This window comes from Psittacula echo (genome assembly GCF_963264785.1).
Source record: "Psittacula echo genome assembly, chromosome: 6".
NCBI lineage: Eukaryota > Metazoa > Chordata > Aves > Psittaciformes > Psittacidae > Psittacula > Psittacula echo.
This window is the reverse complement of record NC_137743.1, coordinates 18,883,139-18,955,227: the sequence shown is the minus strand read 5'-3', so window position 1 is coordinate 18,955,227 and position 72,089 is coordinate 18,883,139. Positions and strand designations below refer to the sequence as shown.

Below are 72,089 nucleotides of genomic sequence, written 5' to 3'. Positions count from 1 at the left end.
ATAATGTGGGTTCACCCTGGCAGGTATCTAAGCCCACAAGCTGCTTGCTTACTTACCCTTGACCACCAATAGGATGGGAGAGAATAAAGGAAGAGTTAAAAGCAAGAAAACTTGCGGGCTGAGTTACAAAAAAAAAAAAAAAAAGAGTAACTTGTTTAATAAGTGGAAGATGAGATGACCAGCTAGTTCCCAACCAAAAGACAGCTAACCTCCCTAAATTCCCCTCTTTTCCCTTTTTATGGCTGAACATTAATGAGTAACGAGTGGTGTCCCTCAGGGATCGGTGTTGGGACCAGTCTTGTTCAACATCTTTGTCAGTGACATGGACAGTGGGATTGAGTGCGCCCTCAGCAAGTTTGCCGATGACACCAAGCTGTGTGGTTCAGTTGATACGCCGGAGAGAAGGGATGCCATCCAGAGGGACATCGACATGCTTGTGAGGTGGGCTGATGCCAACCTTATGAAGTTTAACCATGCCAATTGCAATGCACCTGGGTTGGAGCAATCCCAGGCACAGCTACAGGTTGGGCAAAGAAGAGATTCAGAGCAGCTCTGTGGAGAAGGACTTGGGGGTGTTGGTTGATGAGAAAATGAACATGAGCCGGCTTCAGTATGTGCTCACAGCCCAGAAAGCCAACTGTATCCTGGGCTGCATCAAGAGGAGCGTGACCAGCAGGTCGAAGGAGGTGATCCTGCCCCTCTACTCTGCTCTCGTGAGACCTCACTTGGAGTATTGTGTGCAGTTCTGGTGTCCTCAACATAAAAAGGACATGGAACTGTTGGAACAAGTGCAGAGGAGGGCCACGAGGATGATCAGGGGACTGGAGCACCTCCCGTATGAAGAGAGGCTGAGAAAGTTGGGGCTGTTCAGCCTGGAGAAGAGAAGGCTGCGTGGAGACCTCATAGCAGCCTTCCAGTATCTGAAGGGGGCCTATAAGGATGCTGGAGAGGGACTCTTTATTAGGGACTGTAGTGACAGGACAAGGGGTAACGGATTCAAACTTAAACAGGGGAAGTTTAGATTGGAAGTAAAGAAGAAGTTCTTCACTGCAAGGGTGGTGAGGCACTGAAATGGGTTGCTCAAGGAAGTTGTGAGTGCTCCATCCCAGGCAGTGTTCAAGGCCAGGTTGGACAGAGCCTTGGTTGACATGGTTTAGTGTGAGGTGTCCCTGCCCATGGCAGGGGAGTTGGAACTTGATGGCCTTAAGATCCTTCCCGACCCTAACTATTCTATGATTCTATGATTCTAACATAGTGTTATATGGCATGGAATATCTCGTTGGTTAGTTTAGGTCATCTGCCTGTTTGTGTAGTGTCTTAGCCTATTGCACACCCCCCAGTCTTCATTGTGGTGACTAGTGAGAAAGGGAGTAGGCCTTGATGCTGTGCAAACACTGTTCAGCAATAGCTAGAACATTACTGTGTTATCAGCATTGTTTTGGTCACAAATCTAAAGCACAGCACCCTATGAGCCACTATGAAGAAATTTAACTCTATCCTAGGCGGGCCCAGTTATTTAGAAGGATGACCTAGGAAATATTTAAGACTTAAACTGTAAAAACCTATAAATAGCACCAGAATAACAAAATATTTGCCAGGAAGGAAGAAGAGAGTCTTTTCTATATATCCTTAGTGCTTTTGAACACATTTTAGAGTTCTTATGGTGGAGGAGATAATGAATGTTTCTAACTCAGACTGAGAAGGGAATCCACACCACAGTGATATTCAAGGTACATGTTTAACATGAAGTTGCCTAAGACTTGAATGATTTGGCAAAATTAGAATTTAGGTTTGTATTGGAAACAGATTTGTACTTAGGTCAGTAAGTGTTCTGTTTCATTCCTTTTACTGCAGAAAACAGACTACTTACACAGTTGTGTGCATTGCATGATGCTCAACTTTCTCAAACTAGAGTGTTTATTTTCTTATGCAGGAGTCTTTTGGATGTTTTGCCTAAATGTCTTATGGTTCCACCTACTCCTGTCTAACATAATGCATTCCTTTTATAGAGAAATGAGATCTGAAAGATCATATTTGGCATTAGTCTACTGAGAGTTTTGCAGGTTTACTAGCTGGCATTGATGTTTTGGGAATAGAGCAAAAAGGTTGCTGTTATTTTTGTTGACATGGAGTCTGTAGGGATGTAAGCAGCCTAGCTTTCCTCATGTGAGCAGTTTGCATTCTATAATAACATTTGAATATTGCGTGAAAACCTTATTCTTTCCTCATCTCTGCTCACATCATTTGAAATGAGTCACTGTACTGTACTGTGAAAGTAAAAGAGTTCACTCGAATACTTATGAAATATGGAAGTACTTTAGACAGAGTAGAAGGTTCTTAGAGTATATAATCATCCTGGGTTTGGGAGGTGTGAGGAAAAGACTAGAAAAAAGAATGGAAATTTGACATTTTCAATGAGCAGTTTCTGCCTCTGCAGTGGTCACCACAACCTAACCAAAAATAACAAAACATTCATGGGATTATAAAGCAAACTTTGTGGCTTCAGGACTAAGAGGTGTAATAGAGCTCAGAGGAGCGCTTACTTACGTTCAAAACAGCTTCCACGTGCTTCCAGCACATTTCTTAATAGATAATGTAGTGCTGGAATTTTCTCACCTAGAAATGCTTTCAGGAGTTAGAATGAGTGACACTGTGTTCTTGCAGAGTAATTAACACACTGTGGACCTCGGTGGTATTCTTTATTTGACATCTTCCCTCCTATTTATGGGGAAACTGTGGTACTTGTGCATGGGTGGAATAAGAGTAGTTTAATCTAACCATGAGTTAGATGTAACCAGGAGTAGTTTGCTTCTAACCATGCTGCAATGGGTACAGTGATGGAGATGTTATCTTTAAGCCTTGCTGCAGAGTATAATATATGTGTATGCTTGAATTAGTAATAACATTCTTTTATTTGCAACTGAAAATACTTTTAGTTAATTACAAATATAAAGTGAGACAGTATTTCTGTTCAGCAATTGTTAATATTAACTGCTGCTTTGGAAATGAGCGCAACTGTGCATTTTTATTTCCTTTTTTAATAATGGATGTGTAGCTGTAAAATACTCTATCTATACTAGATGTGTATTAACCAACAACTTCCTCATCACATCGCAGAGGTAAAAGTATATTTAATTACATCATAGAGACATAAAAATAACTTGTTTCAGGAGGTCACGAAGGTATTGTAGGGGATTAGGCTGTGTAAACAGCAATATTCACATTCATGAGTTGTTTGTTAACACGAAAAACAAAGATGGGTTGATGGGTCTGATTCTTTGTCATCTTAAGTGGATGTTTGCTCTTGCTTAAAACTGAATGCAAAAATGCAATTAAAACACAATGTTCTGTTTCACTCCCATTCTGCAAGTGGGTGAAATTGTATATCTATAAATGCACAGACACATTATATAAGGGATGAAATTGTGAAGAATCCAGCTTTTTATCTTCAAATATTTTAGCTTGCAAAATGTTATACTTGCCTCCTTATGCTGAAAGTTTGAGACTTACCATTTAATTCCCTACCAGTCCTGTTCTAAGACAAGCTGCAGATTATCTTGATTATTTTCAGGATCTACGATCAATAGCAACATGAGGCAATATGTAGATTAGGTGTTCAATATGGCTATTTTTTTTATTCAAAATAACTTCTCTCACCTCAAAGACTAGGTGTCTGGTTTAAATGTATGTCAAATGAACTTTCAGATGAAGAACAGTGCTATGATTAACACATTCTATTGGAATTTGAGATTTGGAAGTTTAATATCTAGGCAGTCATATCTACCTGTTTGGCTGACATTAGAAATTTATTAGGAAACCATCTTAGAAATATTTTACTCTGTGCAAAATAGGCTTAGTAATGCATCCATTTCTTCACACAGTTTAGATTGGAGACTTCTTAGACCAGATGGTCTCTCAAAGGGTATGTTTTCACTGCAGCTGAAGGTGTATTAGCTGAATGGATATATTTGCACTAAGTGTAATCTCGCCAGCTTTGTTAAATAGCAATAAAAATAGTGTGAGGTGGTTGTCACAAAAGTGGGATCATTACCCTGTGTGCAAAATGCCAGTATGCACACAGAGTTGAGGTATTTTATTTTCAGCTATTTTACAAAATAGGGAGCTAGGTGGAAGCTCCACAAAGCTTGTACGCCTTAGTTTTTTTGTACATTGGATTATATAACTTTAAGAGAATGAAGAAATTACTTTTCATTGGTCAAAAGTTACCAAATATATGATTAATTAGTTCTTCATCTTCTATTAGGGAAATTGTCCTTGCTTGCTGTGTAAATTAGCGCACATGCTCTTTGACACTCGTGGAAGGGGGCAAGCTTTTTCGGTCCTGAATTGAGTCTGCTGTCACGATCTGCCCCTGACACCTTTACCTTTCACTCAATTACTGCTGTTTCTTGTTGACTACTTGTTTTTCTATTACTTATTTTGTCTTCAGCATGTTCTGGTGCAAATGTTCTCCTTTTATATCAGTCCTTTAGCTGTTCTTCCAAGGTTAAGATAGTAAGGAATGTATTGGTTATACAAAGTCTTGTTCTTCTGAGTGATGTTGTTAATCAGCTAGACGCTGTTATCATCATGGTCAACTCAATTCTTACTCTACATCAATGTCTTTCAGTAAATGGGACCCAGCTTGCCCTGGACCCTTGTGCGGCTAGGTTATGCTGATGTACATTCTGTATGTTCACTTCCATAATTACTGGAGTTAGCTAAATTAAAGAGTATATCTGCTTTCCCCTGTGAAAAGAACATTTTTATTTTTATCAGTTTTTAGTTTACTTCTTCACTAAATTCTGCAGTCAACCTTTAGATTTTCTTCTGATTTATTCTCTTGTAGAGGCAAGCTTTTCCCATCCTCCATCTTCCTGGAGGAGGAATGGAGGAATTATGAGGCCCCCCTTGCCTCATAATACAGGTTCTTTTCTTACCCACAGAAGACTAGAAGGCATGCCTCTGTGGCTGCTTTGCTCAGCAAAGCTGTTTTGCTGGGGAATATTAGTTTCCCAAAAATTCCCAAGAAGTATGATTTCCTTGGTGCTTTAAGAAAAGCAAGAAATAAACATAATTAAAGCTTGAGTAAATATAGATTTGTGCAGATTTCTCTACAGCTAGGTAGTGGTAATACATAGCCCAGGCCCTAAATGTAGTTGTTCTTTTTTTCGTCCTCAGCTACCTCTAACAAAGAGCCCATTTCCTGCATGAGTTACCCACTTCTGAAATTACATTCTTCTCTATGAGAAGTAAGCTATAGGTGTTCAAAGGCCAGCTAGTGCACTGAATATAAAACTCGAATGGAGTTCTGTACTGTGGAAGGACATATTCTACGGTTTGGGATTGCTGAGTTTACGTCTTCAAGAAGGATACAGACTCCTGTTACATACGTAACATGGAGTAACACATCTACCCCAAAGCTATAATATTTGAAAACACAATCATTTTTCTGGAAGCTAACAGATTGTTCATCAGATTTTGAGTTAAAAATTTGGTGTCCCTAAGAAATGTAGCAACCCATAGAAGCAGAGGAATGTAGAAGGGACGAGAAGTGGAAAAGCCTGGATAAATGGAAAGAAGAGGGAACTTGGGACATGTGAAGCAGCTATTAACCTAGTTTAACAGGACTGTATTTTGCTGTTACGCACTATTCCAGGAAGATCACTATAATGGTAAATCTGTCTTTAAATTATTCAGCCTGTACAGTAGCTTCTTCATAATTTAAAGTTTTTAAACATGTCGTGGAGAAAATGGGCACGGTCACAGAGCTGCTGTGCGATATAGTGATACTGATCTGTAATAATTTTTAGGAAAACACTGTAGCTTTTGTTTAGTTTACATTATGGTGCTCACCACAGTGGATCCCATAGGGTAATGAAGACATGGAGGTGGCAGAGCAAATGCATGCTTGGGTGTACCCCTAGTATGCATGCTGCACACTCACGAGGGACTGACGTCATGGCTGTGAGACAAGACCCCAGCACTCACCATGGCATATATCTCTGATACAGCTCAGAATCAACTGGAATTACAAGTGCTTTCTGTTCACAAGTAGCCTAGAACTGCATGTAGTGAGCGTATTCAAAACCTATTATGGTTAGTATTTCACAGAATCCCGGAATGACTAAGGATCTCTGGATGTCATCTATTCCACTGCTTCTGCTTAAAACAGGCTCAGCTAGAGGAGGATGCTCAGAACCTTTGGAAATCACCAAGGATGGAGACTCCTCAGTTTCTCTGAGCAAACAATTCTGGTGTTCAACCAACCTCCCAGTAAAACCAGTAAAACATTTCCTGTGTTTCAGTATGTGTTCACTGTCTCTTGTCCTTTAACTGGGCACCACTGAGAAGACTCTTGTCCAGTGTTCTTTACTCCTCCCTCCATCCTCCATCACGAATTTATAGTCCTCATGTGCCAGACATCAGTCTCCCCAGTGATCTTTGTGGCCCTTCACTAAACTCACTCCAGTATGTCCATGTCTCTTTTACTGGGATCCAAAACTGGAAACAGCATTCCAGATGTGTCACACCACCTCTCTTGACCTGCTGGTAATACTCCTCAAAATGCAGCTGAGGTGACTGCTTTCTTTGCAAGGGTGCATAGCTGGCTCATGTTTTTTCATGTACACCAGAACACACAAGTCATCTTCTGCAAACCTGCTTCCGAGCCTGTCCCCGGCGTGTACTCCTGTGGGAGCTATTCCTTGCAAGTACAAGACTGCATTTCCCTTTGTTGAACTTCGTAAGACTCCTTCGTAAGCTGATTTCTCAAGCCTTTTGTGGTCTCTGTGAGTGGTGACACAACCATCTGGTATATTAACTACTCCTCTCAGTTTTGCATCATCTGAAAAATTGCTGAGTATGCATTCTGCCCCATCACCAGGTCACTAATAATAATGTTAAGCCCTACTATCAGTACCCGTGGGGTGCTCCAACAGTGACTGACCTCCAGCTGGACTTCATTGCTGATCATAACCTTCAAGCACTTTGTGTGATAAAATTGTAAACTGAGGGAGAATATAATGTGGTAGAGTAGCAGTTACCTTTCACTATTGCCACTATTTGCATCTTGTCTGATTAATATTACTGTGTTCTGTGGCTTTAAGAAGAGACATTAATTAAAGAAGTAGGGATCTTCATCATCTTTTGTCTGTGCTAAATAAATTATTTACAGTATTCTTGTAAGTGGTTACAAGTTCATTATTTTTTGGTCATTAAGTACCATTTAAGTTGGCTCCTGTTTACACCAGTGCCAGTGGTTCAGACAATATCATCGAGAGGTCACATTCATAGTGAGGATGTTTGCCCGAAAATTGATAATATTGATCTTACTAGTAAGTAAAATTTATGTTTCTAAGGATTCAGACAAGTGGTCCTAGACTCCAGACAAACTTAAGGGCTACTTTTTCCTTCATCAGAAAGGTAATCCATCTACAGCAATCCAGTATATTTGCCAGTATACTCTTCTTTATAAAACTCTTTGTTATGTAGTTTTGTTAAAACCACATTAATTGTACCAAAAATTGTAGTTTTCAGGAATATTATTGAATCTCTCTGTGCTAAAATTCATTAGTTTGTTCTTATTGAATAACATAAAATAGGATTATTAGGAAGCAGTTTCAATACCTCACCTTGAGGGTTTTCAGGTATTCCTGCATATTTTACACTATTCTCTGATTTACTTACTTTTTATTATAAGAGGGGGAAATTGCTTCACTGGTACAAATGCAGCGACCAACTAATGCGGTGAAGAAATTTGTACCACAGACTTAAAATAGAGGATAAAAGTGTAAATTGGCAGTCTGTGTTTGAAAGTATCTCTTTTTGATGTATTTTGTAACAGTGGTTTCTCTCATGATTTCAGTAAGTTGCTGCTTAGTGGAAGACATAGCTCTGAAATACATATTTTAGTTGCTGACTGATGGAGGGTTATGATGGCACCAGTGTTTCTGACAAGTTTAGAAGACAAGGATAAAACACTAGACAGCATTCGAGATTTCTCAGCGGGAAAATGTAAATCTTCTTAATTCTATTTCTCCTGAGCTGTGGCAACTTAAGGTCCTGTATTTAAATGTGAATTATTAAATAGCATGATGATGACAGGAGCAGGCTATGTGTTATATGTATCACCAAGTTCTCATAAGCCAAATACCTTGTCAGAAATTCATATTCCCATCTATGGATTTGTGATAAAGGGAAATAATTTTAATATTATTTTGCCTTTTATTCTTTAAACCCTACCAAGGGTATTAGATTAGGGAATGGAGTGAGATTTGCCATGGAAATTGATAGGTGCAGCCTTCTAGCTCTAAGCCTCTGGAACCTAAATGTATCACAGCACTGAAGAAAACAGTCACTTCTAAAAAAATTTGGCAAAATGTATAGATGTTGTAATAGTATAGAATGGTCAGATACTGTATGAAATCTTTAGCATAGGTTATATTTTACTTCATAAAAACAATCTTGAAATGTATTTAACAGGCAGCTTAGTTCTTTACCGATTGTGAAAATTTTTGAAAGTGAAAAAGTTTTGGGCTTGTTTTATTTGGGGGTTTATTTTATTGGGTTTTTGGTTTTTTTGGGGGTTTTTTAATGTGTTGATACTGTAAAATAAAATAATGCAGCTGGCAACCTGACGCTGAGGTATTATATCTGAGATAAATCTCATCTCTTAGAATCTCTTAGTGTTTGTCAGTGACTGTAGGATTTGGAACTCTTGCAGTAGAGATTAGAAATAGCAGTGGGGTATGAAACAATAGTAAAGAATGATACATGCTCTCTGCTAATTTTATACGCCTTTATAAAATATAAGGAGGTGACTTAAATATATAAGTAAACTGCTGCATGGACTTAGGTACTGAGCGTGATGTAAGTAAGTAGTCACTCACTTTAATGAGCAGGATAGTAGACTTGCATGGATTATAGGCATGCATAGTGAAGCATGAATGGTAGTGTTTATAGAATCAGGACCCGAGTATGAAATATAAACACAATTCACTTGCCATTTAAGTAAAGATATACCTGCAAGAGAATGTAGTGAATTCAGCAAGACTGTGATTCTTGCTAACTGACAGATTTTTAAGGAGGGAATGTTTTTTTCTAAATATAAAGCAAGAATCTTAATAGAATGATCTAATTTGAGCATTTGTCAGACTTTTTCAGTAAATGCCATTAGGTATTTAAGGACCAAACCAGACATCACTTTGTTATATTCAAACAGCTATATCTCTAGAAGGGCTTTGCCTGTACTAGTGTGCTTAAGAACTTATTTCTTAGACTCAAGTGCATGTGATCTCCTGATGTATTACCTACATTTCTTAGCATTGTTTTCTTCCTGCAGAATTTTATAGCAAAAGTAGTTCATGATCCTGTCTAGTTGATGAGACTGGACAAGTTAGTAATGTGAGAATGAAATTCTGCAGACAGTACAGGTTTTTAAAAACAGGATTCTGTATATTGTTTGTATTCTGGGAGGGACTCAGCCCTGCTCTGTCCAGAGCCCAAAAAGAGAGTCCAAACTGCCATAGCCTACTTGGCTGAAAGCCACATGATCTCATTAGCATGGTGCTGAACCTAGATTTCCAGGCATTACAAAACAGAAGCTCAAGATGCAGGGATGGTAAACATAGTCGCACAGGGTTTGGTTGATTTTGTGCTCGATCTAATTAAACATGCATCAACCCAAAATATGCTGTTTGCATGCAGAGTCTGAAGGCCATGATTTTGTAATTGCAAAAGAAATTCAAACTTTTTTTTGCATACTTGAGAATTATTTTATACATCTTTCCTTTAGAAGACTCTGTGGTGCTAATATCAGACACAGGCACTATTTATGCAGACTTTTCTGATTTACTGAAGTCATGGGACTGGCGTTGGGAAACCAGCAATGTTCCTAAACTAATGTGACTGCAGAACTGGCATGTGATGCCAAGTTAGGGGCTGAGGAGTGATTGTTCACTTGAGAATAGCTTCTAGCTAGAATCCTGAGCTTCTCTCTCCCTAAAAACAGTGTATTATTCACGTGAAGGATTAATTGAAAGTATCAGTTTTGCTTAAGCTTTTTCCATTATGATACTGGGTAAAAATTAATATTTTGAGATAATGCTCTCAGTAGAATGTTATTTGTTAGTGTGAACTGTTACAATGTCCAAATTACATGAAGAACTTCTTTTTTTCCTTATTCTTAGGGAAAGGCAGAGATAATGCCTTGTATCTAATTCATGAGGCCAAATTCAGCTGTAACTGTGGTCATATGATTGGATGGACTGGATCACATGGAACACATTGTTGCACAGAGTTTGATTCTGTATGCTAAGTTGCCATCAAAAAATGATGAGGATGTGAAGGTGAAAGTTAAAAATTAAATTCTCAAGTACCTTCACAAGATTTTCTCCAATGAAGCCTCCTCTTTTAATTGCCAAAATAATGGTTCCAATGAATGAGGGTCTTCCCATGCAGTTCAAACGAAATGGAGTCCATCCAACATTGTGTTATTAAATTAAAGGTTTTATTCTTGAGAGAGCTGGAAGCAGAACTCCTTTCAAAAATCGATTGAAGTAGGGTAGTTAACTCCCTAAGAAATTGTGAATGTCATTAATTTGTCTTGTAAAAGATGAGGCAATTTGGTTGCTACTTTTCTATTTCCTTTCAAGCCTCTTTATTTGCTGGTTCTGCCATCATAATGGGCATGAGTAGGTTTCTTGAGGATTGCTTTTGCTGAGCTTATTGGAGTTTTAAATTTGTTTTGACTTAAGATCTAGTAGCAACTCTTGTTTTTAATTTGCAGTGCAAGTTGATTGCGTAATTGTGAAGCTGTTTGACATGTGTGATACAATTTGATTTGCATTCATGCCAGTTTTCAACTGTAAGAAACAAAATCTGTTAGTAACAATTTTAGCGGGAGTCATTGGAGGCTTCTTACAGTTTGTTTTCCATTTCCCAGAAATGGAAAGATGGCACTCTTATAAAACTATTTAAACACTTCACACTATTGTCTAGCTGAGCAGTGTATGTTGATATATGTGGCTTTGTTATTTTCAGGGAAGAATAATGAAAAAAATACAATATGTAAAATATACATTTTAATATATATAAAATGCAGTATAGAATGGAGGAAGCAATAGAATGCTGACAGAGACGAGTTAAAAAAGAAGGGTCACTGAATTATAGCAAATAGCCAGTAAGTTGTCTTGTGGAAAAGCAGAGACTTCATTGAGACCTGATTAGAAAACTTGAAACCTATGATTATAGTGGTATAGAGGTACTTTTTTCCTGGAAGGATACATACGTAGAGTTAGCAAAGTGTTTGCCTCATGACCAACGGATCCTGGAAGTCTATGGAGGAGACATAGCCTTTGCCATACAGACAACAGCTATATTCAGGCTGGTCTGTGCATGTTACAGCACTGGAGGTTTTCTGATAATGTGGCTCTGATTGTTCCTGATTGATTTTATTATTTTTTTTCTATCCCCATTGTGCAGTAGCAGGAAGACTTGAAGTAGCATTAATTCCTGAGTAGATTTTCTCTGGAAAAGCCACAGAATAAGAAGGTAATACTATTGTAGAGAGCAGAGTAAAAGGAAACTGAACTGGCAGAAGCATATGATGAGATAGCAATACAGGTGAAGTAGTTAAGAAGTGTTAGAGATTATATGATAATAGAAATGGCAACACAGGTGTGATTTCCATGAGTTCAGAGAAAGTCTAACCTGTGCAGTCAAAGTGAAATAACAGGCCAGAGACAAAAGAGTAATTCTGAAGATGCAAGAGCTTTGTGGTACATGGATAGCAGCTAATTTAGAACCAAGGTGGGTTGTTTCAAATTATGCATCTGCTTTAAGCTGTTACCAAAATGTGAGACCATTACTTGCTCTAAGTGCTTACACAGAATTGCTGTAAATTTGTATAAAGTGTAGGACTGTAAACAACTACTTGGTCATTCTCTGTGGTTCCCCACAATTGCAGACAACTGTGAAATAATGCCTACTCCATTTCAGCCTACAGAACATACCACGAACCACAAAACATTTTTTAAAATACCCTATAAAAAAACTAAAGGCTATATAGTACAGGAGACCAATGCACATGGAAACTACAGTGGCCATAAGACAAAACCAGGAGAGGTTGAGGATAGCACCAGCATTTTAGTTCCCTACAGATCCTAACTCCAGTGCAGATCATTGTTTTGAAACCAAGTACACGGGCAAACAGGGGCACAGAAGCCTCTTGATTGCACATCTTCCGTACTTCCTGCTATTGCAGCACTCCCTGTGAACAATCTCTGATGGTTCAAAGGCAAACCCCTCTTCACCATGTCACCAAAATTAATTACATATGAAGAAAAGAAAAACAATTGTTGTGGCACAACCTCTATACCACAATGAAAAGCTTTTGCCTTTAAAGCCAAAATAATGTCACGTAGGTCATTCTCACATGAAGAATCAGCTTGCCTAGGCAGCAGCTTATACTATACCTTTAACCCCAACCCAAATACAAACAAACAAAACAAAAGCAACCCCCACACAAACCAGAAAGCAGCAGTCACACAGCTGGACTCTAGAGTAACTGAATAGAGAATTTTGCTACTAACGAATTGCTGAGGTGAGTAGCTCGAGAGAGGACGCCTTCAACACCTGAGCGGGAGGAAGCTCAGCGTCCAGGAGCCTCAGAGCGGCCAGAGCCACCGAGGGAGCCTCAAGTCCTCGACAGACCTTGCCCAGCAGCCGGCAGCTCAGCTGGTGTGAGCAGGGACGCACGGGGGGCGGAGCGGCACCAGCCCTGAATGGGTAAAAACCCAGCCCAGGGAGCGTGGCGACCAGGGCGGGTCGGGGTAGTTTGCGTGGGCAGGTGAGCGGGTTGGTGAGCGCTCGCCCCAGGGCCCGGCCTGGGAGCTCTGCTCTGGCTGCCCCGGCGGTGGCCAGCGTAGGCACCCAGACAGAGCCGATGAGAGGGGAGGCTGCAGCGCAGAGCACGAGGTACAGAAAGTGCCTGCACAGGTTTTGTGAGGGGAGGGTGCCCAACGGGCAGGGCTGCACTCTGTGCTCCCTGGTGGAGGTCCTCCTGCAGCAGGTGGCTGAGCTGCAGGATGCTATTAATAGGCTGCAAGATGTCAGGGAAGCTGAGAGGAAGCAGGACTGCCTCCTCCAGGCCCAAACTGTGCAGGGGCCTCAAGCGTCCCCTGCAGCTCATGGAGGAGAGGAGGAGGCTGTTAACCCAGCAAGCTGGGAAATAGTAACAACAAAAACCCAAAAACAACAAAAAAAGGAGGAAGAGGACAATTAAAAGCAGGGGGCTTCCTCCTAAACCTGTTGTCCCCAACCAGAACCGCTTTGCTGTCCTGCAGGGGGCTAACGAGGAAACACACACCATGAACAACCGGCTGATGCACTGCTAAAGAAGATCACTACTGGTGCTGCCAGGAAAAAGCACTGGTAGGGGACTCTACTTTGAAAGGAACAGAGGCACCCATCTGTCAGCTTTACCCAGTCTCAGGGGAGGTGTGTTGCCTACCAGGGGCACGGATCAGGATGTTGCAGAGAGGCTGCCTGCTCTAGTAAGTCCCACAGACTATTACCCACTTCTGGTGATCCATGTGGGTGCTAGTGATATAGATAGCAGTAGCCTGGAGAACATGAAGAAGGACTACAGAGGCCTGGGAGAGGTGGTTAGGGGCTCTGGAGCTCAGATTGTCTTCTTCTCAATTCTCCAGGATACAGGGGAGGACCCTAAAAAGGCTAGGAGGATTGGCCAGGTTAATAAATGGTTAAAAGGGTGGCCCATAGTCAGGGGTTTGGGTGTCATGAACACGGGACCCAAGTTTGTAGGCCAGGTCTACTGGGGGCTGGTGGAGCTGCTCTGATAAGGAAGGCAAAGAGCAGTTTTGGTAGGAGGCTTGCCAGACTGGTCAAGGTTGTTTTAAACTAGATGTGTTGGGGGAGGGGGGCATCATTCCATCCCAACACAGTCAGTTGCCAGCACCTATAATAAATGCTTGGAGCGATGCAGAGATATTCCAGCTGCTCCAGCCAATGAGCCGGCTTCATTTGGAGCTCGGCTCAGGTGCCTCTATACAAACACCCGTAGCATGGGGAACAAACAAGAGGAATTAGAGATGTGTGCACGTCTATGGGGATATGATATAATAGGCATCACAGAAACATGGTGGGATGGCTCCTACGACTGGAGTGTTGGAATGGAAGGTTACAGGCTCTTTAGAAAAGACAGGCCTGGCAGGCAGGGAAGGGGAGTTCCATTTGTGTTAGGGATAGGCTGGAGAGTATGGAACTCTGTCTGGGGACGGGTGAGCAGTCAACAGAGAGTTTGTGGGTCAGGGTTAAAGGGAGAACAGCGATGGGAGACATTACTGTGGGGATCTGTTACAGACCACCTGATCAAGAGGAATCTGTGGATGAAGTGCTCTACAGACAGATAGGAAAAACCCCACGCTCACAGGCCCTTGTTCTCATGTGGGACTTCAGCCACCCTGACATCTGTTGGAGTGAAGGTACGGCCCGGCACAAGCAATCCAGGAGGTTCCTCGATTGTGTGGAAGACAACTTCCTTCTGCAAGTAATAGAGGAGCTGACAAGGAGAGGTGCCATGCTTGACCTCATGCTCGCCAACAGGGAAGGGCTCATTGGAAATGTGACATTCCAGGGCAGCCTTGGCTGCAGCAATCATGAGATGGTCGAATTCGAGATCCTCAGGACAGTGAGAAGAGCGTGCAGCAAGCTCACTGCCCTGGACTTCAAGAGAGCAGACTTTGGCCTCTTCAGGAACCTGCTCAGTAAGGTTCCATGGGATATAGCCCTAGAGGGCAGGGGGGGCCAAGACTGTTGGTTGTTATTCAAGGATCACCTGCCACAAGCTCAGGAGTGTTGCGTCCCAGCAGCAGGAGGGCCAGGAGACCTCTTTGGAAGGATAAGGAGTTGCTGAGGAAACTTCAGGTTAAAAAGAGGCTTATAGAAGGTGGAAGCAGGGACAGGCGGCCTGGGAAGAATACAGGAATGTTGTCCAGGAAGCTAGGGGCCAGGTTAGGAAAGCCAAGGCCCAGTCAGAATTAAACTTGGCTAGGGATGTTAAAGATAACAGGAAGGGATTCTATAGGTACATTGCAAATACAAGACAGACTAGGGACAACATGGGCCCTCTCCAGAAGCTATCAGGAGAACTGGCTACCCTGGATTTGGAGAAGGCTGAGGTTCTTAATGACTTCTTTGCTTCAGTCTTCACTAGCAAATGCTCTGACCACACCACCCAAGTCTTGGAAGGCAAAGGCGGGGACTCTGAGAATGAAGACCTTGGGCCCATTTTAGGAGAGGATCTGGTTTGAGACCATCTTAAGAACCTGAACATACACAAGTCCATGGGACCTGATGAAATCCATCCGTGGGTCCTGAAGGAGCTGGTGAATGAAGTTGCTAAGCCACTGACCATCATATTTGAACAATCATGGCAGTCAGGTGAAGTTCCCGACGACTGGAAAAAGAGAAATATAACCCCCATTTTCAAGAAGGGGAAAATGGATGACCCGGGGAATTACAGACCAGTCAGTCTCACCTCTGTGCCTGGCAAAATCTTGGAGCAGATTCTCCTGGAAGGCATGCTAAGGCACATGAAAAACAAGGAGGTGCTTGGTGACAGCCAGCATGGCTTCACTAAGGGGAAATCCTGCCTGACCAATTTGGTGGCCTTCTATGATGGGGCTATGGAACTGATGGACAGGGGCAGAGCAGTTGACGTCATCTACCTGGACTTGTGCAAAGCATTCGACACTGTCCCACATGACATCCTTGTCTCTAAATTGGAGAGATCAATTTGATAGACGGACCACTTGGGTGGATAAAGAACTGGCTGGATGGCTGCACACGCAAAGAGTTGTGGTCAACGGCTCAGTGTCCGGCTGGAGACTGGTAACGAGTGGTGTTCCTCAGGGATCGGTGTTGGGACCGTTCTTGTTCAACATCTTTGTTGGTGACACGGACAGTGGGATTGAGTGCGCCCTCAGCAAGTTTGCCGATGACACCAAGCTGTGTGGTGCGGTTAATATGCTGGAGGGAAGGAATGCCATCCAGAGGGACACACTTGTGAGGGTGGGCTGATGCCAACCTTATGAAGTTTAACCATGCCAAGTGCAAGGTCCTACACCTGGGTTGGAGCAATCCCAGGCACAGCTACAGGTTGGGCAGAGAAGAGATTCAGAGCAGCCCTGCAGAGAAGGACTTGGGGGTGTTGGTTGATGAGAAAATGAACATGAGCTGGCTGCAGTGTGCGCTCACAGCCCAGAAAGCCAACCGTATCCTGGGCTGCATCAAAAGGAGCGTGACCAGCAGGTCAAAGGAGGTGATCCTGCCCCTCTACTCTGCTCTCGGGAGACCTCACTTGGAGTATTGTGTGCAGTTCTGGTGTCCTCAACATAAAAAGGACATGGAACTGTTGGAACAAGTGCAGAGGAGGGCCACGAGGATGATCAGGGGACTGGAGCACCTCCCGTATGAAGAGAGGCTGAGAAAGTTGGAGCTGTTCAGCCTGGAGAAGAGAAGGCTGCGTGGAGACCTCATAGCAGCCTTCCAGTATCTGAAGGGGGCCTACAAGGATGCTGGGGAGGGATTCTTTATTAGGGACTGCAGTGATAGGACAAGGGGTAACGGATTCAAACTTAAACAGGGGAAGTTTAGATTGGATCTAAGGAAGAAATTCTTTACTGAGAGGGTGGTGAGGCACTGGTATGGGTTGCCCAAGGAAATTGTGAATGCTCCATCCTTGGCGGTGTTCAAGGCCAGGGTTGGACAGGTCCTTGGGTGGCATGGTGTAGTGTGAGGTGTCCCTGCCCTTGCAGGGGAGTTGGAACTAGATTATCTTGAGGTCCTTCCCGACCCTAACTGTTCAATGATTCTGTAGTGTTTCAGAAGTTTATCTCACTTTCTCTGAGAAGTTTCTGTAGATGTGTAGATTTTTGTGTCTGATGCAGACAATCATGCCTATTAAAACTATTCTTCCAAAGAAAAATACAGAATAGTGATCAAGACAACACAAGGACAGCACAAGAGTAGTGGAAAGGGGAGATTGCCACTGCAAGAAAAAAAAAAAGTAAAATCACAAGTGTGAAATAAAGTTGAGTAGAAAATGCCACAAGCATGAAGGAGACAGTCTTAATTTCAGCCACTTAAATACAGAGGTTGAAGTGAAAAAATACCCGTATAGAACATATTATTAGCTGGCCGTTAAACGTACTGAGCAAGGATCTTGTGACCAACTTGACAGACCTCCCTGGGATGGCAGTCTCCCTTTCCCACTGCTATGGCCTTGTCCCTTACTTGTTTTCTGTCTTTCTCTAAGCCGGAAAGAGACAGTCTATGCTATGGCTAATCAGTATTTTAGTGTGCCAAGGAAATGTTTAACAATACAGATCTGCTTATCTTTCCCTTGGTAGAGGGAAAGAGTTAATGATTTAATTCCCTCTCTTTTTCTAGCAACCAATTACTATAAAACTTGTAGGAACTTATGTTACAATTTCTCTTACTTTTTAAAATTTGCTTGGAATTAGTTCAACAAAGTTGGAACACTTTGTGAAACAATTTCACCTTACTGTTGAAGTGTGTCTTGCATGCATTTGTCTTTTTAACTTATTCGTCAGTGGTGTAATAATACAGATGTTAGCATTTTGCTACCTGCCTTGATACTTTACTTTAAGGATATAAAAGAAGAGTAAGCATAAAGAAAGAAATGCTGTATATATCCCAGAAGAACTATTATGTGCTAATATACAGCATCTTATACAGAGCCCAGGTGGGATGAAAAAAAGCCCTCACAACAGAAACGCAAAGTCTCATTTTCACAAACAGGAGATGGGGATAAGAATAACCTAATTCCTATCATTTCCTATAAAATCAAATACAGTCTTCACACTGAGCATAGTAATATTGTTTATACGATAAACAATGTTACTGCTCTTCCTAAAAAGCAAAGAAATATGATGCATGATCCCAAGATAATGCCAAAGACAGTGATAATGACGGCAACAGTTAAGTTTACTTGCTGCTAGTAAATTATTCACATATATGGGCAAGTACACAAGAGTCAGCAAGGAAAATTCCAACTAGACCTCAGGGAAAAAATCCACAATGAGTATTGCTGAAGGCTGAGACAGGTTGTCCAGAGGGGCTGTAGAATTGCCATCCTTGGATATATACAAACTTTATTTGGATAAAGCCCTAAGCAATCTGATTTAACTTTAATGTTAGACCTGCTTTGAGAAGGGGCATTGGACCAGATGGTGTCCAAATGTCTCTCTGACCCAATTAGTATATGGTTCTAGTCCAGATACTGTTCTAGTGTATAGGGAATTTAACAATGGAATTAAAAGATTATATTTGCTCTATTTTTCATACCTGAATAAATAAGCAGTAATTTCAGGTAAGTTGCCAGAAGTTTGAGGGAGTTGATCCTCCTCTCTGTTCAACATGGATAAGGTCACATCTGGAGTGCTGTGTCCGGTTCTGGACTTCTCAGTATGAAAAAGACAGAAAATGCAGCAGAGGCCTACAGAGGAAGATTAAGGGGCTAGAGCATCGTTCATACAAGAAGAGACTGAGAGTGTGGGAACTGCTCATCTGGAGAAAAGAAGGCTCAGAGGGATCTTACCAGCATGTAAATTCTTGATGGGAGAGAATGAAGGTGAAGTCAGACTGTTCTTAGTAGTGCCCACTGACAGGACAAGGGGTAATGGCTGTGAATTGAAACACATGAAATCCCACCTGATCACAAGAAAGCTTTTTTTTTATTATGAAGGTGGTCAAAACTGGAACGGGTTGTCCTGAGAAGTGGTGCAGTCCCCATCTGCTGATATATGCTAAACTCAGCTGGACATAGTCCTGAACAACCAGCTCTAGCTGACACTGCTTGAGCAGAGAGGTTGGTTTAGATGATCTCCAGGGGTCTTTTCCAACCTTAGCAATTCTGTGAAGTTTTCAAGATTTTAGAAGTCACAAAATGGCATTTCCATCAGATGTCTAGATACTCAGTATTCAGTAAAGGTGAATGCTGTGGCTTCCCACTAAATATCATCCAGATTGCTTCACAATGCCTATTAAGAAAACTAGTGATTGTTTTGTTGTTTGTTGGTTTGTTTTGATGACTGGTTTCTTGGTTGGGTGGTTTTGTTTGAGTTTTTTTTCTGTTATTTTCCCAGTCCATATGTGTCCTAGTAATTGTTCCATCTACAAAATACAAATAACTCTTCGCAGGACTGGAGGGTAGTTGGAGACTTGCCTATGAACAGACTCCGGTGTAGTTCTCTAGGGATGTAAGGCTCTACTTATGTGGATCTACTTGCAGAATTAGAATTAGTTATTTCAAATGTTACTGAGAACTTGGCTGCATTGATTAATGGTTATCTTCTGGAATTTACTTGAGAACTGACATAAAACATTGGTACTTTTCAAAAATGTTGGAACCGCATTAATGAGTAAAATTAGTGAAATACCTGGGGTTGAGAAGTTCTTATGTGTTCTGGCTGTTCCTTTAAAAAGAAACATTTTATTCCTATTAAATGTAGATAATTACTCTGTTTCACATTAGGACGATCCAGTAGTTCTTTGGGGTTTGCAAGAAACTACTCCTTTTCTTTGATAATGCTTAGAAAGCAGTCTTTAGTTTCTACGTATTAGGTGAGCTCATGTATGTACAAAAGGACTGTTTTTTGAAAAAGTAAGTACTGTGTAAGTAAGGACACAGAACTGCTGAGTACAAGTCAGTCTGTAGGAAAGTCAGAAGTTAAAGAAACACGGAGAAGTGCAAGCAGCTGTATTTTCATTACTGAGTCAAGGCAAGGGCTGTAATCACCCTGTCATACCGTGTTTGCTGTCTGTAATACATGATATATATTTATTCTGACTAGCTCAGTTTATTATGCTAATTCTGTTTCTCTCATAATATGAAAATGACTGCCTTGTTTGATTCAAACACTGTTCCTCTGTACCTTTTAACTACTGCAAGTAGATCATAATGCTCACATCACTTATACAGTCCTATATTAAAAAAACTTGAACAACACTATTGTATGCTAGGAGTTAACTACCTCAGAAATAATAATTCATAAGTGTCTATTAGCATAATATACTTCCTCATGATATAAAGTTAGTAAGTATTTTATTTAAGGAAATTTATTACACTTCTTTCCTCTGATAATGAATTGAGAGCTTCTGCACGGCTTCTTGTTTGTTCTCTGTGTTGTGTTCTTGAAAGGTGCCAAATGCCTTAGCTTTCATCATGTTCAGTGAGAGTGAAGGGCACTCAGCATCTTATAAATACAGCTTGGTGCCAGCAGGACTAAAGCTCTTACACTGTGAAGAGATGAGGCATGAATTTGTCATGTACCCTGTCACTTACCTGGCATGGGACTAGTAGTCCTTAAAAGAAGGACTTGTGGGAATGGCTTGTGGGAATCTGTGCCAGTGGTGTATGTCTGAAGTATCACAACTGCTGTGCAGTTATTACTGTATGGACTACACAGCATAATAAATGTTGTAACTCTGTGTTTCTAATGTGCTTGAATAGAACATTGTGTATCCATTACTGTGTAAACATGAGCTAGCTGATAAATTTGTTTAGAGATATTTTTTTCCCCAGTAGGGACACTTGATAAACTCTGCTTTGAAATCTCACTTAGCACCCAGTTTATTTTTGAAACAAATCTTACCATACACAGTCATTCTGAAACAGCCAGGAGAGCATCAGCAGTTGCTTGTTTTAAATAATAACGCTGTATCATGCTTGGTCTACATTAAAGCGGGGCTGCTGTCATGCTCCTTCTGAAAAATGTCAACTTCTGCTAAACTGACAGAATATGACTGCTAATTAAAATATGCCCAAGAGAGATATATATAGTCTATGCTGTCTACTTTCTCTGTTAGATTTTAGTGTTCTCTAACCTTTGAGTCGGCAGTGTGTGCTTTATGGTATAATAATGCAAACAATGGTTAACAACAGCAGACCAAAACCATCAAAACACAAGTGTTTGTCAAACTATATCACATGCGACTTTGAAAGAGCTTTATAAACTTCTGTTCATGTTGTGGAGAAATAATCTTATCCAAGCTGAACATTCTGTCAGGTAAAATTATGCATGTTCTGTTGAGTTACTCCATGTCAGGTTTATCACGCATTCACCACTGCACGGTATCTTTAATTGTCAGAGTTTATTAATGCACCTGACTCAGCCCTGCAGTTGACCTGATGTAACTGGAGATCTATTGGAGGGTAAATATGCCAGAAGTAGGAATGGATGCAGGAGCAGGCATAAGTTACTAAAGCCTTCTGCTGTTGCAGCACATACCTGAGGATGAAAAGGAGACTGTACTGGAGGGCTAAGGCAAAATGAGTATTTATTTCAAATGCAGAATGGAAAAGCAAAGACCTAGCACAGTCACAGGTAATGTGAGGGTATTGCAGCCGGTATAGGAAATGCCTCCTTATATTTTTATTATTAAAAGGAGTGTAGAAGAAATTTTCTAGAAATTGTGCAATTGAAAAATATAATTAAGGCAGCTTTAGTTTTATGGATAATTTCCTGGTAATATGGTACATTTCTGGTAACAGGGGAGCAAGAAGCAGATGCACTGAACCACGGAGGCAGCATTCACTCGTGCTTCATGACTCTCTGGTTAGGCGGTCCCGGCTAGAGGGAAGCACATGTGTAACGTGTGTAACTGTTTACAGGATTTGGGCCTAACTTAGTCCAGGGGTTTGGTATTTCCTCTGGAGGGGTGGAAATGGGGGTAAGTTTCACCCTTTAGGGGCAGGAGCTGAAGTTATCTTCAAGAGGTGATGTGCAGCTCGCTGCGGGCTGCGCGGCGGCCGCTCCGCCGCTTTACCTGTGGCCGGCAGCTGCTGCGCTCCTGCTGCTGCCTGCCCTGCCCTCGCACCCAACCCCTCCGCCCGCCCAGGTGCCGTTGAGGGGCTGCCGATGGCTCCCGCCCCGGAGCGGCGCTGCGGGCCGTGGCGCAGCAGGGCTCGGCCGGGGAGCAGCGCCTGCGCGCCCGTCCCGCCCTGGGACCGGCCGCGGCAGCCTAGCGGGGAGGGCAGGAGGGAGGGCTCGGAGGGGGCGGGAGGCGCACGCCGTTTCCCTTTCTCTTTCGCTGGGCGGCCGCGGGGCTGCGCCAGGTACTGGGGGGGGACGGGAGGCGCGGCAGGTACAGGGAGCAGGGGACAGGAGCCGGGGGAGAGCCCGGCCGCCGCCCTCTGCTGCCGGCGGGCTCCCGCGGCGCTGGGGCGGGGTGTGGGGGGTGAGGGCCCCGCCCCGCCGGGGCCCTCCGAGGCCTGCGGAGCGCGGCGCGGCGCGGCCCGGCGGAGCACGGCGGGGCTGGCTCGCGACCCCTGCACCTGTCAGCGCGGCTGCTTGTCCCGCCGCCGGCCGGAGCCTGCCGCGGGCAGGGCGCTGCCGGGAGCTCGGCTGCAGGGCACCCCGCTGCTGTTATGTAAATAACAGCCGGGCTGCGTGCCTCTGCCAAGTTCACGGTGACTCGTGTCCTCTGGGGCATCGTCACTGTGCTGCCGGGTTCACGCACCTCTGTATTTCCACGTGTGTTACAGGTAGGAAGATGACTCGTCTGGCACAGGAGCAGGAGTTATGAGCCATGCCCCTGTGAGACGTCCAGAATTAAAAGCAAATGCCTGGAGAAGTCCAGTTGCACAGAGCAGTGCCACAGCTCTTGTGAAGTGCGGGCATCGTCATCTCTCAGACTTGCTCCTCTGGTCCCGAGCACTCTGCCAGCTTTTCCTACGCCACGAATGGCTACTCAGAGGAAGCACTTGGTGAAAGATTTCAATCCTCATATCACCTGCTATATCTGTAAAGGCTATCTCATCAAGCCAACTACAGTAACTGAGTGCCTCCATACCTGTAAGTAGTACTTTGCAAAATATTCCCTTCTTCATAAGTGATGCTTCCTTGAAGCGTTTAATATGCCCTCTATGCCAGTTTTTGTTTCTTTCTGAAGTGTTGCATGAAATGCCATGCAGTTTCTGGTGAGGTTTCCAGATCATCCTTTCCAGATGCTGATCTGCCATCTGGGTCATCTTGAGGGTATGTCAACTCTGCTTAACACCTTGCAGGGTAAAAACACCCCTTTTCTTTTCCCCAAGCTAGTGGTGATTATGCTGGCTCTAGAAGGAAACATGTATCGCTGTGGCCTGGCTGATCCCAAGTAAGATCATTAGGTTGGGTGTGGTATTTTGATAATGTAACTAGGCTTTTGAAACTAGAGCTATATATCTGTTGGCAGTGTGCGTGATGGATACACCAGTTCAGTCAGTACTGGTTCACATCTCTCTGTAGTGTGTTCATGGCACAATGCATAGAAATACTTGAAAGTTGGCAAAATGTTTATTTAGGGAATAGATCTCTTTGAATGAAACTGACTTGGGAAAAAATAGGTTGTCTTATGTTCCTCATACTTCTAAAACATTGGTATATATGACATATTGAACATATGAATGCCCTATCACACTCAGTCTTACACAAGCTAAATCATTTAACTTTTTTTTTAACATTCATTCTTGAATAGAAGATAGTTTGCTTGGACCTCTTGAGAATTTGTCATCTTTCCAAATAAAATTTAAATTATTCTAAAAGAAGAATAAGGGGAGCTATATGTTTTCTGGTAGCTTTCCCATTTTTAAGCCTTTAATAAATACCCGTTGAAAGCCTTGTGTTAGCATTTCCTGTCAGTTCTGTGCAGTGTTGTTCTTGCAGTTGTTACTGTCTTCACTGTTAATTTTTACATTATGGTGTTCTGTCCCTAGTATGTCAAGCACTAGAAAATTAAAACAATCAAAGCCATTGTGCAGCAGGAAAGTGACATACGTGTCATCTGGGAAACATGGTGGGATGACTCGCACAACGGGGATGCTGCAATGGATGGCTATAAACTCTTCAGAAGTGATAGGGAAGGAGGAGTGGTGGGGAAGCCTGTGTGTTAGGAAGCATTTTGATTGTTGAGAGCTTAATGATGGTGACAATAGGGTTGAGTGTTCAGGGGTAAGAATCAGGGGGAAATCCAACAAGGCAGATATTGTGGTGAGATCTCGTTATAGGTCACCCAACCTGGATGAAGAGTCAGATGAAATATTCTCAATGCAGTTGGGAGAGGTCTCACAATAGCTGTCTCTTGCTCTCATGAGTGACTTCTACTTTGCAGATGTCTATTGGAAATACAGTTCAGCAGAGAGGAAACAGTCTAGGAGGTTCCTGAAGAGTGTGGAAGTTAACTTCCTGACCCAGCTGGTGTGTGATCCAACTAGGGAAGGCACCCACTGGACCTCTTGTTTGTGCACAGAAAAAGACTTGTAGGTGATGTAATGGTTGGAGATCATCTTGGGCATAGCAATCACGATAGAGTTTTCAGTTCTTAGAATGGCAAGGTAGCACAACTGCTACCTTTGACTTCCAGCAGGCAGACTTTGGCCTGTTTAGGAGCCTGGTTGACAGAGTCGTTTGGGAGGCAGACCTGAAGGGAAAAGGAGTCTGGGAAGGACTTTCTGGACATTCATCAAGAAGGAAATCTTAAAGACACAGGAGAAGGCTGTCCCCATGTGCCGTAAGTCAAACTGGTGGGGAAGATGACTGGGCTGACTGAACAGAGAGCTTTGGCTGGAACTCAGGAAAAAAAGGAGAGTTTATGACCTTTGGAAGAAGGAGCAGGCAACTCAGGATGACAATGAGGATGTTGTGAGGTTATTCAGGTTGAAAATTAGAAGGCCCAAAACCCAACTAGAATTTAATCTGGCTACTTCTGTAAAAGACAAAAAATTACATTGGCAACAAAAAAATTTTGTCTATAAATACATTGGCAACAAAAGGAGGGCTAAGGAAAATCTCCATTCTTTATTTGATGCAACAAAGGATGAGGAAAAGGCTGAGGTGCTTAATGCCTTCTTTGCCTCAGTCTTTAACAGTAAGACCAGTTGTTCTCCAGGTAGCCAGCCCCTGAGCTGGAAGACAGGAATGGGGAGCAGAATGAAACCTCCATAATCCAAGGGGAAAAGGTAAGTGACCTGCTGCACCTTTTAGATACACACATGTCTATGGGGCTGGATTGTATCCATCCAAGGGTACTGAGGGAGCTGGCAGAAGTTCTTACCATGTCATTTTCATTTGTAAGCAGCCTTGGCTAACTGGGGAGGTCCCAGTTGACTGAAGTTAGCAAATGTGATGCCTATCTACAAGAGCGGTTGGAAGGAGGAGCTGGAGAACTGCAGACCTGTCAGTCTGACCTCGGTGCCAGGGGAGGTTGTGGGGCAGATCATCTTGAGTGCCGTCACATGACACATTTAGGACAACCAGGTGATCAGGCCCAGTCAACATGGGTTTATGAAAGGCAGGTCCTGCCCGACCAACCTGATATCCTTCTGGGACTGGGTGACTTCCTTAGTGGATGAGGGAAAGGCTGTGCATGTTATCTATCTAGATTTTAGTAAAGTCTTTGGCACCATTTCCCACAGCATTCTCTTGGAGAAACTGCCTGCTCATGGCTTGGATGGGGTGTACTCATCACTGGGTGAAAAACTGTCTGAATGGCCAAGTCAAAAGAGTGGTGGACGTACATCCAATTGGCTCCAGGTCTCAAGTGGTGTTCCCCAGGACTCTATTGAGGCCAGTTCTGTTTAGCATCTTTATCAATGATCTGGTGCATCCTCAGTAAGTTAGCACATGACACCAAGTTGAGCTGAGAGTGTTGTTCTGCTGGAAGGTAGGAAAGTTCTACAGAGGGGTCTGGACAGGCTGGATCAGTGGTCTGAGGCTAATTCTGTGTGTGCTCAGTGCCAGGTCCTGCCAGGTGCTGATTGTCAGCCAGCTGAACATGAGCCAGCAGTGTGCCCAGGTGGCCAAGAAGGCCAACAGCATCCTGGCCCATATCAGAAATAGCATAGCTAAGTATTACTATGTGTTTCATGGTATTATTCTTCTGTTTTGGGTTACTTGGTAAAAGAACTTAAGTTCTGGAGGAGAGAAGTTAAGCAAAGTGTGCTTATAAGAACTTGAAATAAAACAGGAGGGAGAGAGGTATATTACCTATTATTGCATTATCTCTCCCTTTAAAGAAAATTGAAAAATTCCAGCATTTGCTTTTTTTTTTTTTTTTTTATGGTTGAAGTTAATGAACAGTAGTAACTTCTAAAAGGTTGGGGTGAGAGGAAAAAAGTTGCATTAGAAATTAGCTCAAACTTAATAAAAAATACGTTTTATTATGGTATCTTTCTGTTTAGATAATTTATATGTGTATTTACTTTCGCTGCCATTATAAAACTGTGTCAGGAGGAGCTTTTTTTTTTGTCAGCAGCATCTGTTTCTTTTGTTCACTTGTAGATCATGAGCTCTTCAGTGAGACAGCTCTGCTACTGCCTACTCCCCAGATTAGCACACATGAATTTTACAGAGCTACCATATAGTTGCACAGGTCTCCTCACAGAAAAGATGCTATGTGTTTTGGTCATTAAGTAGAACTGCAGGAAAGGAGGTGAAGTTTCTTTAAAGCAAAGTTTAGTTGCCAAAATACAAACTTACAAAGAAGGAAAGGAAAATGAAAAACTTAAAGTGGTGATACGGAAGTCTTACATTTATAGAGTAAAAGGTGATCTGTATGTGGCAGTATTCAGGAAGATACTCTGATAAATTGCTTTACACTTTGGCTTTTAGAAAATATTTAAGCTTTTTTGGTTGGTTGGAGTTTTTTTTTGTTTGGTTGGTTGGGGGTTTTTTTCGTGTACAGGTATGGTTCTTCAGTCATATCCAAATAGTTACCACAAAGTGCAATGATTTTAACAGTCCTTTAGTATTTGTCTTGTACTACTAATTGTGGTAATTCGAAACGGTGTTGCACAGATGATCAAAATCTGCAGATATTAACAGTTTAAGAAGCAGCATGAATTCATTAGATATTGTGAGTACAACGTATTTCTCTTGTCAATATGAAAAGCCTTGAAGTATTGACCTAGATGTTCTCCAGCGGTTGTAGAGGAACTAATATTATCAGTAGTAACTAAATCAGTGATTAATTCACATAATCTGTTTTGCTGAAAAATAGCAAACTAGCTATTTTAAGTAACAAAGTTCTGCTCTGAGGAATATGTTCCTTTTTAATAAGAAATGTTTCTGTTGAGTTTTTTGGAAATGTTGGACAGACAAGTCCACCATTTATTTACTGGGGAGAATAAGCGCAACCTGGGAATCACCATTACAAATTTTCCTGTCTCTGTTGGGAAGGAAATGCTTGTATTACAGCAACATAATTCATTATTATGCAAATTCAGCAATTTGTTTCTTGTTTGCCATTTGTAACAGAATGGTTTTGTCTTAAGGACTGAGACCTTTTTTTCTAGTCTGTTGCACAGTTGCCAAGGATGTTCAGGAACTACCGGTTGAAGCAGGCTAGATGTGAGCTAAGGGTATGTCCTATCCTGTCTTCTGAGTCACTCCATTGTTTACTGCAGTGTGCGCTTACAAAACTTGGAAAATAAGCTTTCCTCGGGAATGTTCTTTAGTGTTCTAAAAAATATCAGACTGTTTACACAGTCTTAGAAGTGTTGATTGGAAGGGACATCTGGAGGTTGTCGAGGCCAACTTCATGCATGAGGCAGGTTAGTTGCCAACACTACACAGCACTGTGCCAGGTAAAGCCATGGCTCTGTACAGCTGAGTTGTCAGTTTCCAAGTGTGGAGACTTCGCAGCCTCTCTCAGTAACCATTTCCAGTGCTACACTGTCTACTCAGTGGAGGAGTTCTGAATGTCCTACCAAACAAATTTTCACCATTGCTCCTTGTGGTACTGTTTGCCACTACCAAGGAGAGCTGGGCTCTATCACTCCTGTGACTGCTGTTCAAGTGGTATAGGTTGTGGTTAGTTTACCTACTAGCCTCAACCATGATTTGCTTTTGGTAAGCTGATGTTGCCTATTCCTGAGTTTTTGTTTCTTATGTGGTTGGAAATTGATTCCAAGGGACATCATGTGATGGGTCATCTTTCCAGGGAGCTAGGGGAGACTGTTTAGCTGTAGTTACCTGGTCATCCTTCCCCTCTTTCTTAAAGGTGTACATAACACACTACCCTTTTCCAGTCACCAGACACCTCCTATGATCACCATGATTATCGTGATAAACTTTCAGCTTAGTGAATCCTACCTGGCTTATAGTATGAATGCATCCACCTTCCTGTATAATCTATTCCTAAGTTTTTCCCCTCATTCATTACCAGACCCACATTTTGTCGGAACTTCCTGTCACTGAAAGGCAAGCTGCCATCTGCACCTGTATTCATCACCAGTTTTTCCCTGTTTATGAACAGTGAATCAAGTGTTGCATTACTCCTAGTTAGTTTCTCTAGTATTTGCCTTAAGAAATCATCAACTGATGCAGTCTAGGAACTTTGAGAAATGTCATTCCATGCAGGAAAATGACCAGAGCTGTAATCTTCAATATCAAACCAATAATCAAACAAGCAGAGATTTTTTTCAGATTTTTGCTAAAAAACTTATGCTCTCACCGAAAGATCTCAAAAGAACTATACTGCAGCGAAACTTCCCACCCTCGGACAGGCAAGCTGATCTGCTTTCATACTCCTCCTGCAGAAGCTTCAGTCAATGGCATGTCACAGATCTTAAAGGTTAGCAGATATGTCTTATTCTGAAATCGAAGATTTCAACCCAGAAAGTGTTTTTTGATCACCATGTACTGAAATTATCTGTCCTTTTTAACAGAAGGGAATCCAGTCTGACTTCCTCTGGTAATTGTAATTAACAGAGGAGTGAGTAGTCTCACATGTATGTTTTCTGAAAAGGGTGGGTAAGTATATTAAAAGTTTTCTGTCCTGTTTCGATGCAGACTCTTTCCCTAAAAGTAAGTGCTTTTAAAGCAGTTTTAAAGTAGCTAATTAAATACTTCATTAAACATAGCAAATACGTGTGCCATCAGTGAGATGGGTTTGATGTTCCAGTACCTGTGCTTATCCTGTGCCCCTCCTTTGCTCACTGAATTAAAGAGTGACTTGGAGAGAGGAGATCCTTGAAAGAACTCAAAGGATGAATTCTAACGAAGAATTTGTGCCACAACTAACTAATTAAACTTTCTCATGTAAAATATTTTGGTTTAAAAATGCAATACAAATTTTTATGAATGAAATGTAATGTGAAGTTTTTCTCGTTGAACAGTATGTGTGTAGATAGACATAAGATGTATTTTTTTTGTTTGCACAAGATGACAGATAGCACAGCCGGTTACAAAGGTCTAAAAGATTGTGTGAGCCAGGTATCTATGTACTGGCAAAAGCAGTATTGTGAACTATGCTATGGTTGCCAGCCAATTAGCATATGTCATGCAAGTACTCTTATCAGCTGTAGTAAATCACCTTTTATGTGAGTTTAACTTTTATTGTGATTCATCTAAAGTGTCATAGTGCAACCATGAAATCCAGGTCCTTATTTCACTGGCATGTGTAGCAGATACCTCAAAATTCTGCAAACTGTGTACATTTTGGTTCTTTTGCCTATTTGCTACCACAACATGACCTACTATAAAGCAAGTGAAGCCATGTCATTTTGTTAATCTGTACCGGAAGCATTAAAGAGTTTTTGTTAGGGTTTCTTTGTGTTTGTTTGGGTTTTGTTTGGTTTATTTTGTTGTTTGTTTGGATTGTTTTGTTGTTGTTGGGATTTTTTTCCCCCATAGGTGGTGAATTAAATATATCTGTAATTAAATTGTATTTAAAGACTGCCTTTTTCCCTACTCTTTTCACCCAATACTTAGACCTCATCCTGTTCTCTGAAACTTCAGTGGTAAGGCTTTGAAAAATGTTCAGTGTTTTATATTGAGAATGACAGAGGATGATTATACCTATCATATCTGAAAATACTGATTGATGATCATACTCCTACTAGGAGTATTATGTATCAGTTCATTATTCTTGAGTGCTAGAATTTATGTATATTTTTTACTTTCACATTGCTATCAGTAAATCACATTTAGTTTTGACAGGCAAATCCTCATAGCACCGTAGCTTTACATGAGAAAAAGCAAAAGTTGTTTTAGATTGCTGCAGTACTGATTTAACAATTTCAAGGGTTTTTTTCACTGTATAAGATGATCTCATCTTTTGAGCTGGCTGCACGTAGACTTGTTACCTATCTGTAAGTTTGCTGAGTAGGGAATACATCCATGGAGGACTGACTGAGGATTCTTGCGTCCTTATGATGTTTTGTCTATATATATTCTACTTAAAGATCTCTCTTAACTACAGATTAAGCTCTTCATTAATTATTAGTCACTTTCTTGAACCATGCATGGCTTCCAAGGGTGCCATCTTCTCTCAGAAAAAGTTATAAGGAGAGCATGTAAATATATTCAGACTGAGGAATTCAGTTTATTTCCATAGATTGGTTTATATTAGAAATATTAGTTAGAAATATTTCTTCAAGTAACATTAGCATGGATTTTAGCAGGCTTTATGTTTGGCAGCATTTAGTATTTGGGAGGTTTTGGGGAGTCAATCATCTGACTTCCAATAAGTGTGTCAGTTATCTATCCTGTGGCATAGAGTTCTTCTGAATAGTAACATTTTCAAATTTCATACAGTAAATTAAAGCCATAGCTCAGGTAGGTCCTATTTGACTTTACTTTGAAAAACAAAAAGCCTAGCAAAGCCAAATTTAAAATACCTGTACCATGCAAGTCAGTCCTTTTCAAAGCAGTCAGATCAGTGTCATCTGGTTATCACCAGTCTACGAGAACTTCTCTTATGTGTATGGAACAGAGATCCCAAGAGCAAGTGAAGGGAATTAAATTCTCTTCAAAGAATTTTAGGCACAGCTTCCTTAAAACACAGGAAGGTGCTTTTGGAAGGAGGCTAGTACTGATTGCTTACAGAAAGAAACCTCTCTGGTACTGATACGAAGCTACTGGTAATCCTTTTGAAAAAATTTTGTGCTAATCCTCTCAGAGTCTCCATTGCTAAAAATTTCCCAACTAAGATTAGTAGTTGGGCTTATCAGTTCCCAAATTAATATTGACCAATTGCATTTATACCATTTTTCCATTTCTTTTAGTTTTATAATTCTATTAAAATTGGTGTCAGATTAGAAGGACTGACCTAATACAGATGCTGCTGTTTATACCAGACAAGATGTTTACAACAACAGAAAAAAAATTAAAGACAAACCCCTTCCTTTATTTATAGGAGTTAGCAGAAGAGGAAATTTTTCTCCCTTGCAGCTCTCCATTGAAAAAGAGTTATCCCTAAGCACAGTTTCTATGAAGTCAAGTCAGAAAAGGTGCAGAGTATACCAAATCCTTTTGTTACTAACCTCAGTGACTTTCAGATGAATTTCCTTATGGCCATTATTCACAACTGTATTAGACTTCACAATTTCATCATCATACTAGCTTCCCAGACTTTTTCCCTTATGGTCTTTAAACTGAGACTCTCCAACTAATGGTATTTCCGAGATAGCAGATGATTCTTAACCTTGTGGTTCGCATCAGTATTGTCATCATCCATCGTCTCCACCTTCAGCACAATATAGATACCAGGATTATGAGATACCAAATGCTACATTTGAAGAGCTCAAGCGTCAGTAGCATATTTTACAGATTCCTTGAGAAGCTTGAGCAGAATATAGTTATTTACATTCTCATTGAAGTCATCCAGGAAGTGCTTATTCTAGGACTCTCAGACTTCTGCTATATCTGACGTCAGATTGAATAGGTTAATCCTGTTTTGTCCTTTGGTTTACTTCACACAGATCTAGTATCTCTACGTTTAATTGCTTTGATTTTCTCTACATCAACACTGTAGAAGAATCATACCCTAAAAATGTCCTGGGTTTGTTGTTTTGTCTTTGTTTTGTTTTTTTTTTTTTTAATAAGTAGAAAGAAGACATCTCCATTAATGAATGGGAAAGGTACAATTATTAACAATGTTAACTACTCCCATTTTCAACAATGTTAACTACTCCCATTCATAGCAATATTTAAAGATCCTGGTTTTGGTCACATTGTCTGCTATTTTGATCTTTCTGTCACGTGCTTAGAGTAGGACCTTTTACTCACTTTGGCTCAGGCTCACTTTTCACTTCTCAAGAAAAGCAAGATAAATTAATGACATGATACTATGATGTCCTATTTTGGAAAGAGGGGTTCATTTCATCGTAGCTTTCTCATGAACACTGTATCTGAATTTCATATTAATTAGTGTTACTGGCTGTTGGGTTTTGTTGAATTCAGTGATATGGCATGCTCTTGATTTAGGCGGAGGCTTTTTTTTTTTGGGCAATCTCCAGGACTACTGGTAGCATCAAAAAAGTAAAGGTACCGTAATTAGAGTTTAAAGGTAAGCAAGGGCACTTTTGGAGAATATTACATTATGTTGTTTGACCAGCTAATCAGACTCTATCTGAGCACTTGAATGGTGTTGGTGACTCCTTGCAAGTAAATCAAATTATAAAAGATCTGTGATATAAGAAGCGTTCTGTAATTACAGGTTCTTGCATTTGTGTGACAGTGCTAAATACCTCACAACTTGAGGTCAAGAAAAAATTAACTCATGTCCTTAGGGTTGAATGGGGCTATCACAGCGTCAGCATCCTCAGCTGTTCTGGTGTCCCGGTGTGCAGAGGACCGCAGTGCACCCCACTTACTGGGATTGTTTGGCAGGACTCCGGAGCTTCCTGAGCTTGTTTTACCAGATCATCGGAAATCTGCCCTGCATCTAGCTCTACTAGAGCCATTTAGGTTGGGGAAGGTGCCAAGAGCCATCCAGAGAGCTCTGAAATCTGTGTGTCCAACTTAAAGGGGAAAGTTCATGTAATTTCAGCCAAACCTATGAAGTTAACATCCTTAAGTTCGTGTTTTAAAGCAGTTGGAAAAAAACATCTGCACAGAGGTTTAATGTGTGTGTTTTATCAGTGTCATCTGAGTTGCAATAACTCTTCTAAGAAAAGATAAATGCAAGCTTTGCTTGTTAGGTGATATTTGTTAAAGGAATTTGAAAATTCCTTAAAGATTTTCATATAATTAGGATTTACCAGCTTGTTTAGAGGTACTCTTAGTTCATTAGGTAATTGATGAAAGAAATTACAGTGTTTCAGCAGAAAGCATATTGTAATTGCAGCAGTCCATTTATTTTTTCAGTCAATTTACTGATGAATTTGCAGTTCTCATTTCAGTTTAGGTGAAGTAATAATAAGCAAAGGATGGAGTTTATCTCCATGCAGAATGTTGTAATGCAGTAATAATAGCAGGCATATTTGTTCTCCTCAGCTTGGCTTCTATTTTCTTATTAATGGCAGTAAAGTCATCAGTCTGCAATTAATAATTTAGAAACAACAGAAGTGTCGCACTTATTTGGTTTAATTCCAGTTTATTGGATTTTAAATTCACACTGTTGTTGTTTTGGGTTTGTTTATACCTGCCATGGTTGTGATCCTGATTTTTCATTGCAAGATTCAATTATTAAATGTTCCCTGTAAGTTCTGTCAGAGCTTTTGAAGGCACTATGTCAAAAGGGAAACTTTTTAGCTGCTTTGAACCTGTGTACAATTTCCGTGAACCTTTATCTTACAGTGAGTATTTACAACAGTATTTTTAGCTGCCAGCAGTGCTGCTGGAAAGAAAACTGTGCATCAGTCAATCTCAAATCATCTGAAGTGATGGTTGCCTTTGCTGGGTTAGAGCAACCCAGCATGCACTTTCTCAGAACCTGCTCTTTACATGTGCTGTATGGTATGGTCTTTGCATTTTATGATGCTAGGAGAATTATAAGTAGTAAAAATCTTGCATACTTTGAAGCAGCACTTGTTTAACCTGTGCTGCTGAGCTCAGTGTGTTGGCCGAGCAGACCTAGCTATAGCTTTGAGGAAGAAGTGGATAGAATACGTTCCTTACTTGCTTTAAAATAATACTCGCATGAAGTAGTTAGCTGGTATCATTAGGTCATGCTCAAGCAATATTATTCAGATCTTAGACTAAGTTGGTTTTGCCCTTTTTTTTTCTTATGTCTTTCAGTTTGTAAGACTTGCATCGTTCAACACTTTGAAGACAGCAATGACTGTCCCAGGTGTGGCAACCAAGTGCACGAGACTAATCCACTAGAAATGTTAAGGTAGGATGACATTGCACAACATTTGCTGAAATGGAAGAACAGAAAATAAAATAAAAAATAATCTAAGTATCTCTATCCTGAAAGGAAATTAATTTTTTTTTTTTTGCTTCTTTGTATAATACATATATCAACTGTTCTTGGCCATAGATACTATCAATTTCGTTTCTGCCAGTTAAAGGTAAATTAACTTTTCAGATATAATAAAAGGAGGAAACAGAATGGAAAGATGCAGAAAGACTGGGTGTATTGTACAAGTTTAATTTTATTTTATTATTTAATTATTTAATGCCTCAAATAAATCAGATAACTTTTATTCTTTACATGAAATTAAGTTCTAGAATTTCTTTTTTCAAACAATTTAGGGCATTCCAAACTGTGTGCAGCTATTTTTAATTCATAGAGCAATATAGAAAATGAATCATACAAATAACTGAATGCTTTCCAAGGTGTAGACCTACCAATCTGAATTGAAATCTGCTGTCAGATTAATGAAAAGGCAGCGCTCATGAAAGAAAATTCTGACACCAAAAATACTTTTTCTTGAGATTTTGCATTTTTTATGTCACAGTAACACACATTTTTTTAAACAATTATTTTTCTTGAGGTTCTGGATTCTCTTTTCGCCATGTTACATTGAGACAAAGGTGATAACCTTGCTACAAGTATTCTACAGAGAAACTGAGAAATGTCATCATAAGTGGAAGAACTAGATGTTTTCCTAAAACGATGAAGCCTCTCCCTGCCCTCGCTCCCAACAGTCCCTCCCCTTCCCCCGATTTTTATTAATTTGTACTACTGTTGTGAACTTAGGAAGAAATATTCTTACATCAATGTCACAGTAAATATTTACATATTGTGTTTGCTACAATTTATCATATTTTGCTTTTTGACTGATACATGTGTGCATAGCAATTCCCATACTTCAGTTCTGTACTGAAAGGGTAGGTGAGACAGATTAAATACAGCAACTTTTAAAGGGTGTTATTAGCTTAAGTCTTTATCATCTGAATGTTTTTTAGAAGGGTAGGGCTAAAAGGGTTTATGTAGATGTTTACCTTAAGTTCTATTCTGATCTGTCAGTGTCTGAGGTGCTGGGTCAGTTGTAATAGAAGATTCTATATAGAGTGCATAAGGCTGAAAACAAAAACATTTTAGAAATATTTCTTTTATTCTGATAGGACCATTTCATAGGATCCAAAAAATGCATTTTCTGAAGCCTCTAGTAGATGTTTACTGAATGAAGACTATGCTCTAAGCAGGAAATGATAGAAGGGTGAGAAAAGTTGAGACCACAGGCCAGAAATGTGGGAAGAGCTATTTTCTCTGCAATTATTTCCTGAAACTCCTTTTAGAGTCACTGTGTTTATTTGCCAACAAACTGCATATAGCAAGTAGTTTGGTTGTATTTTATGAAACAGTTTTCAACATTTGCTAAAGTAATAATCAGAAAAGCCGATGAACAGTAATGGAATGATATTTTTTGGATGTTGCCTACCTAACTTAATATGTCTTACACTCTGACTGTAGAGGCCAGCCCCATCATTGCTCAAGAATGCAGTCATTTTCTGAGAAGTGGCGTTGAACACTCTAGATAGTATTTTTAACTGAGATCTTTCAGATAAACTGTATAAACCACTTTATAAACTCAGTTCTGAATAACTTCATAACTATGTGAGGTTTTCAGATGTATCTTTTAGTTGGCAGCACTTAGAACTGTTGAAACAATAAGCCAAAGTCTGAAATCCAACATTGAGCTCCAAAATAAAAATCTAGGAAGAGTGCTAAATTCTATACTCCCCCTTCCTGATTTAGCAGAATTCTGAATCATCAGTATTCACTACGGTCTGCAGTGGTCTGCCATGAAGGCAGGCTGCTTTTTTTCTTGGTAGCATGCTTCTTGGAGTGCAAGTTTTCTTGAGTGATAGTCTTCATTTGTTTCACTTCAGATAATTAACAATTATCAGGGAATGGCTTTGATCTTATAACTCATTCAGTATTATAGAAGAGGTGAAAAAAGAGAGGTTTGGAGGTTAGAAGATGTGGGGGTGCAAAGAAGCATGTCTAAAATATTAATGTTCCTGTTTCGGCATTAACAGGAAGTGTCATACTAAATGACTGAGACCATGTTTGGAGTTATGTCAAGTAGTTTCATTTTGGAATGGGTTTGATGCAAGTCTCAGAAATACTAATCTTTTGTTTAGAGTCCTTATAGGAGTGGATAATAGGAACACTGTAAGATACATCTGAAATGAAGAATCTTTTTATAATTTCCTCTTAGTTTTCCCTATCCTTTGAGTTTTCCTGTACTTAAAAATCAGTAAGTGGGGTTTTTTCCTAAGTTTTTAAAGTATTGATTAGTAGTATTGTTTCATACGGACAAATAGCTCTTTTTGTTTAGTTTTGAAAGAAAATGAAGTTATTGACTATAGCACGTCAAACCAGTTCTTGCTGCTAGCATTGTAGATTTGTTAAGTATAGTGGTTTTCTTGCTATGTTAGCATTACTAGAGACTTTTGATTTGGGCCATTGAAGACAAATTAGAAAGTGCTAAAAGGGAATTTTAAAAATAAATGTAGAAAACCAACATGTATTATGCCATCGTGAGGAGTAGTTAGTGGGATTTTTAATTAAATTAGTGTTGTTCTCTTCTTATTTCTTTTCTCTTAATGAATAAGTTATGAAGATTAGAGCTTTCTTACAGTGTGAAATTAAGCCCATTTCCAAGACAGGTTCCCAGTGCTCTACTGCAGGAACTTCATAGAAAGCAGTACCTACCCTCTAGTTGCATTAGATATTGATAAGAGGTGCTAGAAGAGATAGCATACCATTTGGAAAGTTAGACCTATATTGTTGTCTATCAGAAATTGAGTGCACAGACATCCCATGATTTTGGTTCCCTTCTTACCTGTGAGAAATTACTCTCTATGCTTCTTTGTTTTAGGAGAGGCCTGTTTCACTTGCTGAAGATTTTTTTTTTTTTTTTTTTTGGTACTTATAAGAAGAAGCAATTAGAATGCATTGTGTTTGTAGCTTAAACGTTAATATTCTTATGGTATGACTGTCTTTATGAACTAACAGATAACACAGGAAACTAGTCCCAGAACAAGGTAACTGGATAATAGGTCTGATTGTAAACTTTCAATTACAAAAGAAAATTCTGTAAAGGATAGCCTGGACTGCTTGTGTATTTGGTATAAGAAGAGAACTGTTGTCTACTAAAATGGCTTTTAGGCATTCCTCAACAATAAAATCATTCAGTCTTCCTATTTTGCCACTGTCAGTGAACAAAAGCTAGAGAACAGTCATATGTTTTTTAACAGGCAAATAGTGTATTGTTAATGACATGTACACCTACTTATCTGTATATATGCAAATGTGTGCATAGATATCTCAGTGCTGAGATTAAAAATTAAGGGAATCAAAAATATAACAAAGTCAATTATTGTATTGTAGCTTCTGACTGTGCATCAAAATACTTAATTTCTCTGGCCACATTACTTAGTACTTGGTTTTGTCCTGGGTTTTTGTTTAGGCTGTGGACAGTGGGAGTTACTGTTCACAAGAGAAGATGAAGAGGGCAGAGGAGAGAAATGAAAAAGAGTAAGATAGAGGAAACCAGACGATAAGTGAGACAAGGAGAGGAAGTGGAACTAGAAAGTGGATGATAAATTAAAAGGATAGGAGAGTAGGTAAAATTCAGAGAAAAGGGAAGCAAAATATTTTAGCTTCAGCAACAAAGGAAAATGCACCATGTCCTCTGGAAGGGACTGTAATAGCTGTTTCTGGCACTAATATCAGGGTAACAGAGGACGAGCCTGTGCTGCGTACTGTCGTCTGGTAGACAAATTCATGGCAGATTTAAATAGTTTAAATTAATTATGTTGGGCACTGAGAACTGTCTAGCCAGAGCAGCATGGATGCTCTGTGGTCTTCTTTCTCCTGCCAAGACTGGTTTGTCTGTGTTGTAATGAGTAGGGAATAGTCTGTTCAGTTTTTCATAACAGCCTTATTACCAAAGCACTTGAACACTTAATATGATCATGGAGTTTACAGTTTTCATGCTTATTACTCATGATCTGGGCCTTGAAATTTCCAGTTTGTTTCTTTTAGTAACACAATTGTTTGCATGTAACAAAAATTAAAATAATGAAAACTTTAGAATATAATGTTGTTTGTTTTTTTTCTGGCGGGGGGGTTTGGGTTTTTTGTCTTTGTACATTAAAAAAAAAATTCCTTGGTTAATTCTAAACCAAATCAATTCAGGTGGTGGTTGAGATAAGTGGTTGAGATGTTGGCTCTCAAGCTAAAATCAGCTGATTTTTTCAGGATACATTATTTATGAGAAATACGCAATTTATTTTATTATTCAAAAGTTTTTTGTTATTTAACGGCTGAAAATATATAAAATGCTAGTTTCTACTTAATGTGAAATGTATTTTTTCCCTTTGAAAGGCTGGATAACACCCTAGAGGAAATTATATTTAAGCTGGTGCCTGGACTTCGGGAACGTAAGTTTTTTGTTTGGTTTTGGGCTACCTGTTTGGGTTGATGGAGGGCACATGGTCAATTCTAGTGCTATACCTGTAGTACTGATTTAAAAATTCACATGACTGTTCTTTGATGTTAACTAGAGGAACTGCAGCGGGAGATCGAATTTTGGAAGAAAAATAAACCTCAAGAAAATGGACAAGGTGATGATTTTTTTTTTTTTCTCTCTTATCTGTGTGTTAAGTAACATTGATGATTAAGCCCTTTTTCTTTAAACAGTTACACATGTACATTGTTTTTACTGAATTCAAGAGATACTACAGAAACTGATAACAAATCTGCATAAACATAGCCTGGGCCTCCGTGTACTGCTGCTTATCTATTAACCACTTGTTTTACAAACATTACTTCTTTTATCATTATTTTAATTGCATTTCCCCAAGCTCTCACTTTCCGCACTCATGAAATTTTCCACTTGAATTCTTAATTTTCTTAATACAGCAAGATGCAGAACTACTTGAGTTTTTTACAGATTATTTTCTGTTACTGACTTTGACCAGCTGTTAAGTAGGAGGTTGTCAAGAATTAGTTATGACAAGTAGTAAAACAGCTTTCCACACATGCTAAACAATTGTTTTATATAGATTCCAAAATGCCTTTTTTTTTTTTTTAATTCCCCCCCCCCCTTTTTTTTTTTTTTCTTTTGGTAGTTCACCTGTGCACTTTCGGAGCTGATTATCGATGTGCTAAGTGAGGACTACACTCAACTGGTTTTATGTCTGTTTAATTTGACATTAGGATTTTGATTCCATAGTCTATTTGGTTCAGACATTTTAAAGAACTTTTGAAAGGCTCTGCTAAGCTAAAGAAATAGCTATTTTTAGTAAAGGATCGCTGTCAAGTAAATGTCTTGCAATACTCTTATGCACTCAGTTGTTTATAATATCTTCTTTTCAACTTAATAACTTTTAATTATCTTTCTCACTAGTTCTGTAGATTTGCATTTGGCATCCATTATAAGGGACAAGGTTCTTTTCTCTGTTATATAATTACATGAAGAACTGCAGGACAGTTTGTATGATATTTTTGTAGTTTACTACAACATACCATGTAGTGTATACCTATTCATTTTTTAAAAATACTTAGAAAATATTTTTATGAATTATAGACATTTTTTGACTGTTTAGAAAAAAGTATTTCTGCTATATATATATAAATAGAAAAATATATAATTTTCAAATTTGTAGAATGTGACTTCTTTATTCTTCTTGTTCTTACCTTTCTCCCATAATTTAATGGCAAACCTAATGGCAATCAGTTACTAAATGTAACGTGTGATTGGATTCTTTGGTGAATCAGAAGGTGGCTCTAACTCTCAAAATATATTTTTAAGTAGCTACAGATGTATCCGGCTCTGTTAGTGACTGTATCCTTGGGCTATGGAGATTTGGCTCTGCAAACCATTTGAAAGTCATGAGACAAATTATGAGCATTTAAACTATTTTCTGCCATAAACAAGTATTTAGAATCTTGCCTGAGAATAGATTATTTGGAGAGAATAATTTCAGTAAGACGGGACTGTTTCAGTTGTCAATACCATGCCCTGCAATGATGTAGTCAGTCTAGTTCAAAAGAATCCGCAGGTCACAATACAGTTCGCAACCTTGGCATCCAGGATCTGTAAAAAAATTGCAGGGCATAAAATTTTCACATCTCAAAAGAAAAAAACCCTCAGACAACAGCGTATCTCAGGCATTGGTGACTCCACTAGGAGATTGGTTACCAGAGAGAATTGATGGGTGATGATAGGAAACATACTGTGATTCAGAGAAGAAAAATCTCTATTGAGCCACTCCAGTTTGAACTGGAAAAGGAAGAGGGCAAACAGCTTTACATTGAGTCACTCACTGGCAATCAGTTTTATATTAAATTTCGATGAAAAGAACAGGAAATAGACAATTTCCAAGGTTTGCAAGAAAGGTGAGATTAAAAAGTGAGACACCAGTTTACTCCTTACAGAAAGAGGTGGTGGGGGTGGGTGTTTGTTTTCTTCTGACCTTCTGTTCTTGGCTTGATGTTTTTGACTTGGAAATCACTAAGTCCATTTTGGTGAGATCCAAACTTCTAATTTTCTTGTTTTGTTTTGTTTTTTTTTCTTTTAAATCATATTGAATTCTAATAACATGCCTCTAAAAGACCATCACATTGATTCCTGGAGGCTGCCTGTACAAACATCATGAATTCTAATGTCTACAAGGATTTTTTTTTGTAAATAGGCTGGTGCCATTTACGTGGAGGAGCATTTGAATTTCTGTTAGAATACTTTAAAAGATGAGATCTTTTCTGTGAGCATACCTGTGTCTGGAATGATTTTTTTAGTTGGATATTTGCTAGTTTCCCTAGTTTTCTACTTTCTCTACAACTTTCTGTAGTTGCTTTGCCTTTCAAGACATTTTAAACTGCGCAATTGTTTGCGCAAAAAAAAAATCTTCCTCTGTTACTCAGCAGTGATAACTGTTTAAAGTTGTGGATGTGTTTGCATTGCCGAAGGATCTGTGAATCATAGGCAGACTCCCAGGACAAATGCTTGTGGCAGGTAGACTGTGCCTGCTTGATTAAAAGAGTTTCTGAACTCTCACAAAAAGAAAAAAAGAATAAATCTATAGTTCTATACTGTAAGTTCTGTTCATAGCAAGATGATAGGAACAAAATGTGTGTATGATACATATTCAACTAAGTCTGTCAATAGCTGGTAGGGACATGTGAACAAATCTTTTCTAATTATAAAATACTTCAAAATTGTATGCAAGGAAAGTAATAAACGTAGCTTAAATCTCATCTTGAATATGTAAACTGAACAAATCACTGTGTCTGGGAACTTAGGCATGGCTTGGGACTTGTTAAAGTCTTCGTTCTATCTTCTCATTCTAACTCTTCTAAATAACTTTAAAAGTTTGTGGTAAATGTAAAAAAAAAACCAGCAGTATTTGATCTGGAAGGTTTTCAGGAAATGCAAAAGTGTTGAGATTAGTTATTCTACTATATGTTTAAAAGCATTATTTTTTGGCAGTGAGCTGCTTCACCATAGAGTAGGTTGAATGATCTTGATGCATGCTCAGTTGTGTGATTTTAATCACTGGACACAAACAGAAGTAGACAGCCATAACCATTAGTGGTCCATGAGCCTAGTAATTTTCTGTCACATAGAAATCTGTTGTTTCATATTCTATTAAAATTTCAATACTAAAACTTTTCAGAGATTCGTGAATTGGTAGATTTACAAATGCACTGAACTAAAATTGTATGAAGTTAATTTGAAGAAAAAATGTGCACTTGAAAATGAAGTATCACTTTAAATATGTTTATTGCTACTGTGACTTTTCATTGTCTTACACTTAAATAATATGATCTTCATATTTTACAGATGAAAGCCCAAAAGCTGATAAACCCAAAGTAGATGAGGAGTGTGATGAAAATGAAGAAGATAAAGACTATCACAGGAGTGACCCACAGATTGCCATCTGCCTCGACTGTTTACGAAACAATGGGCAATCAGGAGATAATGTTGTCAAAGTGAGTGGTAAAGATAATCTGTGCAGTTGTTGTTGTTGCAGAATAGCATCTTGCAGGAACCAAATAATTTTATAACCTTTAACAAGACACCTTAATGTGGTGATCTGTCTCCACCTCCTCACTTATTTAGTCCTTTTGTACGAAGCAGCATTTCAATGCATCTTGGAATTTTGCAAAAAATACAGTTCCATACAGAAATCCATCTGTGACCATGAATTATTTTGTCTTTATATGAAGTATAGTTTTGTAGTCTACAGCCTTGATGGTATATAACTGCATTACACAACTGATTACAGCATACCACAGATGTACTTAAAAAGCTAGCTGTAGGGGAGCTGCCTCACACTTTCAGGACTGCTCTCTTCCCATGCCAGCATGAAGCTGCTTTTCATATATGTTGTGCACTGAATGACTGGGCTCTGGATCTTTTGTGCCCTTGGGCAGGTTGCTTCTATCTGTAAAATGTGTAAAGTAATACCTGCTAGCTGCTGTTGTAAGAATTAGGGGTATTTGGTCTTTATTCATGAAGGGAAGATTACCTAATGGTATCAAATCTAGAAGAAGGTGTTTAGAAATCCTGTTTGATTTTGATAAAATATTATTAATTTACAAAGACAAGAATTATAAAAAATATTTAAAATTTGTCCAGTAAACCACTGCTTACATTTTCTGTGCTCTATGTTACATGCATAATTTTGAAAATTCTTAGTAAGAAAGTTTTGATTCAGCAAGAGAACATACATATGTGTTATCACCATATTTATGCTAAATAGTGAGAAATCTGTATCTCCATTGCCATGTAGGAGTCTCAGGTTTCCAGCTCTCCTGTTGAATCAAAACTGTTAGGCTCTCTCAGAATTGTAGCTTCCTTGTATTTCACCTAGATTATTTGAGGATTTTTTACTTCCTTTTTCTCTCAAGGACTAAAGAAATTCTAAGAAATGTCACATCTGTTTGACCTCCAGTGTTACTAACACAGACAGATTATTTAAGTTCTTCCTTTTGGTGGTTTTGGTGGGGTGGTTTGTTGGGGTTTTTTTTCCTCCCTTCTGTATTTTTGGATGGGTCAAATGAATTTGTCATCTTGTACATTTTGCAAAAAAGTGAAGAAAAATGAACCTCTTATGCCAATATGAATTAGATGAGAATGCAGTAAAATTGGTTACTGGTTGGAGAAAATATCGATTACAGGTGTTCTTGCAGTAAAACTTCTAACATGTTTTTTTCTGTTTTGTTGCTGTTGCTTTAGGGTTTAATGAAGAAATTTATCCGCTGTTCCACTCGAGTGACTGTGGGAACTATCAAAAAGTTTCTCAGCTTAAAATTAAAACTTCCAAGTTCTTATGAGGTACATTTGAAAAAATGATGCTTGTATTTTTATTTCCCTGCAAAGTATTAAGATTTTATGAAACTTTATCATGTTTGAACTTGAACATATTGAGAAATACTTCTTTTAGCCCAATCACTAAGTACTGTTCAATATTCCAGGTTACATTTTCTGCCCTTAAATGAGAAGTGATCTTTTTATCACAGTGACTGAAGTTTCTAGTTAGTGAACTCATACAGTTCTAGTAAATTCAGTTTGCTGCTCACCTGTGAAGGAACACATACATTAGGTTTTGATATTTTTCTGCAAAAAAGAAATGCCTTCTCTTTCCATGTGGCTAATGAAAAAGTCACTTAATACAGTTTTGGGCTAGTAGCTATTGGGGAAAAGGAGAGCTCAATTAGACATACAGCAAACTACTCTGCAGTTTATCTTTAGATATAAGAAACTATCCAACAATTACAAAGACATGAGGAATAACAGCATTTGAATTTTTCTAAATGCAGATACTTTTTTGCACCTTCTCTGGAATTAAGTGGAATTTGATGGAGAGAGAATCATGCACTTTGCTGCATGAGTGATTTGATTTTGTCCAAGGCTGTTCCCTGTGGGGACATCTTAACATGGTTGAAGTTGTAATGCATGGTGGAGCTGGGAAGTGTGCGACTCCTGCCTCTGCAGGGATACAGGAATTTTGACCTCAGCACAATTTCTTCAGCCAGTTCTTTTACAGGAGATGACAACTGTAGAAACTACAGGCTGCCTTTAGCACAAATGGCAGCCTTCCAGCTTTGGTCAGAGGTAGGGCTGAGTTGGGTCAGGTGCACAGGATATTGGAGAGCTATATGCAGGAGTCCGTCAGATTCATGGCATGCTTATCAGCCATTTTGCTGCTATTTGGTGTTGTTAATTATATTAATTTAATCCGTCTTTGGCACCTTAATGGCTATGGTGTTACATAGTATCTGCTTACTTCAACATTTTGACCTTTCTTTTTTTTCCTCTAAAAACCAGAAAAGCATTATGGCTACAGTAATGAAAGAATTGTGAAGTGTTTTCAGTGGAGGGTGAAAGTAAGATGCTATAATTCAGGTCAAACTGTTATTTTCCACAGTAAGATCCTTAACTTTTATTTTTCTTTTGCCTTCAGTTAATGAAGAGTAACATCTGTATACTCAGAAGTGTATTTTCTTTGTAATTTATAGTTATTTTTAAATTACTTTTTTAAATTGCCCTTTCTTAATGAAAATTACAGTAATTCTGTAGATCTTTGGTTATGAAAGTGTTGACATATCAAGAAGGCCTTCAAAATACAGCACAAGGCTTTCTCTACAGATACTGTGTAGTATTGCTAAATATAGAGAGTGTTTATCGACTTGTGATTTCCTGTGTAGTTTAGCAGACTTTCTTCTATTGACATTTTAATTGAAAACTTAGAAGTGAAAATAAAGTGGAATACTAGTGTACAAAATAGCATATTGTCAGTATGTTGCATTTATTCAGAGTTGATATGCGTGTTCGATGGAATTATTGTATAATGATACTCACTTAGGAGTTCATTTAGGCATTAAAATTTTGTGTTCCTATGTCTTACTGTTTGTTCTGTTGTATTTTAAGCTGGATGTACTATGCAATGGAGAAATCATGGGGAAGGATCATACCATGGAATTCATCTATATGACAAGATGGAGACTAAGAGGCGAAAACGTAAATGCTGTTACATTATTAAATGATGTTTTGGTATATTTATTATAGAAAGTATACATACTTTCACAGCTTGGTCCAAAATATATTCTGTGACCCTTCAAAAAATCCTTATTTAAAAATCCATTTTGCTTTTTTTCTGGATTTCTTATGTTAAACCCTACAAGTGAAACCCTGCAGCACATATATTGTGTGGATTCTGAAACTTAAAAATAGCAGGTATACTATACAAGGGATCAAGTTTACATGAAAGTTATGCTCAGAGTTTTAGGTCAGGTATCTGAAAACCCAAGCACTTGTTCTTTTTCTGCATTTGAATTTGCTTTTAGTGACCTTTTGAGGTTTGGGAATATGAATCCCCAGTAGTTGGGGAATCTGTATCCAGCAGTTCTTTATTAAGAATCTCTTTTATTCCGTCAGTAAACTGAAAGTGACACTGAAATGTTATTGGTGAAATCTAATTTTTTGTTACCATTTTTGTAATAGTCACTCATTTTTTTAGATATGCTGTGGAACCCTAACATACGGATAGCACAACTGAATGGGTTTTCCTTGCTCCATGTGTATATTTTAGAATATTTCATTTAGTAAGAGACATTTCTTTCAGGTCTGATATTCCACGTGATTTAGTGGCCCTTATATTGCCTTGTAAATTTAATTTTTTTTTTTGTTAGAAGTCATATCCCTATTTCTTTTCTTTGTTTTATACCTTTGTTTGTGTTTGTTTATTGCTTTGAAGTGTATGCAGATTTGTTGTCTATCTCTACCGTGGAGGTTATATTGGAGTGCAACTTCAGTTGAGCACTTAACATTTATACCTGTAGAAAATTCCAGACTTTCTGGATTTTTTTTTTAAGCTTCCTAGTACTCAGAATAAAAAGCATTGGGGCACAAACGGAGAAGACAGAGGATTGAGCGCATTGTGGAGTTAACAGTTCACAAGTTTCTTAAAGTTTTACTTTAATCTGGGGGAGGACAGATAGATTTTGATAGGAATTAGGGGAGTTAATATATATAGGCAAGTATTCATTAAATCTGAAAGGAATACTGCGCTGAAATTTGATGATTGCTGAAACCCCAATACTGTACCAATAATGGAGCTTGAAGTAGTATTTTTTTCCAATGCTGCCTTGAAACCAGTGGGTATTTGTTTGGCTTGCCCTCTTATATTTTAGCTAGCATTGGCTGTACTATTGGGAAGTGTTGAGGCAACAACTTTAGTGATAATAGAATTCTTTCATGACATGTAATACTGCCACCTCTGCCTACAAATGGACTTCAGGCAGTTGCATGGGTTTGAAAGCAACTGTAACTATCATCTTGATAAGAAGGATGTTGTTTGTGCTAGTTAAATATTTAAAAATTCTCAGAACTATCATTTCTAACAGAAGTTGAATATAAAAGTTGACAACTCTTGATAAAATTTTTAAGTTGTGTTTACATACACATAGTATAGCCAGGTATGTGTACACCTTTTCCTTTCAGCATTTTTAAATCACTCCCCTGAAATCAAGAGATGACAGAATAAAACCTGTACAAATTACATTGTACTGGTAATAAATCCAGTAACATCTGGGATTCTATGATTTTGTTTTCCTTAACTGTGTTGGGTCTTGTTACAAAACAGAAGTTGTAATTAATTAACAATCTTTTCTTTTGGATGAAGAGCAAGTAAATCCATTATCTCCATCTTTGGTACTATTCACCATGAGCTTGTACTGATGTACCTATGGACCTTACATGAGGTGGCATAGCAAAGGGAAAATATCCACTTATACATTAGAGAGGTCTTTCCTTTTTTAAATAAGTAAATTAATTTTAAGCTTTACATTTGAAAACTTAAAAAAAGAAAAAGCATTAAATGGTGAATGTGTATGTCCAGCTGTGGATGCCTCTTATCTGATCAGAAAATCATCTCCTTCGCAGTTTCGGTGTCAGAACTGCTCATCTTCGCAAGTCTGCTCACAGGATGGCACTTTTTATCAGGTAAGAGGCACTCACGACTGTACATATTACAGTCATTAAGGTCCTGTCAGCACTTCAATTGTAATCCAACTTGTGGAGTTTTTATAATTCCTTACTAGAAAGTGCTAAAGCTCTGTGAACAAGGCCTGAGCATTTTTGTTCCTTCAGAGAAAGCTTTATTGAATGAATAAATAAAACCCCTTCAGAAGGTTTAAGGATTTCTTTTACTTTACATAATGCCATTTGTCTGTTTATTAGAGAGATGTGATTCTGTAGGCTGATATCTCCATCAGCCTGGAAGGTTTATCTACCTCTTCTATTTCATCCTTCTTACTAGTAGCATTGGGCAGCACTGGCAAGGGATCAAAACTAAAGAGTGTGGGTCAAAAGAGACTATGTTGGTTTCATCTCTTTATGGCAATTCATATGTTCTTTTTAATAGAGTGAAGAAGTGTTATATTTTTCTAATACTGTATTCCTTTCACACCTTTTAAAATTAGAAATGAATAACACCTTATCTCTAGAATGTAACAAAGCAAAACCTCCAAAACTTGCAAACTGATGCTGATTTCTAAATTTCATTGATCAGTCTGGTTCATACCCATATGAAACAATATTTCAGTTTCCTCATTGAGAATTTTGGTTTGAACTAATTTCTAAAAGTTACTTTGGGAGTTTGAAATAATATTTTTGCTTGAGCCAAAAGCTGAAGTTAATGATGGAGCGTCACTTCCCACTATGGATGGGAATGACCTGCTGCAGTCATGCCTACTTCAATAAATAGAATTGTCCAGCATGGAGCATTTTATTTGTATAGTTGCTTTGTAATTTTGTGTGCAAAAACACTGAGCCTCACTGGTTTACATGGCAATTTCACAAGTGCCTGTGTGCACTTACAATTAATGTGAGTGCGAGTACTTTTAGAGGCTTTATATATATATATATATATATATATAGTACTTTTTAGACTTTATATAATCAAAATGAGAAACATGTGAAATAGCATTTAAGTGATGTGGTTTTCACATTCTATGCAAGAAAAACAGAGATCAAGTAGTTTATGATACTACATTTGTAGTATCATATGTTTGTTAATTGCAAATGCAGGCTGCACATGGTGCTCCCTGTCTTCTCTCCTAAATGCTCCTGCTATTATGAATACCTTTGGGTTTATGTTGTGATTTCTCTACACTCCAGTTTGTAAATCCCCAGCAAGTATGATCACATTTAGTTTTGGTGATCATTTCACTGTCATGGCATGGAAATTTCATGAACCTGTATAGGTCTCTGCAATGTATCTTTTTTCTTTCTTTGGTCACTGAAGTTCATCTGTATTGCATTTGAATGATGCGGTAAAATATTTCTGGGTTTAGTGATAGCTTCTGTAACAATTCTTTATATTTCCAAGTTCGCAATAACAAAGACTCATAGAAAACATCCAGTGTCCTAATGAAGTTAAGAGGAAAACAGCAGATTTATGTAAAATGCTAACAGACTGAAAAAATAAGACATTTAGTAAAAGAGGACTTTGCAGCAACAAGTGCTGAGAGCATTTTCTGGAAGCCCACCTATTCTTGCCTCCCCTTCCACAACAGTTTTGTCCAATTCAGAGATCCAAGCAGTTTATTTGCCCCCTTCCCCCCCCCCCCCCCCGGGGTTTTTCTTTTTTTTTCTGATAAGAGCTAATAAAAATGTATCAATAGATCTGAAGTTGAGGATTTGGATTTGTGGGAGAAGTTAGCCTCAGCTCTCAGAAAATCAGCTGATGGCTATTTGACCTTCTTTCTTATCTTTCTTTTTAATACTAGGGTAGCCTGGCTCCTGTTAACTAGTGCTGACTGCTAGTATAGCGATGAATCTGTGTATCTATAAAAATCAAACCAAGTACATCATCTGTAAATAGACTTTGGTTTAGAAAGTATAAAATTTCAAGATTGCTTTTTCTCAAACACAACAACACAGAAAGAAGAGCAGTTGTTTGAGCCCTCTAAGTACGTGTGTCAAAAGAGAATCATGAAATATATAAAAGCATATACAGGAGTTTTATATTAATGACAAATAACTGCAACTACCTGACTTAGAGATTGAATATGGATTATGAACTATGGATAGGGATTTAACTGTTGAAATATATAGAGTTAATTTATATAAATAAAACTGATTGTCATACACAGTGGTAATCTCTGGCTATTCTTAAGGCAGTCTTTAACTGCATTTTGCTATTATTTTTTATGAATTATGTCTTCATTTTTTCTTGTCTGTGTGTGTTGTTTTCTCTTGCTTTTGTTTTCAGTCTTACCCTATGGTACTTCAGTATCGACCTAGAATTGACTTCGGTTAGACCAAAGGGCCAGATCCCACTGAGATGAATCCTGCACTATTTGTTTACCCATCGACAGATTGCACAATGAATGGATGTGCCTGGATTAGGGGGGGACACAACCAGATTTTCAGCATGCAAATAAGGACATTGTCTTTCTTAAAATTGTCAGTTGCATCTCTGTTGTTTTTATTAGAGCAAGCCAAGTGCCATTCTGCTACTGAAATGTGCATAAGATATTTGTGTATCTTACGAGTGTGCTGCAAATCATAGCCAAAATCATGAAGTGTACAGTCGAGATTCAGAAACTATGGAATATTTTTGCTTGCGTGTTAGAAAATTTTTCTGGTCCTAATATTGATTACACTAGCAAAATGGCAGAGTGCTCATTCCATGTGCTGTTACAGTTTCACACACTTACTATTTTACTGGATATTGTTGTTTAAACCATAGAGTACTGTACAAATAACTAAGGATTATACTTTGAAAATATTTTGTATAGAAAATATATTTAGAAAAGTGGTGATTGGGCCACTACTTTTTTCTTGGTAAGTTTCTCATGGGTCCAGGTATAGCTCACTCATGAGTGTGCAACAGTCCTTTTGCAGTGAATGAAGATTAATTACCCTTAACAAGAGATGTAGGACATGGTAATTCAAAATGTTAATTTTAAATCTTCTAAATAGATTCTGCTAATATTGCTTAAAAGCATCGCAGCCTTTGTGATTGCACTTTACTATGGTTTCCCTAAAGATTGGAATTTGGGATACTAGCTAATTTTGGAAAATATCTTCTGGTCAGATTACATTTCTTCTAATAAACCCTCCATAAAAAATGAAGTTAAAAATACTGTAGATGTCTATGAAACAAATAAATTTCACTAGAAGACTACAGCAAAGACAAAATTTTACATAATTATTGCCTTTCATAGTAAGCATTTCCTTTTAAGATTGGTTGGAGGTATATAACACAAAAATAACATATAGCTTTAATTACATTATGTATCTCTTGTGACTACCTGGAGATTAGAATTCATTACAGAATTTTTCATTAGTTAAAGTCACATCATAAAATATTTCCATGAAAATAGAGGTAATGCAATACTGAAGATAAGCAGTCTGACCAAAATAATTGTTCAGGTCATTATTTTTCTAAGACCTGTTAGTGCTGGAAAAAGTGATTGTTGCCTTAGGTATTGCAAGCGTAATGGTTCTAGTGTAGAACGTTTATTGGGATTTCTAGTAATGTTGCAGGGAGCATGGTAATGCATATGTCTTCTGTAGTCTGTTGTCTTTGCTCTGCTTAAAATTCAGTTGAGTTTTTCACTTTAAATTCTGTGGAGATACTGATAGTTCAGTACTTTTATGTCATTTCTATTTAATACACACCTGCTAGTATTGTAGATAACAGTTTTACTTTCTGAGGCCTTTTGCATACAGCATAAAGGAGCCAAATCAGTTTTTCATAAGCTAGTATAGAGTGAACTAACTCTTCTTAGATAAGACAAAGTAAAAATTCTATCTTGGGATCAAGTATAAAAACAATAGATGCAAGGCTGTAACTCCTTTGTGAATTTATGTTCCTGTACCTTAATATGTTTATGTAGGAGAATTAAGCATGTTCTAGATAAATCTGCCCCCTCTAATGTTAGTAGGAGTTCTAGCATTGATGACTTGAGGAATCCATATGTAGTTGGGTTGAATTCTACCATTGCACTCCAAAACCCATATGACATGCAGAAATAAAGATGCAGTCAGTAGCAGTCTGTTTAGGAAACCTGCCATTGCAGGTCAAGGTTGCACATATTGTGCAGATGCCAGTGAAACCTGGGGAAGCAAAATGTCAAGGCAGCTGCTGCTCCTTTCTGCAGGCATAGTGCGCTGACTGTTACAGGCACTGCTTTGCCCACACTGTAGACAAGTGCATGTGCTGGCTGCAGGAAATGGTCATCAGCCCACCCAGTCTGTGATGTGCTACTTGACAGAAACAAGAAGATACTCCATGTAGGGAGGGCCCTTCTCCTCTGCAGAATCTGTAGGGAAGCAGAGATTCCTTGTATATATAGAGGTCCTCCTCATGGAGCAGCTTGGAAGAGCAGAGCATGCATTCTAATTGCAAATCATTCTTCTCTTTAGTATATACAGTTGTTTTGTATGGTAGAAATAAGATATTATTTGTAAATATTTACATGCACATACAAATGACACCTTACAGTTTTTATATATTTCACGTGTTTTTATACCAGAATCTTCACTGTAAATTCACTTGACATAAAACGCTTGTTTCAGTTTATCACAAAGCTGATGGTATTACACTCTAATATGATTTCTGCTTGGTTCAGGGGACTTATTTTTTTCTCAACAATTGTGCTTGCTGTTTTGACAAGTTTGAGCAGACTTGTTTTAAAAAGAGAAAACCATTATTTTTTAATCCATTTTAAGTTATCTTACACAGAATTTTTCATCCACCCAACAGACCCCTGAAACAGGACTGCTTTATATTGGCTTCTCAATGGCAACTAGTAGAAGATTTGACTGTTTAATGACTTTCTGTATTCACAATACAGAGAACCATGAATTCTCTTGATTGGACATAGACACTGGTTTAATTCGTGGTATTATCTTGGTGCAACTTAAAGCTAGATTACAGAAGGCAAATCTTCATTTTAAGCATGGAATATACAGACAGATATGATTTAATGTTCCCAGCTGAGAATCATGGCATTAAATGCATATGATCTAGCCACCTACACTTCATGCATTTCTGATTTGATGGCACAGTGCCTGAATGCTGTTACAGTTTAATAGTTTTTGTAGCAGTGAAGTGCCAGTGAAGTATATATCTTAACTGGGCAGCTTGTGTAACACAGGCATTGCCTTCTTTACAGGATATTTCTCTCCCATATACTACATATGTGCCATGTGTCTACAGATACGCATATTTAATTCATCTGTGCCAATTAGGAGTATCTGAACAGGATAGGAATATGCTAATGTGTCTATAGATTTCTGTGTGCCAAAGATGGGGTAAAGTGAGATGAGTACCTAAGCATTCCATTAAAACTGCACCATATGCCATCTTAGAGCAGATGACTGTATACAGTCACACTTTCTGAGCATTTCCATGACAAAGTGTCACGACGGCATGCTTGTAAAGAATAAGAATATAAAATAAGTGTTGCTGCCAGTATGTTTCTATGGCTTTCCCCATATTGGCAGTACCTAGCTGTAGAGGAAGAAGACCTAAAAAATTACACACTACTACCTAACCTTGACATCTCTTATTTAGTAGATTTGGTGTTTTGGGGTTTTTTTACCCTAAAAGTGAAAAACTTCTATATGCTTTTAACTCTGGGGTAACTCATTAATGAAAGTCACAAGTAACTTTTTGTTGAGCTTAACTGTATGCTGCATTTGTCTAGTAATGAACCGTAAATTAGAATTTACAAATGAGATCGTATAATATCTTAAACAGCATGGAATTAGATGGTTAATCAAGAAATGTATCTTCCACCATGCATTACTACACTGCTTATAGCTGAGGGCCTAGTCCTAGAAATGTATTTTTATTTGGATGAAATACCAAATAAGATTACTACAATAATCTAAGTGACTCATCACTATAGTAGGTACTGTTCACATGAAAGCTTCTGGGATTTGAGTCCTAGGAGTATGCAATGCTATATTGTGCATACTCAGCTAGCTTGCAGTTATTATGCAAAAAAAAAGAAAAAGACAAAAAGTATTAATTTGACTTTACTGAAAATGTTATGTAAAGCAAAGTGCCTGGTTATTAATACTTTTTAAGCCCATTATTTGCATTTGGCAGGGTAATATTTGCTTCTGTATTTTATCTACAATCTGAATAGTTTCTGCAAGAATATTTCATAAACATGCTGTATTGAGAAGCTTTATTTCATGGGAAATAAGCAGAAAAAGAAATGTGTTCTGTAACATAATTTAAAATTAAAAAAAAAAATCCTATCTCAGTAGAAACTATTATGAAAAGAATTACTTTTTAATGTAAATTATTTCATTTTCTGAATGAGGAACCCTTGAATTCTGAACCTCTGTCTTTTTCTACATAGGTTTCAACAATTTGACTTGACTTTTCTCTTCTGCAGTTATCAAAAACAGTTCCAGTATATCTGCAGGAGAAAAGAGATTGATCACATTCCTTTTAGATATAAGCTAGGCTGTTGTTCCATGATGCAGACAAGGCAATGATCCAGAGTTCCATCTCATCTCTCCCATGTATCATTGTTAGACATGACTTTGTGAGAAAAGTAAACAATTTTTCCTTCTCTGCTGTTTTCTAAAATAACAACATAGGCCAGGGTTTAGTCCTTTCATTGAACTAATCGCTGAGTTGCATTGTCCCTTTTGTGGGGTTTTTTGCATTTTCATATCACTGAAAACACCAAGAAGCATTCACTCCTCAGAAAAAAGTATTCTTGTGGAGACTTGCAACAAAAGGAATAGCTCAGCCAGACACTGTGTCTGCTAGAAATACTAGAGAACAAATAGTTGTTCAAAGCAAGTCCTGTGTCTCAAAATAAACAGATTGAGCGCTGTTTATAGAGGGGCTACATAAAATACTAGTCAATTACATGGACTGATCAAACTCATTTTTATCCTGGAAAAGACCAAAGGCAGTTAAGACACATATGCTTATCCACAACAAATATATAAACAGATGTTTAAATGAAGAGCTTGGTCCAGTTTCTTCACTTAACCTAGCCAGGTTAAAGACATCTGCTTCCATCAAAAGTGCATATATCACGCAGAATATTCGCTGTCATTGTACTTCATGCTATGTTAATTTATTAGTTATCTCAGTTAAAATGTCTATTCAGGCACTCTCTGTCCTGTAATTAATTCTAGGTTCTAACACATCTTTTGCCCATTTCCATACACCATGCTATTTAATGCCCACCAAGTAAAAACATTGAGGAGTTATAAAGGAGAAATTGCACAGGAGGAATCAGCTCATAGGTTTCGTTCACCAAGCAGCTCTTGCGGATTTCAGCAAAGTTTTCACAGTTCTGCAGTTTGAATCTTTTATAGCTAGTTTGAACAAGTTAATGCTTCTGTAAGGTGTTCAGCTAAAGACACTTGTTTGAGGAGTGCTTACAGTCTACTGGAGCGTGTTCCAGAATGTGTTCCAAGACACAAGGGGACTGATTCACCCTAAAGGAAATGCGAAAAGCTTCCAACTGCACATTTATCACCAGTTTTATCATATATGAATAGTCAGGCCTTCAGACCTCAGCTGAAACATCCTTCTGGAAGGATGTCCTCCAAAAAACGATCTTGTAATATATTTATTACCATAAATATATTTATGGTAATATATAAGCAGATCTGTCTGTTCATTTTTTAAGTTACTGTCTACTCTGTAGAGCAAATTAAAACATCAGATTTCAGAATAAGAAAATTATTAGTTAATTAATTCCTGACAGATTCTTCCATCCAAGGTATGTGGCATAAATCCTCTGAATTTGGGTAGCTGCTACTACAGTTGAGTAAAGACATTGTTTCATTCTCTAGTTCACAATTTAGATCTGTACAGCTCTGGAGTGTGTCAGTGAAATGGAGGAGCTCTGTGAACAGGTGGAAATGTCTAGGCTATGTTTTGTAATTGCAGTAAAAGACCCAGTTCTGTAGGCACAGGATAGAGGAAACAGTCTAGAATGAAAGATGTCTGCAAGTGGAAGTTTTTTTCATCACATTAATTTCAACCAAAAAGAGGCATCGGTTTGACTTCGCTTGTTTATCTGAACCATTAGATGTACTTTTCTTTGAAGTAACTTTTATGTGTATTTTTAGCAAATGCTTCTAACAAGGTTAATAATGTGGCAGTTGACAGGATGAGGTGAACAGAAGTAGTTACTGTGCATTTTCCTTTTCATGACAGTGAGTGGAAAGCAAAGTACAAGTTGAGAGTAAGTTGCTATACAACATTACTGCAACAGTAAAACATTTGTGCTGCTAGTTAAAATACGGAGGTTTGTATTAATAATTAAGTTGTAGTAAAGATGTTTATTATCAAAGTGCAAGGCACATATTTGATGATGGTATTCTATTTCTAAAATTCTGATTTGTATTACATTTGAGTATAGTAGACATTTTTGCTGTTCTCTCATTAACTTCGATGCGGTAAAGTGAAACACTCTCCCTTTTTACTGAAAAATAATCCCATACTAATTGATTTTAAATTACTGTTTGTTGTCAGATACTTAGTTTTGTTCATTAAAAAAAGTTTGGGTTTTTTTTAATAAACTATTTTTATGGATAGTCTGATTGCCTAGTAGTTTTAAGGGACCTTTTTAATACCAAAGGTAAAGCCACTCAGAAACTGACTTGGAACACAGTGGTCAAGAGTTGCACCTGGAATCAGTCAAGCAGAACTTAACTGGTGGTAGCTGGCTGTGTCACCAAGCTGAAAGGTTAGGCACACGCTGCAGTTTCCAGGACAAAATAGAAAAGAAAAAAAAAAGCCAGCAGGAGTAGCCTGAAGGTTGAGTTAACAGAGTAGCTTTTTGATAGGTAGCTCATGTTCCCGATGAGAAGCACAAAGGCTTGCATTACTGATGTGTCTGCTATACCTGGCCTGTGAACTAACAAAAAAACTTCAGTGCGCTGTCAATCCTGTAAACCTTCCAAAGCACAAAATATTCACCAAGCTACTTTGGGGTTTTCTAGTCATAGTTCAGTGATATTTTGGAGGGTGGAAAGGACAGACTGGGAGGATAACGAGAAGATGTTAAGTATGTTATACAGATTTTTATAGATATTTTTTTAGCAAATGGCATTGCTGTCCTTGACATCAGACTATTGATTAGCAAGAAGTCGATTATTTTACTTGTGCAGTGTGAAATAGAAAGAATAAAGAAATAAAATGTCTTTGTTTCCTTTTCCAGGATAGTGATTAACTAAACTGGAAAGTAATAGGACAGTTTAATTGTTTAGCTGACTACAGTATTTCATTCTAAAAACTTACTGATCGTATTTTTTTGTTTCTCAAATACAAACTTCTTAGAATAAACATGAAGCAATGCATCATTTTTTCCCTTATTGCAGACTTAACTATTGAAAATATTTTGCATTTTTTAAAATTAATGCAAAGCCTGAATTGTTGGATGTTCCAGGCTACTGAAGAGATGATAAAGAGTTGATGGATTTTTTTAGGGATGGGGGCCTAAGTGTCCTTATATAAGCTGTGATCCAAGTTATGATAAGAAAGGAGCCTACGGTGAGCAGTAATAATGTTCTAATGCTTCCTTGCATTTGATCAGTAGTTACCAGTTTTAAATAAAGCAGCCCTCACAGTACTTAGGAGCTCATAGAACATGTTGTGATGTTATGTTGCTAATTTGTTTTAAAATATAAAATATTTTGAGCTTTTTGTCAAAAGTGATAACATCATATTACAACTAAACCTTTTTGTGGTTGTAAAATTTAGCATATAAATCATTCAAATTGAAGTGAAAAAAACACAGGTCATTGTTAATGACAGTCTATCCTACTATGAAGAATATATGTATTTTTGTAAAGGAAAAGCACTTGTAGATATTTAATCAGTCCAATATCTATCTATGTTAATGTTTTGAAAAAAAAAAGAAAAAAGAAAACAAAATGCTGCTTAGAGAATCACTTACGTGTTTTTATTTTTTGTGCTCAAATGCATTTTCTGTTGATTTATGGAATGTTTATTCTGTGTGAAGCTGTAGAGTTAGTACAGCTGGGCTAAATGCATTTCTTAATCAATTGTATCCGACTATGATAATATATTTGCTGTCCGATCAGAAAGCTAATCAAAAAACATAGACTGGTGGTGCTGTTTTTCATCTTTTGATATTAGCTTCATCCTGCCTTATAACATTTCTATTTCATAATAATTATAAAGAATACTAATTTTTTTGTGATTTTTGTGTTTTAATGGATGTTTCAGGGTATATTTGGTTATTCAGTTGAATCTTACTGTGCTTGTAAACACTTTCAGAAAATTGTGGCAAAATTTCACATCAGTTCCCTTTACGGAAAAACTACACCAAATTGGTCAAGTTTAATACTTACTTTCTCCAGAGGAAACTACTGCTGGGTACATGCATGGACCATGATTGCATCTGTAAGGTTTCTGAGCCGTATTTTTAAAAATCAGAATAACTCATTTCTTGTAATATTTCGCAGTTGTTTGCAACCTCACTCAACTGTATTTTGATTCAACATACTGCATTAACAGTTTCAGAAAAAAAACAACAAACAAACTAACATTAAAACAAAGAATTTTATTGAAGTACAGTAAAGAGTGGCCACCACATTTGTTTGTAGTTATTATTATGCAATCCAAAATGTGTTTACTTATTTCAGTGGGATTCTACAGGGGTCTGCTTCGTGGGCCTGACACCAGAGTTAAGCACTTCAGCTTGACCTCAGTGGAGTTACTTTCTTTAGTTATCTTTGTAGGTGAGACTTGAAATGACCCAGAGTTCCTGCTTCCTCACTGAATTTCCTTTCACGAGTGGTTAATATTGTTGAAATTTAATCTTATTATATTAACCTTCCCATAAGAAAATAAGGTTTGCACTGAATGTGTACTCTAGCAGTAGAATTCAGCTTGCATAATTGTCAGATTGGGAGGAGAATTTCACTCGACTACCAACACTTGTAATGGCACTATCTCATTAATATGCACGCTTCACAAAGATTTGCAAGTGATCAGATTTTGATGTGGTTTATTATTTGAATACTGTCAATTTTTTTAACTTTAGTTAAGAGCTAATTTCTGTATTCGTTGTTGCGAGTCAGCATCTCAGGGTCCACAAAGTAGCCATTTAAAAACTTAAATCCTCATGAGCTGAGTACGATTACCAGTATTGCAGCCTTGTATCTTTTAAAGAACCAAATATGTTGTGGATTGAAGTATTTTTCAAAAGCACTGTAAATTTCACCCAGTTCTACCAAAGGGATGATGTTGGTTTGGTTTTTTTAATCTGTGCTGCAGTCCATAGAAGCTGAGTGTGGCCCTGGGAGAACATGAGACACCTATTACTGAGTTAACATCAGTGAGCAGTTTTGCAATCAGGTGAGGGAAGTGCTGGTAGTCAGGGGTGTCCTGCCTCTTGATGTAGAGTGAAGTGTGCCTGCTCAAAGCTGCATCAACATTTGCAAGCAAGATTTATTTTAGAACAACAGCTCATGCAAACTGTGTAAATAAACCTTTAGTTTTGTGCGTAACTATACTGATACGTAATGATGTTTCTAAATATGTAACTACCTGTATGGCTCAGTACTGGTGACATGAAATTGATCCGTGCTAATGTCAAGAATGTTCACAGCACCTTTATAACAGTGGAAAACGTGACAATTTGGTCTGACCCATATGCTGCAAGATGCCTCTAGCCCAGCTGGATTAATTTTATGAAAAATCTAGATGAGCAAGAAGTATAACTAATCTGCTTACTAGCACTGAATTGCTCCTTTCTCAAAGCAATAAATATATTCATGTTGTAACATCTGTTGTGCAGCCTACAATACGAGTTGTTTTGTTGCATTGTTTCTATATAATTTATTTTGTGCAATAAAGAATCTCTGGTTTTATCTGACTTCTCTGTAGCTTGTAATAATATTTGAATTAAAACATTTACTAGCTTTATATCTTAATCATGCAGGCATACTGTCAGCTGACAGAAATGCAGACTAGAAAATGGAATGCAGTAATATTTTGCCTTACAGAAAAATCAAAAGGTACTTACATGGCCTAATTTTGTTCTCATTAATGCTATAGAGAGTGTTTCATAATTTTCGTGAGTGCAAAGCGTGCCTAACACTGAAGTTTACTGGATTTGGCACCCTGTTAGTAAAATACAACCAGGTGGGTTACACAGGGAGACTGTGTTTGATGCTTTTATTTTTAAAATACATTTCACTGCTTAAACAATCCCTTAGGGCTTCTGCCACAGTTGGGTTTTTTTGGGGGGTTTACTTAATTTCACTGGGTTTTATCATGTCAGATTTATTTTTTTCCTTTTTGCTCTCTCCCTTTTTGATGTTTTACTAAGTTAATGTGGTTTCACTGGTATTTATTGTTCTATGCACTTATCTTTGATTACGCTTTTTCATGTTGTTGGGGTTTTTAACTCTAAGGTAACATAATGTGGATGCAAATTGGAAGCTAGAGGATATCCTTATAAATGAGCCTTTGGTGTGCACCGACAGTCCTCATACTATATACTGAGTTATTGCAAAGAAAAACAGTAGAGGGAGAGCTGTTATTCAAGAAAACCCATACCTTTTATCTGAGATGCTGCTGTGAAACCTGAAGTACCGCCACAGGAGATCTGAGGTGTGGTTCAGATTTGGAAATGATAGAAAGGATCGCAGGTTAAATTAAAAAGACCAGAGACGAATAGTGTTTCCTCTTGTAAGATCCTTGTTGATGTTAGAAGAAAAAGTTAACAATTTATAATACATTGCGATATGTACCTAGTAATAAATGAAACTCGTCCATAGGATTTGTTGCTGTTTGCTGATACACAGGCAAAGAGCAGTTGTGGCATCACTGGCTGCTGTGTAACCCGGGCAGCAGAAGCAGTGCAGCCTCAGTCTTTCTTTGACCCTTTTTTATGTTGAATATTTGAACTCCAGATTTGTCAACGGTCATAGACTAATACTCTGCTTTCTTCTAAAAGTGTTCTTGAGACTCAATGGAAAAAAGACCCCAAACTTTGCATAATGCTTGTATATAATGCTACTACCTTCTTTATGAAACAGAAATTGAATTGTATTTAAGTGCAGAATTCTGCCCCTAAATAGGGAGCAATGTTTTCTCAGGCAACATTTCAATTAAAAACATTGGTGTTTAAATTGTTTTTAATAACTACTTTGTTTCAGGTAGCTAAAAAGAGAATCCTCGTGAGGGAAAAAACATGCATAGGACTAGTAACAAATGCCTGATCAGTCATAAATCTGGACTATGTTCTACTGAAGGAGGAAAGTAGGTGGTATACAAATAGCTATTTACATTAGGGGAACAACAGATGAATTTCCCTATTAGAACTGTGATTCAAATTGTTTTCTATCCTGATTATTTTTTCTCTTTTATCCTAGAGGAGAGTATGCTATGAAACATCATTATAGGCAAGAGTAATGTTTGTCAAAAGAAAAGTGCTTTAGTAATCTAGTTTTCATTAAAGAAACAGAAATTTGCTGGCAGTATGTAATATGAGCACCTCATTCCAGTGGCAGACTTCCAACATCCTCATTTGGAAAGAAGACTGCTGCATTCATAATTCATAAAAGCATTGGCATCCATCCCATTAAACTAACACAGGAAGAGAAAACACTCTTATATTCAAAAACACTGTCCATCTTTTCTAAACTATTTATAGGTGAACCTCTGTTCTTTCATGCAGTACACAAATAAATACAGTAAGTACATTTATAGATATGGTAAATAATTACAATAATGAACCTGTTCTTAAGAAAAGCTTTACTTAATACCAGTTTTGGAGACACTATAAATTCCTTGGATTTAATGTCATCCTTCGGTGACTGAAGATGCACAAGATGTATGTGTCAGTGCCCCTGCAGACTTCCAGTTCTGCTGCCAGTAGCTTCAACAGACTTCAATGTCCTAGTACATCTGTAGAACTGGCAGAGCTTGTATTAGCCTGTATTCTTCCTTTAATTTTTCTGCCCATATATTTCTCAAAGTGGTATAATTTGATCTTCACATCTTCACTACTTTCTATAATGTGCTTTATTCCCATGCTCCTCCCTATAAACTACTAAAAGTGATGCAGACATAAAGAAAACTCTGTGCTCCTCTTGTCCTTGTGTTGCATCCAACCTCAAGGTTTCTGAAGATCCTAAAAGGTGGTCTCAGGAAGTTCACTGCTGTTCATGTGCTTCACTGGTTTATGATGTTGAATTTGTAAACCACCTCATTACTTGTGAATAACTCCCAGCAGAAAAATGGCTTTGAAGAGCAGATGTAATGATCTCTTCCGAGACAGATAATGCATGACTCATGTTAGGAGATAAATTATTTACTTCTGATATAAGGGTCTACTGGCCTAATTCCACAGGACTTATGGAATTGAACACAGTAACTTGAATCTGGTTCGTGTGAACAATTTGACTGTCACCATCCTTGACATAAAAGAATTTTATCATTGCAGAAAATGGCACTTGTTCTAGTGCACATCTGAGGAGTGCTATCATAGCTGAAAATAATGGATTTCCCACTATGTATTGTAAAACCTCCTATATTGACTATATTGTGTATAGACTATGTCTTAGGTTTTCTAATGCATATATTAAATAGTTGCATAGATTTTCTATGGTACAGCGTCCAGAATTGGTCATAGATCATAGAACCATAGAATCATAGAATAGTTAGGGTTGCAAAGGACCTTAAGATCATCTAGTTCCAACCCCCCTGCCATGGGCAGGGACACCCCACACTAAACCATGTCACCCAAGGCCTCATCCAACCTGGCCTTGAACACTGCCTGGGATGGAGCACTCACAACCTCCCTGGGCAACCCATTCCAGTGCCTCACCACCCTCTCAGTAAAGAATTTCTTCCTTACATCCAATCTAAACTTCCCCTGTTTAAGTCTTAACCTGTTACCCTGTGTCCTGTCACTACAGTCCCTGATGAATAGTCCATCCCCAGCATCCTTATAGGCCCCCTTCAGATACTGGAAGGCTGCTCTGAGGTCTCCACGCAGCCTTCTCTTCTCCAGGCTGAACAGCCCCAACTTTCTCAGCCTCTCTTCATACAGAAGGTGCTCCAGTCCCCTGATCATCCTCGTGGCCCTCCTCTGCACTTGTTCCAACAGTTCCGTGTCCTTTTTATGTTGAGGACACCAGAACTGCACACAATACTCCAAGTGAGGTCTCACGAGAGCAGAGTAGAGGGGCAGGATCACCTCCTTTGACCTGGTGGTCACGCTTCTCTTGACGCAGCCCAGGATACGGTTGGCTTTCTGGGCTGCGAGCACACACTGAAGCCAGCTCATGTTCATTTTCTCATCGACCAACACTCCCAAGTCCTTCTCTGCAGGGCTGCTCTGAATCTCTTCTCTGCCCAACCTGTAGCTGTGCCTGGGATTGCTCCGACCCAGGTGCAGGACCTTGCACTTGGCATGGTTAAACTTCATAAGGTTGGCATCAGCCCACCTCACAAGCGTGTCGAGGTCCCTCTGGATGGCATTCCTTCCCTCCGGCGTATCAACCGAACCACACAGCTTGGTGTCATCGGCAAACTTGCTGAGGGCGCACTCAATCCCACTGTCCGTGTCACCAACAAAGATGTTGAACAAGACCGGTCCCAACACCGATCCCTGAAGGACATCACTCGCTACCGGTCTCCAGCCGGACATTGAGCCATTGACCACAACTCTTTGTGTGCAGCCATCCAGCTAGTTCTTTATCCACGGAGTGGTCCACCCATCAAATTGATGTCTCTCCAATTTAGAGACAAGGATGTCATGTGGGACAGTGTCGAATGCTTTGCACAAGTCCAGGTAGATGACGTCAACTGCTCTGCCCCTGTCCATCAGTTCCATAGCCCCATCATAGAAGGCCACCAAATTGGTCAGGCAGGATTTCCCCTTAGTGAAGCCATGCTGGCTGTCACCAAGCACCTCCTTGTTTTTCATGTGCCTTAGCATGCCTTCCAGGAGAATCTGCTCCAAGAGTTTGCCAGGCACAGAGGTGAGACTGACTGGTCTGTAATTCCCTGGGTCATCCATTTTCCCCTTCTTTTAGACCCTTTCTCTTTCTGCTAATGTTCAGGTCAGGTTTTTCTGTGGTAATGAAAAGCCCTGGAACAAGAGGGGGGAAAAAAAAAAAAAGGCATGGATCTGCACAGGTAAATGGCTGTGTAACTTGTAGCAGTCAACCTGTCCCTCTTTTCATGTTCTGATTGCCAGAATCTTTCTTCTTAGAACAAAAAGTTACTTCCAGATTACCTTATAACTAAATTAATGAGCACTGTTAATCTGCTCTAGGTAGCAATATGTTACTTGTTTTTCATTATTTGAATAATTGCTGTTTTGAAGAGTTCTCTGGCTAATACTTTGAGGGGATGAATGCTGAGAGATGTGAATGTGTGAAAGGTGCCTGTTCAGAGCATTACCCATTTAATGTGAGATTTTTTTACTTATTCACAGACATTTAAAATCAAAAATGTTTGGTCATTGTGACAGGCTAGTGGAAATTTATGGTAATACAGTAATAAATAAATAATGCTAGAGCTTATTTAGAGAAGTTACACTATAAAGGATAAAATCTACATTGTCTTTGTTTACAACCATGATTTAATTTTTTATACTTGCTATGAAAATCACAAGAAATTATGTTGCAGCATGATAACAATAAGAAACCAAAGATACATAGATGCTTGCTGCTATAAACCGGCATGTACTTAAAGAGCACTTGCATGTGTAACATGCACCATGTGTATGTATGCATTTAGTGATGCACTTCTGGAAATATGAATTGGCCTGCCAGTAGCATGTTCTCCATGTGTTTTACAGATTGTACCTAAAACAAGAAAATCACCTGGAAAATAGATGCTTACCGTGTCAAAGGAATCCACAGTGCTTTGCTGGTTATGTATTTAAAACATACACATGCAGGAGTGACTTTGCCATGGCAACGTGGCCATAGGTGAAAGTAGAATAGAGCAACTTAGCACAAGAAAATAATTCAGCTGCAACTGCAAGATAAGTTTTGAAGGTAACAGTAATGTGAAATCAGAATTCTAAATCAATGCAGGTCTGTCCTCTGACTGGAGAAAAGTACCCAGAAAAACCCTTTCAGTGACTGCAGGGTGGGCTGCTTACCATCTGCAATCGCTCTTATTTCTGCCTGCAGCTCCTGGCCAAGATCTATTCTATGGCAGACAAATTCTTAGGAGTAAAAAAACTGTTTTGTCAGGAAACACAGAGTAAAATGCTCCACCACTATGAGTCTTAATACAGGCTCATTTCCCAGCAGGGGGAAACTACAGTAATCACTGCTTAAAGAAGCAGAAGAGAAGCTAAATTATTTTAAGTTCCTCGTAGTGACTGCTGAATTTTGAGAAGGGGGTGGATGTGGTGGTAAAGACAACTAGCCTAAGGGAGAAGGCTGTATACTAATTTTCTTTATTCTGATGTCATCTTCTGCTAGTTACGGGAGGAGACTGGCTAAAATCAAAGTTGAAAAGCCTGTGAGAAATTCAGTCTTCAGATCTCATAGTTCTCAGCAATCTCGATTGCACAGCAGCAGGTCAGGCCAAGAATTTCCAAACACGTAGCGTCACAGATAGCACCATGTGAAGGAGTGTTTGCCCATGGGTTATATATCAAGCACTGTATTTCAGTGTATATTACCTCTCACCAATAAGTACATTTTTAATATCACCCATCTTACTAATTGCTGCTAAGCCATGCCTGAAGTTAAAATAAAAGACAGATATGACCATGTTTCCTGAACATACTCACATTTTATTATTAGGAAGCTTAGATTTAGTTCCAGCTACTGTTTGCAGTCGAACATTAGGCATTACTAAAGAAATTGACCTTGTAGCTTCACAGGTTTCTTGTTGCTAAATACTTTGGGAGCATAGGTCATGGGAAGGAAAGCCACCAGCTGTGAAGCAGCTATATTATCTGGTCTGCTTTTATTTGCCAACAAGCAACCCCTGAAATAAGAATATTTATTTGGGAATGGTTGTGGTAGAAAATAACGTGTTAAGGAGTGCACAGTTGTGAAGATAAAACATTTTTGTGAGAAAGTAAGCAGTAGATAGTACTTCATGCTATTAATAGCTTCTAAGGAAAGATACCGTGTCCCAAGAGCAAAAGCATAGTTGTAGTCTGCTGCAGAAAGAACTTTTCTAAACGTGGTCCCCACAGAGGCTGATGATTGTTTCCATTTACTCTGTAAGTCAAATGTGTTTCTTCTACTTCAGTATGGGATCAATTATACACATCTCTAAAAGTCTACAGGTACAAACACCTCTAATGCAACAGACCACAAGGCACATATACATTTCTAATTTGAGGAACTGAAGGTAAACTGAATCTGTATCTCTTCATGCATCAGTAATATTTAGAAGAGAAAATATCCAGCTTTGGTGAGTGATGACCCATGAAGGTTGCATTAAGAATGGTGGAAGTGACATGGGTCCCTTCCAAGCAGCACTTTAGATGCTCCAGTCATGCTTCTACCAAATTCACAAAGGGAGGTAGAAAGATTTTTCCTGACTTCCACAAATAATCAGCAATGCCCACATGCTGAATTAGTTCTGAATAAGAATGGGGAGCAGCAACACAGCTCACTGCTATCAGCAGAACAGTGTGGATGTATGCAAGGCCCAGGTTCCAGACTGAGATATAGGGCAAAAGAATAAACCCCAAGGAATGGGAGGAAAAGTTCCTCTGTGGCTGTCCATACTTGTTTAGCTTTCACCAACACCCAGTGCTTTTCTCAAGGGTGGAATGCATATGGAGAGTTTGTGCTTTGCATTCAAAGAAAAATCACTTTTTGCCAGTTTCCCAAAAGCCCTAAATTTAATGGTAAAACTCAATACTGGCAGGCCAGAAGGCAAAGCTCCTCCCTTAGCACCAAGTCCTTCAGCAGCATGGAAAAACTGCAAATGTGACAGCAGCAAAAGAAAGAGGGTTCTGTGACTGGAAAATGTCTAATTAAATAGAAAAAACTACAGAAGGTTTAAAAAGCAACTCATTGAATTTTACATGACAGTGGAAGCCAAGAAAAGCTGAATAAAACAAAATAAAGAGGAGCTTGTTAGTGGTTTTATAGATGTTCTCCATGTGCGTTAATATCTGTCCTCCTTCCTGTACAAAGACAATAGTTGAGCCTGGAGCTGTTAGCATAGAATATACTGCTGTTAATGATCTGTCCATGGCAGCTACTCCTTGGTCTCAGATGTGTCCAAGTCAGGATTTTTAACTGTAAATAATACCTTTGTAGTGGTTAGGCAAAAACTGAGCTTAAATGCAGGAGACAGCTGCTGTAGATCAGCTGTTATAGCTGGGAGGAGGTGTAGAGAGTTATCTTAAGGTTTGGAAGCTCCATCTGTGTGCAGTCTGTCATCAGCCCTGACCTTTAGGAGCTTGGCATTAGTCAAATAGAGTGACTGCTGACCCAGCCATCCTGACACACCAAACACCACTGCAGCTCCAGCTCTCTTTATGTGCTAAAGATTTTTAAAGGCATCCTTAATCTCCAGGTTCTATTATTTTCAACTGGTGATGCAGCTGGAACAGGACTCTTCTAATAGCATTTATGCTGTGTACTAAAACTAAGGTAAATTGACCTGACACTCTGTAATAAGCAAGGAGTTGCTCATTTCAGGAGCTGTTGGCGGGCATGCGCTGGACCTCCACATTTTATGCTCATTATATATGACACATCACAGATATTTATTTAAATCATGGAAGGATTTTGCTCATGATTTCTTGTTACTAATTCAGTTCAAGCAGTCAATGATCTTGTGAAGCCACGAGCTTTTGCCATCGATTTATCAGCAACAGTGACTATTCTATTTGCCCTCAGCACCAGTTGTGTTGTGTTACCAGTTTCCATCCTTTCAGGTTGGATCAAATGAGATACTGACTTAGCAGATCTTACAGAAGATTTTACTGTGATCGTCATTAAAATGTCTTTGCCCTTTTAATAGCAACAGCTCTGCTTGAAATTGCAGTGTTTATTTCTTTGCAACTGGTTCTTCTGGTGCTGGTTATGTCAGGAAGATGGAAAAACCAGCACTCACAGATACCTGCAGATGCTAAAGGCTGAATGCAAAGCTGTCCTAGTACTCAATTACTCCTTCGTTATTAGCATAACACCAAAGCATTCACAATATTTTTACTTTGGTTTTAGCTTCATATCAGAGGCTTACAGTCAATGGTCCCAGGTCTTTTACGCCTCTCTTACATTATGCTCTGCATACTGCAAGGATGGATGCTCTACGTTCGCACTGCACTTCTGAGTCATTTCACGATGTTTATTTCACTCAAGAAATCAGAAAACCCCCTTTTCCATAACTGAGTGATTTTTCTTACTTTGTATTCTCCCCCCCCACCCCCCCCCCGGGGCCTGCTTCAGTTGTTTTTTTTCTTTTTTAATTTAAATTTTTTTCCTGTCTTGTTCCAAACTTTGTCTAAGGCCAGCTAATGCACTCACTAAATCCTGCTTAAGGGTCTTAGTGCCACTTCTACCCCAGTGTGATGAACATCCCCAAGGATGTTCAAACTGGGGATAACTTCTGCGCTAACTTTGCCAGCATGTTGGGATCAGCAAGATTGCCTGTGCCAAGAATCTGGACCAGGTAAGAACCTTCTGGAGGACAGCCTAATTCTAAGCTTTCTTATTTTAAGTCTGGACTTGCTCCTGAACACTATAGTCATGTAAAGCAGATTAATTAGATCCCAAGGTTATGTTTTTAGTGTATGTGATACTGAACCTTGGTTTTCTTATTGCAAACAAAAGAGATGTAGAAAGACTCTTGTTGTGTATTTTCCTCCTGTGGTTAATGCTGTTGTGTGTTACTTGCCACAGGCTGCAGGTTTGCAAAAACAGACCCTACTCAAGAAGTTTTGAGGGTCTCCCCAGTGACATCCACACCTAAGCTGAATCACACAGCTCCAAGATTTCCTCAGGATCTCCAGGTAAGTCTTTCCTCTCTTTCCAGTATGGACCTTCTCCTGGGATGAAACAGGGCAATGTGACTGGCTTCTCTGTCCCACTGGACTGATTTCAGAACTGTGGTAATTTGTGTTGTGCACGGACACCTAGTTAGGGTTAATGTCACCTTTGAATTTGTTTCAACATGAAAATACTATCTATAGTAGAAGTGGGTTGACTCAGAGCATAGTGAGAATGGACCAGAGCTCATTACTGCTGTTAATCTTTGTTCACTAATTAAAGCAGCAGAACATGGTCTTGCTCTCTGCACTGCTTCCTATTATAGAGAAAGTATTAATTTCAACCTTAGCAGCAGGAGGACATTGGCAAGATATGCTTGGATCTGAGGAGGTTTCCGGCTTTGTTCTAGCCTGTTTCTGAACATCTGCTGGGGTAGGTGGCTGCTTCAGGGGGGAGTGAAAATTAACTTTATTGATTGAGTAATTTCCTTTCTAAAGGATTTGAAGGGGATGGCTGCCTGCAGAAATAATATTTGTTAAATGGCCATATTTGGAAAATGAGTCACTGAGAAAATAGCATGCAAATCCCCCAGCTTATCTCCAGCAGGGAGAGAACAGAGACGTGCTAGAAAGAGGGAGACGTGCTGACTTGGAGACGGCAAGCTAAAATGGCCCTAACAGGAATCTTGCTTAATTTTGAACTGAAAAATCAATCAGGAAGACATTGGAAGTGGCCATTTCAAATGCTAAAACTTTTCCTAGTGAAAAAATTTGCCCTGAAATGTTGGTGCACCTGCAAATTATATTCAGAAGTGTCCACTAATGTCCGGTAGGTGAGGTTTTGCAGCTCTACCCTTTACCTACCTTCACCTACTTTTCCTAGAAGAAAGACCTAAAGGAGAACACAGTGTTGCATTTAAGGTATGAATAATGAGAGAAAGGAAAAGAAACACCTTTGTCTTGTAGGAACTACGTCAGCAAAGTATGCAAGGCTGGTGAAGTCTCGGAGAATTAAAACTAAACCATCTCTCAGACAAATGCTTGGGTTTCAGACCGCTAGGCAGCAGCCCATTTAATTAGCTGTGGTTACCGTCTCTTTAGCAGCTTTGCCACCGCTGACCTTTCTCATTTGCTGTGGGTCTTTGTGGAGGACATTTTCAATAGTCTTTTGTCCTGGCAGCTGGCTCTTTAAACCCAGGAGCAGACTGAAATAGTTTCTACCTTCTACTGCTAATTCGTGGATGTCTTGGGTCTCATTTTCTCTTGTGTTCCTGAAGAGATGCCATGGCCTCACTTGGCTTTATGATGATGTGAGGTTGGAGTGACTGCTGGGGAAGTGATAATGATTGCTGTTTGGAAACTGAGAGAGGGGAAGGGTGGGAGAGGAGACCGGCAGCAGTTGGATGCAAAGTTACATCTTTGCTTTTGTCCTTGGCTCTGAAACTGGGGTGGGAAATGGTAGATGAAGCAATATGAAATCTGATATTTACTAAGTAAGCTTTTAAATCTCATGCATTAGTCTGGGAGGCTGCCCATGGAACAGACTAGCTCTGCACTGATGCAACTGAAATGTTCCTGGCCAGAGCTAAAACCAAAACATCTCAGCACCAGAAAGGAGTTCACAGTAAGATGTCATAGGGGTGAGCAGCCACTCTGGGTGTGCTGTGGGAGCCCCCGTGCTCAGGAATGCCACATTCTGGGGAGCTCCTGTGACTACACTAGCAGCTGGGAAATGCTTTGAGGCCTTAGGCAGGAAGCTATAAAAGGTTTACAACAGTGTTACTCACTTTCACTGCAAATCCCTTCCCACCCTGCTGTGTGGTGTAGACATCTCTAAAATCAGTGGTAGTCCTCTTTTGAAAATGCATGCAGTAAGCAAAGCAAGCCCTTCTGCTTTGCTGAGCAGCTACATAGCACTGGGAAGGACCAGATGATGTGGCTGTGCCCAGGCATCGGCATGTGCACGTCTCTTCCCTCTTGGTGGGCACTGATTTCCCTCACATCCGTGCTCCTCTTCATGAAACTGTTCTGCAATTGGGAGACGGTGGAATACAGTCCAGAGAGAGAGGAAACAGCCTCAAGTTGCACCAGGGAAAGTTTAGATTGGATGTTGGGAAAAATTTCTTCATCAAAAGGGTTGTCAAGCATTGCAACAGACTGCCCAGGGAAGTGGTGGAGTCATCTTCCCTGGAGGTGGTTAAAAGACATGTCGATGTTGCATGTAGAGACATGGTTTAGTGGGAGACTTGGCAGTGTTAGGTTTGCACTTGGACTTGATGATCTTAAATGTCTTCCAACCTAAACAATTATGACAGGAAACCAGTTGATCAGAGCAGTATTGAAGTATAGTGCTGCAAAAATGACCAGCAAAGGGAGGATTGCAAGGTGTGAAATATGCACAAAGCCAGCTGCAACACAGCAAACTATAATGAGGTGTGTTGGGCATGACCCTTCACTAGGGACAAAGGTTGTCACAAACCCAAATCATTTAAACAAATACAACTGCCCACATGTCAGAGGGCATTAGTACTGGCCAGTGAGCGTTCTGGCAACTCTTTAAAAGATGATCCTTCTAAGAATAATATTTAAGCCCTCTATTTACAGTAAGGGTTGTGTTGTGGCCCTGGACTGTAGAACATTGTTATCATTTTTCTGTTTGCTTTAATAAAGATGGATGTATCACCCTCATGTCCCAGTGAAATATAAATTAGGTTATTTCCTTCTAGCTGAAACTTCCTCTATGTCTTAATTGGATGTACTTTAATTTGCCTTGTGAGGCTGGGGAAGAGGAACACGCTGTGCAGAAAACCCTGCCCAGTCCTGGTCGTGTAGGAAGTGTAATGAGCAGGCTGCCGAGGTTGATCCATCACCTCCTTTGGTCTGCCCCATAGCCTCCATTTCAGTGTGCATCAGCTTGCAGAAGAAGAGAAAATAATTAAGCATTGCATAAAACGTTTGCACAGTACTTGCAGATGGATGAAGATCTGCACTACTGTATCTAATGTAACACAACCATTTAAATGGCCACCATGTTTATAAATTCCTAATATCTTCCACTGGCAGCATATTCAGAATTTGAAGTAGGTATTGCTAGTGCTCTTCTTACACTAGACACATTGCCTTGAGCTGTGCCCTTTCTGTTAGATGCTAGCTAGATAGTAGCCAGCTCCTGTCCTGGGGCGGTTAAAGGGAAGTGAGAAAAGTATCACTCCTGATCTCTGTTCCAAAATGGCAAACATTAATCTGCTTTGGCATTGGATTTGGTGTAGAGGGATCAAGTCAGTTACACTTGTATGAAGAACAACATCAAACAACCCTGGCTTTGCTGCATTTCCTGTAGTAGATTTACTCCAGCTCTGTATAAACTTCAACAGAAGAACAAATGACTCTTGTTGAGTTGACCACAACTGGTTCCATATGCAAGAAACAAAATCCCACCTATAAAATAAAAATAAATGAAATAAAAATAAATAATTTAAAAAACCCAAAATCAAACCAACCAACCAAACAAAAACAAACAAACAAAAACAAACAAACAAAAAAGTCTTTCATCCTGCACTCTCGTGTATTTGGGCTTACTTCCAATAGCAAGACCAGCACATTGTTTTAATCAAGTGCAGTTATTGACAAATAGGTTAATTCAGTGGTGAGCCATTAAAATGGGGGGATTGAGAGGAGGCTGAGCATATGACAAAAGAAGAGCTAAGGGGGTGGTGGGTTTGTTTCTCCTGGAAGAGAAAGGGTTGGGGGCCGCTCTAACTGCATTATGCTGCTACCCAGAGGTGCTGGAGAGCGAAAGGAGGTAATTTCAGTAAACAGAAACTTTATTAAATACTAAAATTCTTTGTTGGCAGAGGAACAGGGGCTCTCACTGGGGTTACGCAGCCCTG

At 39.0% G+C, this 72,089-nt stretch overlaps 1 protein-coding gene across 2 annotated transcripts; it reads left to right on the top strand.

The window, feature by feature from the left end:
- Window positions 1–22,792: 22,792 nt before the first annotated feature.
- Window positions 22,793–49,834, top strand: PCGF5 (polycomb group ring finger 5; the record flags this gene model as incomplete). 2 transcript variants are annotated; one of them, XM_080620849.1, is made up of 9 exons in its annotated part: window positions 22,793–22,904; window positions 34,053–34,149; window positions 38,602–38,657; window positions 38,781–38,840; window positions 42,062–42,210; window positions 43,460–43,558; window positions 45,155–45,244; window positions 47,168–47,227; window positions 49,500–49,547. In XM_080620849.1, the coding sequence occupies 9 exons, from the start codon at window positions 22,793–22,795 to the stop codon at window positions 49,545–49,547; spliced, it is 771 nt and encodes a 256-aa protein (XP_080476975.1). The 2 variants fall into 2 exon arrangements, with proteins under 2 accessions (XP_080476975.1, XP_080476976.1); XM_080620850.1 differs by lacking the exon at window positions 47,168–47,227 and having other exon boundaries at window positions 49,500–49,834.
- Window positions 49,835–72,089: the final 22,255 nt, after the last annotated feature.